Raw genomic sequence first — 72,089 nt, forward strand, 5'->3', positions numbered from 1 at the left:
GAAGATTATTAAAGTGTCTCAGTAATTTTACAATGTCGGAATTGCTAGTTTCTGACGCTTTTTTGACGCAATGTGACGTTAAAAACCTATCAGTTTTCTAGTAGGTTTAGACAAAGTTGTAATTGTGTCGGATTTCAAAGATGCATAATATTAATATGCATAGTTTTTAAGCACTCGTCGAGAGCGGAAGCGTCTTTAAGAGAACATGATATATTACTTATAGAACACATTGTCTAAAGAAACTTATTAACTTTCTCAAATCAAAAGATCCGACCGTTTATACAATTACAAGGAAATAAGTTAAAACTAGGGTAAAACTGTGGAGTTCAAAGTCGGAGCCCCAGATTATCGACTTTGGGCCCGACAGTGCTCAATTAGAAGTTTATATTCATCATTTATAAGTCTCGTAGCTCCATACACCCTTTTTTAGTCCACCCATCTCGGTCTAATTTAAATGAGTCCGCTGATAGTTGGATTAACTCTTTAAAAATAAACATCTTATAATATATCTATCTACCTATACTATTAAAGCAAAACAATTGTCCACATGTCATATTCCTAGGCCATTCACCTATGCTTCTACCTCATACACTTTCCATTTATATAATGCCACATAATTTGTTACTAATTAATCATTAATCTTATGATACCTACATGACAACATATATATGACGCTTGAAATATTTTCACCCGTGTGTAATGGACCACTCTCCTAGTACCAAATAAACAAAAAACAAAAAAACGTTATCAGTAAGGTAAAACACAATGAATAAAAAATGTAATTCAGAAAATAAAATTTGTATTTAAGAAAAAGGTAGGTTGAAAACCGATTAGCCAACCCGAGAAAATCCGACTTTAAAAAAAACGTGAAAATTTTGGGTTGGGTTAGGTTTCGGGAATAAAATTAAAACGAAGATTTCGACATGAAAAACAAACCCGAATAACACCCAAGGGCCACTAACCCAAAGGCCAAAAGTATGTTTGAGCATTTAGCTTTTTAAAAAGTGTCACCATGGTTCACTGGTTCATTCTCTTTTTAGCTTTTGTACATTCAATATAAGTGATGTCGATTGCACAACAATAATTTGAATGATTACATTTACATAAAACATTAATATAATTTGAATGATATTAATTTTACTTAAGCATTACATTTTAACTTTAGTTTAAGCGAGCTAGCTGAAATATTTTACAAGCCGATAGCTCTAGCTCAAATTTCAGCTCACTAAGAGCAAGTGATTCAAGCTGACTCGGTTAATTTCAAACCCAACCCCAAACTAAAGATGGCTCGGTTCAGCTTGACTCACTCCTAAAACAACCATCTAGTTTTGTTAAGTCATATTCCTAATTTTAATTTTTGTATCAGTTACATCTTTTTTTTTTTGAACAACAAACGAGTCCTCTAAATGGGCTACTGGCTAAACTCACCACATCAGAATACACTAGCCCGAATGCACGACAATACGGTGAGATAAAACTCGTTCAGTTCAAATATCCGACTAGGGAATGTCACTTAATCGCCCAGTCTCTCATCATCACATGGGCAAAAAAAAAACACTAAATGATGGAGGCATGAATCGAGAAAACTGGGTCACATCACACATAAAACACTAAATCTCTTACTAACCTCTCTATAATCAGCTCATTAAAAAATTAAAATCATTTACATCTTAAGTTATTAAGTTTTTAACAACTCATGCAAACAAGAAAATTTTGTATACAATCAAGTACCAATTTTTTTTTATTTTTTTTTAAAGAATTAAATTAAAAGGTCCAACTTGTTGATTTTAGTAAGTCAAGATCTAAGCTAATTTAAAAAGAATTAAGATTTAATCATGATCCAAAATTCGATTTCTATTCCTCTTATGTAAATTAAATAGTTGGTCTTTTTTATACCAATAGCCAATTATTTAGTCTACGGATTAAAGATTTAGTCAAATCTAAAAATAAGTATTATACCATTCGTAGTCGGCCAAGTTGTGGCGTTTTGGGGTGAAAACGCCGGGGAACCATAGGCGTTTTGGGGTTGACGTTTTAGGGAGGCGTCTCCTACAAAACGCTAGAAGGCGCAAATTTTGAGGATTTTGTGAGAGAGAGGTAGAGAAAGGGGGAGAGAGAGGCGTTTTGGAGTCTTTTCCCCACTACACTCATATTATGCAAAATGCCTAAAAATTAACTAGACGTCACATGACATAAAATACTCGAGTGTGTCTAGTTTTGACTACGTATGCTCTTAGCGATAAATAACCACATGGCATGTACTGAATGGTGTACTGTTACCATGTGGAGGTACTGATGTAATTAAATGCAATTTATTATATAATAAGTTGAATTTAAAAATGAATTAATAACACATGATATCATACTTTATCCCACAATTTTCAATTTATTTAAGATTATGTAAAAATTTTACTTGATTATATATTTGAAAGGTTTCAAACCAAGATAATAACTCGAGGAACTACTATTATTTATTTGTAATGACTGATCACAAGTTTAAACCTGGTACTAACACCTGCTCGTTGCGGTGACAACGTTAGTCTTTAAGTCATAAAAAGGAGTCAAAATGTTTATATGCACACGTACGTTCCATAATTTGTAGAGACAAAGATAAATAAAGAAATGTGAATGCTCTTAGATTCTTATTTAACGATAAAACAACCGGAATCAAAATATAAGATTTTCTATAACTCAAAGAAGACAAACCAAAAAGAAAAGAAAGAACATGTACTATATATGCACTAATATTTTTACCTAATGGGCTGTTTGGTTCATTCAGATCTGAATGAGCATCTGTCCCATTCAGCAACAACATTAAGTCTGAATAATTCAGACCTAATTTTAACCATTCAGATGTTTTTCGTTTAGAACCAAACAGTCTGAAGTCTGAATGAATCAGATGTAAGCATCTGAATGGTTCCATTGATATGTAAACAAACAGCCCCTGAAAGAAAAAGAAACAAAGTTTCTCTAGAGATTAAACATTGTGATTCAAGAAGAAGATTGTGAATGAAGAAACACTAAACCAACCCTGAAGTGGTTAGTTCATATCTCAACCGAGTGATAGTAATGATCTCGGGGTAGTATGATCTCGGCTAAACCTGCAAAACAGAACGCTTTGAGCTCATTACGAGAAGGGGAATTTGGGGGTCTTCTCGTAACCATCATCCGGCGTGAGAATTAGTATTAAGATACGAAGTAATCGTTTAAGAGAGTAGGTACTAGATCCTTTTACCGTTAGCATTGCTTTGGTATTTATAGTCGAAAGGGTCGAGAATGATTGGTCCAACTATTCTTCTTAATAGAACCTTCTATTTACATGGTTGAGTACGTTAGAGGTTTTTGATTGGCCATGACAGCTTGCCTACAAAGGTACATGTCATTGCTGGTACAACGCTGGCCTCTTTCGATTGGCCTAACGTGCAATCGTGAGCATTATAGGGATCCTGGGCCGTGCTTGGTTTCTACATCACTTGCTACGTGTTGTCGTGCTTTTTATGTACAATGTGTCCTCCGCTTAACTCTTTGGGTTGTTATGTGTTAGGTATTCCTTCCACGAGTGAAGTTATCTCTCACCTTGCGGATGCTCTTCCGCGTTTCACGATTAATCGTCTGTGCCTTTCCTTTTGGACTCGTGATGTTTTTCGGACGGTTTATGACCCTACCCCCACAAGGAAGGAATGTTGTAACGTTACGATCAGTGTTGCAAAAATCTCGAATAGTCATCGATTAATCCTCGATTAATCGCTAGTCCCCACTTTATTGATTAAATTTGGGCTAGTCGACCAATTAATCGGCCAATGGTCAAATTCGGTCAAAATGGGCGGTTTCCGGTCAAATCTGACCAAAATCGGTGGTTTTCGGCAATATTCCGACCAAAATCAGCCGTTTCGGGCGAGATTCCGACCAAAATTGGTGGTTTCGCACGAGATTTCGGCTAAAACCAACGGTTTCAAGTGAGATTCCAGCCAAAATATGTTTGTGTATGTATAAAACTGAAAATTACATATAAAATTGTGTGTTTGTGTGTATATAAAACTGAAAATTATACATTAAAGTTCGATCCGATTAATCATTAGTCCCCACCCCACCACCTGACTAGCAACTAACGATTTTTATAACACAGATTACGATAAAAGAGTATTAATACTATTACTAAACAATTCGGTCAAACTCGTGTATTAATACACGTTATAAACATAAGATCCATGAATTTTTATCTAACACATTTAATGTTAAAAACTTACAATCAATACAATACAATACAATACAATACAATACAACAACATTCACTTGTTTTACAAAGACCAAAAACTAGGGTGACTTCATAACCTTGACCAGATCTATCATATTGAATTGACAACATTTCTTCATTCAAAAAATCTAAAGGATCTTTTTATAAAAATAAAATAAATACCAAAATCAATAATTATATGGTTCCAAAAGCCGGTACTTTTGACATGTGCTTGTACCAAAAATGGTCAAAGGAAGTAACAAGTTGGTATAGAAAATTTAAGTTGATATTGAAATCAAACCAGGTGATAACATAAAATGATAAAATAATAATAACACCACCTAATACAAACAAATATAGGCTTCGTAGTTCGTATCATCATCACACCGTGCGTTTAAGTCTTCCAGAACAACGTTACCCATTTCATGTTCATACTTGTTGTATTTAAAAAATATCTACAAATCAATAACTTTATTGTTTAAAAAACACTACTTGCATCATCTTATGTTATGTTTTCGGAGGTCTAGTCAAATAACATGTTGATGGTCAACATTTGGAGTTATAGTTTTAATGCATTCTCCTAGGCTTTGATTTACTTTGAATCTTCTTAAGGTGGCAAATGAGTTGAGTTGGGTCGAACATGTCATGGATTGAAATAAGTTATGGGTCAAAACGAGTTTAGGTTAGAATGAGTCAGTTAAAAAAAATGGTTGTTTTGGTTTGGGTCGAGATAGGTTATGGTCAGCACGGGTTTCGTTTTTTTTTTTTTGTGAACGAGAATAATGACGGAAACATTTTAGTTTTTTTTTTATTTATGTTTTAAGTTATGAATTTTTTATTATTTTTTTTGAATTTGATAATATGAGATTATATTAAAAGAAATATATGTGTTGCATGTTGTTTGCCATGCGATCATGCCATCTAAAAACACATTGAATAATATGCTTCCTAACATGTAGATCAAAATGTCACTTGCCAACACCATTATCTCGTAATCAGTCAGACATCTTTTTTATTCAACAAAAGATTTCCAAACAACCTCTAAGTGTGTATGGTTCATAAAAAAACACCTCTAAACCTGTATGGCACTCTTTTTATTTAGAAAACAATATGTAGCCATGTAGGTAATTTTTTTTTGCCTTTACAAATATTGAAAATATCATACATACCCATGCAAAACTAAAAATATCATATATATATATATATATATACCCCTTACAAAGTTGTTATATCTTATATAACTCAATAAAAGCAATTTAATAAATGACCACATTACCCCGGTTCAATAAGATGTGATAAATTGTTTACATAGTAAACCGTTTGATGCAATAAACCTTTTAGAGTATGCATTTTTTAAGAAAGGACGAGAGAGACAATTTGGTTGTCGTAAAAAATGAGACGTCGAACAAAATTAAAATGATAATATATGTATAAACACAGTATGTAATGGAAACATGTAGAATGGTCTACGCATAAAAAATTATAGGCACGTACAAAAATTAAATTTTAGAAAAATAAAGGCTAAACGATCAGTTATTAAATTGTTATTAATGAATACGACATACATGATATTTTTAACTATTTTGAAATTACATATGATATTTTGTTTTACTTGGATATATGTAATATTTATAATTTTCTTAAGGGTATACATTTATGAAACTGATCTTTAAAAATATTATAACCCAACTATGAAAAATAATTCTTGAAAAGCAAATGCACATGCTAATTAATCAAGTAATACCATGACAGAAATACATAAATTCAATACAGTTAACATAATAATACAACCATAGCCAGAAATTGACCCTATAAGAAACTTAACTTACTTCATGTATTTTTGAAGAAACTTGCGATGGAAGTCGCTGCGGATGGTGTCATTAATGAAACGCTTTGGAGCCTTGGTTTCCCCACGAGCCTGGTTCTTGAATACCACATCATCATCCCACCTAAAATATTACACATCAGTGACAAAGTTAGCAAGTCAAAACACTAATTTATAGGGGTGCGCAGAAAACCGAATTAACCAAATCGAATAACCGGAAAAAACCGAACCGAAGCTCTAACCGACGATTAATTTTTTAGTTTTTCGGAAAACCGATTTTTGGGTTTAGGTTTGGTTATACATTTTAAAAAAAACAAAAAAAACCCGAACCGAACCGATTAATCGAACCTATGTTTTCTACGTGCTTTTTTAAGATGTTATGACCGGAAACAAAACACCAAAAGAATCTACCATTGACGGTGACGAAGATTATGAAGATTGAGTCTAAACTTTTAGTGTTTTTTTTTATTAAGAACTTTGTTGAATTTTTTACTCTACTACTCAAACAACTTTGTATTTGTTTGATTTCACGTAACACATGCCTATTTTTGTATTTTGAATTCTACTTTTTTTAAAATTCTTTTTTTTTTTGTAATGTCTACTCTCAATAAGAAAATTGAGAATAACCGAAACCTAAATCGAAAATAACCGAAAACTGAATAAACGAATAACTGATCGGTTGGTATTCTAAAATAACCGATAGCTTAGGTTTCGGTTTCGGTTTAGGTTTCACCCAACAACCGAACCGAACCATGCTCACCCCAGAATTTACCCACTCCATAGTAAATAAAATAACATCAGTTACTTGTAATTTATAATAGTTTGTTTCGTTAAAACATATGGAAAAGTTTATTACCATTAATCATTTCAAAGGACAACGTAATGTAGAATGGGTAGGTGTGATATCTTTTGCGTTTTATTTCTTAAAAGTTAAATATAATATTAAGAAGTTCGTAATATATATACGAAAATTTTAAGGTTTTAAACCGTATATTAGAAATTAGTGTCAAATATGAAAAGTATATTACACCGAGAACAGTCTAATGTTTTAAACATAGTTATTTAGATGCTTTTACGCATTATAATCCAGATCTAGGCGGCTTTCAACTCGTTTTCTTTTAGACCAATTTTTTTTACTTTACTTGTTTGACCCCATAAGGGTTATAACATATAACCTGAATCAACCCATGCATAAGTATATGGGTTGACAATACCACCTGTGCATACGGATATAAATGAGTATCGGTGTATTGAAACTAACCTTCGTTTTACATTGAAGGATGTTGGATTATTAAGCAATGGGTTTCCTCGTATTGTTTCTGCTTCTTTAAGTTGAAGTTCCTGTTCTCGCTCTTCACGCTCCTGTAAAATAAAGATTTTGTTAATTTTGTCATTTTAAGTTCATTTTCTTGTTTACTTTGATGGGGTCCTCAACCACATAACATCAAATGTTAGAAAAGGCCCAAAAGGTGACATTATAGATGACAAGATGGGTAGGGTCAAACAGGTTGTGTAGAAACGACAAAACAAGTTGGGTCAATGGAGATTTTAGTACATGCCAAAACAGCGGGTCAGTTGACCCAGAAAACACTATTTGACGTATTGTCCGGTTTTCATAATTAAAGCTGGTTAACAGCTAAATTTTTATAAACAATTTTGTGTGGTCAATTGCTGATGTTTAAAGTTTAAACAACTGAGAAATAACCACATTTTAGATTTTAGTGAAGGTTTTTTTTTTACCAAAAACATCTATTTTTTACTAACATTTTATAAATCAATTGTTAATCACAACCCTAAATGCTATATCTATCAAAACCAAATAATTAAAGGCGTTGATTATTATTACAAAAACAATAGCATTATAATAAAAATTAAACTCTTATGACCAAAAAATTTATGACCAAAAAATTTAGATTGTTGTCAGCGTTGAGAATGAACTTTGAAATTCGAACGACTTTCAAGTTTTAACCAGTTTTGACCTGTTCAACCGAGTACCGACTTGACATGCTTGGATGTTACCTTTTTAGCTGGCTCTTTTTAAATAACAATACAAGAAAAGGCAACCCATATCGGCCCATCCAATCAATAATGGCACCTCTTCTTGGACTCTCAAAAGTAAAAAATACTACAAAGGGAAAAAAACTCACTTGGCGACGTTTCTCCTCGGCTCTTTCCTTCCTTATTAATTCAAGCTCTGCCATAAGTGCTTCTTCATCATCCTCGTCGTCGTCATCTTCATCACTAACCACAAAAAAGAATCATCTCAGAAATACTAAACACGTTAAGACCATTAAAAAACTCCAGTGGTTCAGTCAAGCTTTCTAAAATATGTAAAAGAAAATGCCTTTAGAGCATTATCCCTCGGCCACATTGTCAGCCAATACAAATATTAATCCACTAGTAAACAAGTAAGGATCACGCCTTTTAATAACTAAAATAGCCAAGATGGTATAGAAAAGCAGATACCTGTCATCATCGCTTTTGTCATCCTCGTCAGGATCATCAGCGTCTGCACTGCGTGGAAAAATTCGATCCTCAACTTCTCTCTTTGACCCTAAATCATTAACAACATACTCTTTAGACTTAAAATACTCACATACAACTATATATATCAAGTTACTATGTATAATATCAACCTTCTAGTAGATGATAACCGCCCTTCCTATGATCCCTGTCATCTGCAAACACACCATATAAATCAGTTGAAAAGGTCAGTTGCTAGCGTACCCACAACAAAATTACAAATAGAAATATATTACAAGTGACATTACCATTATAACCCTTGCCTTTGGATGAGAAATGCCTTCGCTCACGCTCCTCTAACTCCTCTTTAAGGTCTCTCTTTTCTAGTTCTTCCTGTGTGTCTTGACCATCCCTTCTGTAATAACAAGCACCAAAAAAACATGTTAAACAGCATTTAATTAAATAAAGATCGCACCGTAACAGTGTGCATGAAATGCTTAATAACTGTAAAAAAAATAATGAGTAGGTGTCACTTAGATCAACAGCCTGAATAGATTTTAATACTAAGATGGAGAAGAAATTTTGGAAAAATTATTTCATTCTTGTTAATTATTACAGTGTGGATGAGTTACTTAATAACTGTTTAAAAAAAGATGAAGAGAGTAGGTGTCACTTAGATCAACAGCCTGAATAAATTACTAAGAATGGAGAAGAAAACTTGAAAAACTTATTTTGTTCTTGTTAAGAATAATAAGTAGCTTATAATAGTGAGTAGTTGTTTTAGTAGTTATTTCTAAGTAGTGAGTAGTTTCTGGTAGCGCTATGTTAGTTTATCTATAATGTTATATACAAACTAATGTAACCAGATTCCAAGCTTTGAGAATGAAATCACAATTCACAAATATTATCTTCTCCCTCTGGATTCTATTTAGTCTACAGGTTTAATAACTTCTATAACACTTTACTATTCTCTCTCTAGGATTTGCTTATCTTGACTTGATGTTCATCAGTTCTAACTTTATTATAAAGTTTTCCAAAAGAACCCTTTTTCCAAATCTTTGTTTTGGGCACAACTCAGAAAGAAAAAATTGCGATAAACTACTACTTGACAGCCAAAAACTAGTATCTGATTGAATATGTGTGTTGGTACCAAAACGGCAAAACCTATAATGTATAATCCTATCATCAATCTCCATTCAGTAACTTCAACTGTTAGTGTCAATACATGCAAACATACAACCCTCTAGTTTTACTTTATTCCAATTGAAGGAGCCAACAAGCCAAGCCACTTGCGAGCTACTCAAGATTGGATTGATATAAAGCTCAAAAAGAGCCGAGCCTGAGCCTGAGCCTCAAACAAAGCTATTCTAGTTATCAAGCCTCCGCTTGAGCCTTTTATGGGAATATCGTTTAAGCACGTCAAGCCTTAACAAGGCTAGTGTATTTTTTAGTTTTTAACTCATTTGCGCTTCTATGTATTAATTTCACACTACGCAGCTGAGCTTGAGCCAAGATCTGGCTCGTTAAAGTACTGCACTCGAGCTTAGGCTCGTTTAAGTGTGTCTCGAGATACATAAAAAAATTAATTAAATATGTTAATAAATTAGTTAATAAATACCACACGAGCCAGGCTCAGGCTCAATCAGCTTCTAAAATAGAATCAGAAGCCAAAATCGAGTCTCGTCCAGTCGTCCAGCTCGGGCTCGGCTCGTTTGCACCTCTAGATAAAACAGGCCAGAATGTTGGTACCAGACCTAGGTTGTTATTTCTTGGGCTTGTAAAAAGAACTCAAAAGCTGAGCTCGAGTCTTGCTAGTTTGCATCTCAAGCTAAAACAGGACGAAATGTTGGTACCAGGCCTAGGTTATCTAATGTACGATCCTAATTCCTACCATTGATCTCAATTCTGTAATATAATATCAACAGTTAGTGTTAACACTTGCAAACAAAAGAACTAACCGAGGCTTGAGAGTTGTGTGAGAAGCAATATCCCTGGACGAATACTTCTGCGACGGCCCAAAGATACGTGTCCCTCCCTGTTCATTACCACCCTTGGCCGGTGCCCATGTAGGTCTAGCAGCCGTCGTCATATTCCTTCCGTCACACTTCTTTCTCAACTAACCTGCATATCCATATCGTAACACAATCAATCACCTGAAAAATCAATTTCAAACAAAACCCTAACTAGGGGTGTTCTTCGGGTTTGTTTTTCAGGTTATTCAGGTTTCAAAGTTTTAAATCTTGACCCGAAACCCGACCCAAATCTCTCACGGGTTTTTCGGGTTCGGCTTTTTTCGGGTTGGGTTAATCGGGATTCGTGTATCCTAGAAAAAAACACAAAACCAAAAAAATTTTAAAACTATAATGCTAAAATTAAAACAAAATATTCTTCTTTGCTTATAACACATAATCAAATAACAAATTAATCTAACTTGATAAACCAATTCAAGAGAAGAGTAAAACTAACTCGAACCATAATCGTATTCAATCGGGCGTAATTTGGTTGTTCGATTATGGTTGCTATTAGTAATAAACGGAATTCATAAATTATTATATTAATAAGCAATCGATCCATAATAGTTGGAATGACAACAGTCGATTAGAGGCAGATTCTGGTAACTTTATTGACTAAGGCTTAGCCTATTATACATATAAAATATATTTAATTTCAAAACTAAAAGTTTATTCGGGTTTTTCGGGTTGACCCAAATCTTCTAAATCAAACCCGAGAACCAACCCGAATTACTTCGGTTCGGGTTCGGGTTCTTTGAGTCGGGTTAGTTCGGGTGCGGGTTTTTTCGGGTTAAGTTTCGGGTAACAGTGACAGCCCTAACCCTAACACAGGTGATCTAACAAAATACCTATTCGTAACAAGAATCAACCGGCAGATGACAATAACTGAATCTAATAGTAATTAAACACAATCATAACACCTAAACAATTCAATTTCAAAAAAAATAACGATACTATCAAAAAATCATAACCCTAGCACAGCTAATCTAACAGAATACATAATAATCGTAACGTGAAATTAACCAGCGAATACACGATAATGAATCTAATTACGAATTAAAACTAGTTTAATTGGATAATTAATCCAGTCGATAAGAGAATTGAAAGCTAGGGTTTTACCTTGATACGAAAGCGAAGGAAAAAGGGGATCTCTGGTCTTGAATAATAATAATAACAATAATAATAATAATAATAATAATAATAATAAAAGTACAACCCAAAACTCGATCTATACGCGAAAAAGACCCGAAAAAGGCCGAAGATACTGATTTTAGAATACTCGATTCTACACCCGAACCTAACCCGGTGTATATATATGATTTTTAGCGACAATGATAATATAAAGTTTCAAAAATACACCTCGTTCTTTATATAATGTCCATATATTACTAGTTTACTACTATAAAGTTTGGGTTTCTCCAATTGGGTTAATAACTTAAATTGGGCCAAAATAAGTCTGCGGCCCATAAGATAATAAGTTGTCGTGTGTAATGTGACGGGAATTTAGTTTCGGTCATTATCAGTTTACTTTATTAAACTAGTTATGTATAGACGGAATAGTGATATATAACTGATAACTAGTTGCGTGCTCGCGCGATGCGGCGAGGTATGCACGCAAACATGACATCGGATGCGTAACCGGTGTTATTGTCTCTGTATGTGTGTGACTTCATAATAATGCGTGCGTAACCCGATGATATTATACTCGTATTGCGGCATTGGAATCTTAACGCTACATTGAACTCGTCTTGACCCGCAACCCGTTTCGCTTGATAATTTTCTTACGAAATTCGTTATGACTCGACTCCTTTCAAACCAAACCCGTCCTGACCCAAACCGAATTAACCTTTTTGTATCGACCAACCTTAACCTTTTAGCCCCATGACCCGAACGGCCGAAACCGCCCGATTCGTTTGCCGATCTTTAATAGTAATCACGTAACACGTTAAGTTTTTGAATGAAAAAAGTATAGCAATACCATACTCAAATTAAAGAGAATAAAATACTCGTTTTAATGGTATAATGTTTTAAAAAAATATTAACGTGTGAAAAAGTTATAAACGTTTAAACGTCGTCGAGGTAGTTGGTTTAAAATAAGGGGTATATATGTAACTATTATATAAATTAACAAAATGTGATTATAGTTAAAGGACCAAACTTGTATTTATTTTTGAATAAATTAAAAATAAACCGTAAGATTTTGCTTTTGCTAAAAGACAAAATTGTCAAAATACAAAATTGCCTCTAAAATGTCTTAATTTTATGCATTATACTTTATACTAAAAGCAACAAGTTTGGTACCTTTTAAAATTTAAAAGATCACTCACTCATATTTTATATATAGTATAGATAATATAAAGTTATAAAAATACACCTTGTTTTTTATATAATGTTCATGTATTACTAGAAAGTTTGGGTTTTTGCAAATGGACGGTAATAACTTTCCATGGCCCGGCTCGTAATATAATAAGTTGTTGTGCGTGAGGTGACGGGAATTTGGTTTAGGTCGGTAACGGTAGAGGTGTACAAAAAATACGAGCCCAGAATTGGATCCGAAGAAAAAAAATCAGAACTGGTTTTTTTATACCCGGGTTTTTACTACACGTACCCGGAACCGGACCCAATTTTTACCTGGTAATACCCGAAAACCGAAACCGGGTTTTTCAAATACATGATCCATACCCGAAATTACTTGAAAAATACCCCAAAAAATTGCAACCCCTTATAAAAACCCAATCTTTACGCGAAAAAGACCCGGAAAAGACCGAAAAAACCCGAAGATAGGGTATTCGAATATCTGATTTTAGAATATTCGGTTCTATACCCGACTCGAACCCGATGTATAGGATATGGTTTTTAGCGACAATTATAATATAAAGTTTCAAAAATACACCTCGTACTTTATATAATGTCCATATATTACTAATTTACTACTATAAAGTTTGGGTTTCTCCAATTGGATGATAATAACTTTCAATGGGCCAAAATAAGTTTTCGGCCCGGCCCGGCCCGGCCCGGACCGTAATATAATAAGTTGCCGTGCGTATGTGACGGGAATTTAGTTTCGAACACAGAACCGAACGTTTACGAACACACCTGAACGAATGAGACTCTGTTTATGTTCGTTTGTTTACCTATTTGAACGAAATTTCTAGTTCATGTTCGTTCACTTATTAAACGAACGAACATAAACGAACTTCCCGTCAAACGGTTAATAATAATAAGGTACATTGGTTTTTATTAGTCCCAACTATCTCCTTTTGGTCGTTGTCGGTCCCAACTTTTAACGTATTTGTTCCCAAGGGTCCGCGATCAACGAAATTCTAACACCATTAGTTGAAGGTCGTCGGAAAACATTTTTGCTCAGAAAAGTCTAGGGGTGTCAACTCCTGACACGACCCGAAACCCAACACGAACCCGACACGAAAAAATATAGGTTTTGGGTCGGCTGACACGACCCGTTTTCTTAAACAGGTCAACCTGAACCCGACACGTTTAAAAAAAAAGGTCAACCCGAACCCGACACGTTAAAAAGTGGGTTATCCTGTTAACCTGTTTAACAACTTTAGAGAAGTTAATATTTTGATTTTAGAGATAAGAAGTTCTAAATTTAAAAGTTAAATACTTATATTTTTAATTTTTCATATATCAATTAACTTTTAAAAGTTCTAAATTTTGATTTTAGAGTTTTTTTTTGAACGAGAATAACGGGGGAAACATTTTAGTTTTTTTAAATTTTTTGTTTTAATTATTTTTTTAAGTTTTGATTTTTTTATTATTTTTTTGAATTCTTTTGAGAGGTTTTCTATTAAAATCAAAAACCCTCAAAAAAAGTATTAAAAAATAATAATAGAAAAATTGTAACTCAAAATATAAATCACAAACAAAAAAAGTAAAAACACTAAAATGTTTCCCACCTTGTCCTCGTTCCAACCAAAAGAAACCCACTTAGAATCTAATCGAAACCGAAAGAATCGACGAAAATGAAACAAAAGGCCAAAACCCAACCCTAGTTATCAGTTTCGTTGAGTTAGGGTTAGATTATTGAAATTGTTGAGGAAATTGAGATCTGAGAGCAAGTTTAAAGTTTAGGATTTGTTATTTGATGATGATGATGATGATGATGATGATTTGCATGCTAGGTTAGTAATTAGTTATGTTTTTTATTTTGAGTTGCTTTAACTTTTGGTACACTTTCGGTATACTTTTGGTACTGACTTGTGTTGTGTGGAGAGAAATCGTTCAGTTTTTATCAGCATCTGGAGTAAGATTGATGTTTTAGCCGAAAATATACCTAGGTCTACAAGTGTTTATAATTAACAGTTATCAGTTTCGTTGAGTTAGGGTTTGATTATTGAAATTGAGATCTGAGAGCGACTTTTAAGTGTAGGATTTGTTATTTCATGATTTGCATGTTAAGCTGGTTCGATTGTTGAGTTGCTTAAACATTTGGTGCACTTGCGTTGTGCGGAGAGAAATCGTTCAGTTTATTTCAGCATTTGGATGCTAATTGATGTTTTAGGCGAAAACATATCTAGGTGGTAAAAATGTTATTTACTCTTAATTATGTATATAACTTATGTGTATTGGAAGAATTTGTTGCCGATGATGTCAATATTTGCACCTAAGTTCATGTTTCAGCCTAAAACAAATTGACGTAGCTACTGACTTGACATGTAAATGAGTTAAAAGTTTATGAATTATTTACATGTCAATTCAGTAGCAACATAAGTCATTTTAGACCGAAACATGAGTTCATGTGCAAACACTGATGCTAGTGGTAACATGTTTTCTCATACAAAACAACTATATTCCTTAATTAGAGTTGATAATATTTTTTTACCAAGTGTTTTGGATAAAAATCAGCTAAGGATAATGTATCCAAATCCGTAAAAGTGAGGAATAGTGTTATGCTAATAACAACGATTATATGAATGAAATGGAGTGAACACCAAGATTTATTGCGAGAAAAAACCCTTTGATCTTGTTCAGATCAAAAGAAAAAAACCCCGGGTGATGACAACTCGTCGATCACCAATTTATTAATATCAAAAAAGGGTTACAATGGTTGTGGAGATTAGATCGATGTTACAGTACTAGCTAACGTGTATAGAGAGAATAGTGAATTCTGCTCCAAGAGTGTGTGAGTACAAGTGATATATCTAATCGATCATATCTCGATGTTTATAAAGAAATAAATACAACAATAAGTCTCATCTATCCGCCACTATTCCACTAGTCTTCCAACGTTCATTGACCATGTGTTGGCAGCTTCCAGTAGCGAAATTTAAGGTGGACCAAGTCACATAGCCGTTACTTCTGTTGAACAATAACCTACACACATGAAACAATTGTTAATTATATTAACCTCTGAGAATCCTTTATCTTCGACATGGTTCTGGAGCTCTTCGGGAGGATTACTGATCCAGACATATCTTCAAAGATAATATATCCTCAGCAGAGAAAATATAAGTCCTAACACTAAGCATGCATTTATTTAAAGAATGAAAGCTGTACTTTGTAGAATCTTAATGCCTACTTACAACAAAAAAACTCTAAATATGGCAACCTTGATTGATGAACCACTTACACACCAATTTCAGTTAAAACTCATCTATGTTTTTCACAGAAACATGAATTATGGTCTAAATGTTGAGAAAGCTGAACGATTTTTCTCTACACAAAGCAGGCTCTACCCTGGACATCGCTTGGGGCTAGGGTTGTTCACGAGTCGAGCCTGAGCCGAGCTAGGATGGTTTCTAGCTTGGGCTCGAAATTAAACGAGGCAACTCAGCTGGGCTCTAGCTCCATTTTGAATTTAAACGAGCTTAAGATCGAGCCAACGAGCCGAGCCTTGGTCGATTTTGGCTCGTTTAAAAAAATCAGTCAACTCAGCTCAGGATGTTTCAAATCAAGCTTTTTTAGCTAGTTTTATTCGAACTTTTATCGAGCAGCCATGAGCCCAAGTTGGGGCATTGCCAGAAACCTCAACCAAGGGTTTACTGTTGTCCCTTTGAACCCTTGGGTTCATGAAATCGTTTTATTACTGGTTAAATGTCAGGTGTTTGACCTATTTGACACAAAACATAATGGGATCTTGGGCTTTGAGGAGTTTGCTCGCGCGCTCTCAGTATTTCATCCTAACGCCTCGATTGACGATAAGATTGAATGTAAGTTAACTTTTTAGAATTAGTTTCATGTTTGTTAGTAATAAGGCGCTTCCCTTTCATGAGAACAACAGTTTTCAGTTTAGGATTTTGGGCCTTTGGCATTGCAGGAGTCATTATGTTAGTGATTTCTATCTACAGGATTTATTTAATCTGAATTAAAAACATTAGTTTTTTTTACTGTTTCTCTTTTTTATCTTCATTGTGGAAGGTATTTTTGACATTTGGCTAAAACACATGCATTAATATAGATGTAAAGCGACTGTTGCAAATTTTGTGAGACTGATATTGTATGTTCACATACACACACACATGAGGGTTATTCAATAACTTATTTAAGTTGAGAATTGCGAGAACCATATAAACACACACACACACACATATATAGGATGAGTATTATTACAGAACTCATAAATTATTTAAAAACTTGAAGGAACCCTTGAAAACAAACGTTTTTTATAAATTTTTTTGTATGTTAGTGTTATTTGAGTGTAGTTTTATAATTTATATATATATATATATATATATATACGATTACAATTTTGAAAATTAGTTTTTCTACATATCTATGTTTTTTTTACACATGTAAATTTGTTAGTACATAAATTTTACACATATGTAAATTTGTGATTAATATATATAATAAATTTTTTTTATATAAAATATGATAAATCGACTCTTAAATAATGTTAATATATAAAAAATATGATAAATCAATAAATTAGTTTTTTCATTACATATATTAATCATAAGTTTACATATATGTAAAATTTATGTACTAACAAATTTACATATGTGTCAAACAAAACATAGATATGTATAAAAACTAATTTTCAAAATTGTAGATATAGATATAAAAAATGATAAAACAAATCTCAAAGAACATTAATATACAAAAATTTTTATAAAAAAACTTTAGTTTTCAAGGGTTCCTTCAAGTTCTTAAATAATTTATGAATTATGAGTTATGAGTTATGTAATGATATTCATCATATATATATATATATATATATATATATATATATATATATCTTTAAAACTGTGATACGTATGGCGGTTGCGTACACGTGATTATGCACGGTTTTGTACTTAAAATCTTGGTTTTGTATCAAAAGCGCCCCTATACCGTATGATGGAGAATCTCTTATTCTATTTTTCTTTGTTGTTTATATATGCAGTTTCTTTTCAGCTTTATGATCTTAAGCAGCAAGGTTTCATAGAGAGGCAAGAGGTAATTTATTTTCTTAGATTAAAAAGCTCTCCTATTTAGTCATTTTCATTACTAGAATCTGGAATTAGTTTTGTGCTTATGGGCTCTTATTATTGCTCTCCGGTTTCCTTATAACCCCCCCCCCCCCAGGTCATCGTGTAGGTCAAACAAATGGTGGTAGCTACCCTTGCCGAGTCAGGCATGAATCTTTCAGATGATGTCATTGAGAGCATCATTGACAAGGTACTTTATCTGATCCTTTTTCTTGGTTCAAAATCCAAACTGATGCAGCGGTAATACGATAATGAAGATCGAATCACGTTGATTCAAAGAATACAACTTCCAAAAACCCCCCAAATCCCACCCAAAAGGTCAGGAAAAGTGAAGAGAAAGATGATTATTATTAAAATTAAAGTTTGTCCCTCTAAATTACATAACCAGCATATAAATAAAGGTTCTAATACGAAATGGGCCTAAAAAGGGCCATGGGCCAAACACAAACCCAAAAACAAAAACATAAAAAGTGCTGAAAAAACATAAAAAGGCCCATAACTTTATTTAGAAGGTGTTTTTGGGCTTCGGACAGGGGCCAAACCACCGAAGGCCGTTTGCCCTAACGTGCTCCTCGTCTCAAGCTTCGATTTGACTGGTAATGGGTCTGAAACGGAGCTTCGTGGGCCAAGTTATGTCCGTTTTCGTGGACCACATATTGTAGCGCGATCTTGGGCCTCCATAAACATAATAGCCCGGTCTTCAACACTTGGGCCCACATTACAGACACTTGTTTGTTTTAAACTTCTTATACTATGGTTTTGTTTTTAAAGTATACATGGAGTTAGAGCCACTTTCATTTTACCTATTTGGCCAGTGTGCGATAAAATATAGGGTTAATACAATAAAAAAAGCACTATATTTTCTTATTTTTCATGAACTTGATAACGCAAATTCAACATGTTTGCAAAAGTAAAATAACATTATATCATCTTATTTTCACCAATTTAAGAGTTAGCGAGTTGTTCAAATTTCAAAACACAGTACTAAAAGCCCTCGCTTCTTGCGTCTAAGCCCATTTTATTTTCTAGGCGAGGCCCAATTGTTGGTGCATAGATGTCAGTAGTTCATATGCCAGTACTCTAGAACTGCTTCACATGGATCTCTTCGGTCCCGTGAATGTAAAAAGTCTAGGAGGTACTTCTTACTGCTTGGTGATCACTGATGATTACTCGCGATATTCGTGGGTATATTTTCTGAAATCGAAAAATGAGACGGCTCAAATGGTGAAGAATTTGATTACCAAAGTTGAGAACGTCATGAGTAAAACAGTTAAGTTCATCAGAAGTGACAATGGAACGGAGTTCAAAAATTTTGAAATGGAGATCTTCTGTCTTCAGAAAGGAATTGAACACCAATACAGCGCTCCGTATACTCCGCAACAGAATGGAGTGGCTGAAAGGAAGAACCGAACTTTAATTGAAGGAGCCAGAACTATGCTGGCAGATTCGAAGCTTCCTGTGATGTTCTGGGCTGAAGCAGTTGCTACAGCCTGCTATGTTCTGAATAGAGTGTTAACCGTTAAGAGACTTGGTAAAACGTGTTACGAGCTTATGCATGGAAGAAAGCCCAACTTGAGTGGTCTTGAACCATTCGGGTCCCCTTGTTCGATCTTGAAGACAAATTCTAAATTTGGGGAAGTAGCCGATGAAGGAATCTTAGTCGGTTATGTTGTTGGTACTCCCAACAGACGTGTCTTCAATACTTCGACCTGCAAGGTGGAGGTGGTGTGTAACACCGACATCACAAGTTACCAACCGCCAAAACCTAGCAATGGACCTGCTGAGCTTTTCGACTATGTTAAGCTTTTTAAGTCGTTTAACATACCGGATTTGGAAATTTCTGAAGAAGAAGAAAGAGCTGCGACGAAGATGATACTTGATGAGGAAGAAAATCTATTGCAAAGACAGCTGATTGATAAATGTCAACCTTCCTCATCAAACACTATCGGTACCCCTGCTGCCTCTGCTGAAGAAGAATTTATCAATCCTTTTCACTCTCAGCATGAAACAACCATTGATGAGATCTCTTCTAATTTGGAAGATAATTTGCATGTCGGTTCTGTTCCGACCACGAGAATTCATAAAGATCACCCTTTGGATAATGTGATTAGTGATGTGTCCTCAGGTGTACAAACGAGAAGTAGCTTGAATGAACACACCTGTGTTTATACAAGCATTAAGGAGACATGAATAATCAATGAATGTCTGTATACCTGCTTTATAAGCCAGATTGAACCGAAGAATTATCAAATGGCTTTAAAGGACAGCTCGTGGGTCGAAGCCATGCAAGAAGAGTTGGCTCAATTCGAGAAGATGGAAGTTTGGACTTTGGTTGAAAAACCAAAGAATGTGCATGCGATAGGCACAAAATGGGTGTTCAAGTGCAAGAGAGATGATAAGGGGATTATTATCATAAACAAGGCGAGGCTAGTCGTTAAAGGTTTTAATCAACAAGAGGGGATTGATTATAACGAAGTGTTCGCTCCTGTCGCCAGGTTGGAAGCCATAAGATTGTTTTTAGGGTTTGCTGCTTATGAAAAGATGAAGGTGTTTCAGCTAGATGTGAAGAGTGCGTTTTTGAATGGGAAAGTTGATGAGGTTGTGTATGTTGAGCAACCTCCGGGTTTTCCTGACCCAGACTTTCCAGATCACGTGTACAGGTTGAGCAAGGCGTTGTATGGATTACATCAGGCACCTCGTGCCTGGTACTCAACTTTATCGGATTACTTGCTCGAGAATGGTTTTGAAAGAGGGAAAATTGATAGCACGTTGTTCTTCAAAAGAGATGGAAGCGACTTCCTGCTGGTACAAGTCTACGTGGATGACATTATATTTGCTGCATCAAAAGTCTCCATGTGTCAGGAGTTTGAAGCCGTCATGAAGAAAAGGTTTGAAATGAGTGCTATGGGTGAACTAACTTTCTTTCTAGGATTGCAGGTTGATCAGAAGAAGGACGGGATGTTCATTCATCAGACGAAGTATGTTCATGATGTGCTCAAGCGCTTCAAGATGGAGGACAGTTCTCCATATGATACTCCAATCTGCGTCAATCACAAATTGGGTGCTGAAGTAGACGGTGATGCAGATGTGGACCCAACTCAATATCGGGCAATAATAGGTTCTTTAATGTACTTAACTGCATCTAGGCCTGATATAATGTTTGCTGTTTGTCTTTGTGCACGTTTTCAGGCAAATCCAAAAGAATCTCATTTGAAAGGTGCAAAGAGTATACTGCGGTATCTCAAGGGCAAGCCGAAGCTGTGGTTGTGTTACCCGAGAGGAGGAGACTTGGAGCTGGTCGCTTACACAGATTCTGATTATGGAGGGTGCAATCAGAGTCGGAAGTCAACAACTGGAGGATGTCAGTTTCTTGGTGGCAGATTGGTGTCGTGGCAATGCAAGAAGCAGACTTCAGTCGCAATTTCAACCTGTGAGGCAGAATACATGGCAGCATCCAACTGCTGCTCTCAGGTTCTTTGGATACAACAACAGTTGCGCGACTATGGTCTGAATTTCTTACTTACTCCTATTTGCATTGATAACACAGCTGCTATCTCAGTAACTAACAATCCCGTGAAACATAGTAAAACTAAACACATTGACATACGTCATCATTTCAAACGGGATTGTGCTGAGAAGAAACTGATAATTCTTGAAAAGGTGGATACGCTTGACAATTTCGCTGATTTATACATTAAAGCGTTTGACAAATCCAGATTTCAAAACCTTATTGAACTGAATGGGATGATCAATCCCGAGTAACCATGCTTTTCTTGTGATATCCAAAAAAAAAAAAAAAAAAAAAAAAAAAAAAACGTCACTAATCGCTTAAAAATATGTCGGTTACATCAGTTTGAAGGACTTGTCTTCGGATATGTTTTGGTCCTCATTTTCTACTTGTAGATTTTGAGGATAGCCATTAACCAGATTACTGATAGTGACCGGGGCGGTTTATGATGAGTTTTTCTTTCTTTCGCTTAAAATTAGTCGATCATACTTAGTTAGAAGGACACATACTAGTATGTGGTCGGTCCAGGTGATCCATTGGATCTTCGGGATAGCCGTTTACATGAAGATTTTGTTTTGGTCGGGGCGATAAATGTTAAAATTTTGAAAGAAAGGGAAATGAAATTATTTTTCAAGTCTGTTACTTCGTAAGAAGTTCGTTAGCTATGTTTAACAGAAAATTGATCCAACCTTGGAAAATGATAGATATACTAATTCTGTGTGCTTAACTAGTGAAGTTATTAGGCTTAAAAGGCTTTAGGACAGTCATTGTATGTCATGGTAACCTTTTATGGTGCGTAAAAGTAGACGTGATACAAACTAAATCTACTTGATTTTATGTGGAAACTCCTTAAGAGTTTTGCATGTCTTCATATATATCTTTCCGAATGATAGGCAGAAAAGCGATTACCCGGTCATACACGAGCCCATGTGTGTTCTGATTCCCGTGAGGATAGCGTCTCAAGATACTGCAGTGATCCAGATTCGGGACTTGCAGTTAATTACTACTTTGAAGTCAATGTTTATTTAAAAAAATATATATATTTGGAGTTATTGAAACATATTAGTGATGATAAAATCAAGACTTCTCAATCTTAGAGTAAGAAGAAGAACGGGAAACAGATGAAGAGTACTTACAACTTAATCAGACACTATGGGTCGAAGTCAATTCGGGGTGACTTGGGGAAAGTCAAATACGCTTTGAGGATAGATAGGAGGCATCAATATTTCTGAGTTGTTGCCCACTTAAATTTTGAGGCTTAATTGAATATAACTCGTATCACAGAAACGATGAAAACCATCTTAAGTTATTTACCTGCTTACAACCTGTCTCTTTATGTCATAATACAGCTAAACACGGATCTATGTGACAGTCACATACTTAGTATGATTCCTGTTCGGATCTTTTCTAAAACGTAGCAGTCCCTATCGAGACTGAAATTTGATCCCTTATACTTTAAATTTTTTAAGTTTTTGTACTTAGATAGTTTTATGATTTTTTAACTGGTTACTTAGAATTGATCATGTCATTTATTTCTTAATGGGAAGTTTTAAAGAGTTAATTGAAAAATGTTCAAATTATAAGGTTTGATTTTGTAAATATAGGCGATGTTGTTAAACAGGCGAAGTTGTGAATAACTTCGCCTAGGCGAAGTTATCCGTAACTTCGCCTGTATAACCCAGACCCTATATAAGGATGTTCAACAGGTAAACTGTTCATCTCTTTTCAAATATCCAGCGAACTTATCCGGCGAACTTACCTATTCTCCGGCGAACTTGTTATTTAAACCGATTACGTGTTATTTTTTCCCAGATTTCATTAAGTTCAAGGTTCGAGATGTCGAATTATCATATATTTCATGTTCGTTCATGTTTTCCGGATTCCTTAATCACGAAAACATTGACTGCACGTTGTTCCATAATCCTCACTGTCGCCGATTCAGATTCAGGCGAAGTTAGGGTTTAGGCGAAGTTATCAGCAACTTCGCCTGAAGCTTAAGTTCGCCTGAGGCGAAGTTATCCGTAACTTCGCCTGAAGCTTAAGTTCGCCTGAGGCGAAGTTATCCGTAACTTCGCCTGAAACTTAAATTCGCCTGAGGCGATGTTGTGATGAGGCGAAGTTAACATTAACTTCGCCTAAGATCATTTTTACTTAATATTAATTAGACGAACTTAAAGCTGAAGCGAAGTTGTTCCCAACTTCGCCTCAACTTTAACTTCGCCTATACAGAGTTTATCACAACTACGCTCATGGTAATCAGCGAACTTGTGCTATGTCTTTATGTTGTTCTAACTTGGTTCGTTTGTTGCAGATATGGCTGCAGTAGCCGGTGCTGGAGGTGCAGGAGGAGATGATGGTGACAATCAGAGACAATTTTTCCCGGGTCACAATATGTACATCACTTTAGACCCGAAGGCGAGCGGTGTGGACGATTACCGCGAGATCATAACTTTCCTCCTACGCTCGAGGATTTTTCATGCCATCACAAACACTCTGCCGATATCCTTACCGAATATCGAAGACTTTTGGCAGACGGTAGAATATGATTGTCGTGTTGAGCCCCCGGTCATGCGAGCGACTGTGAACAATCAACAAGTTCAGTTCAATTCTGAACAGATCCGGGTGGCATTAAGGTTTGGAGAAGAGACGAGGGACGACCCAACTGAGTTCGTAGCTCCGTTCCGTGATGGAGCGTTTCTCCGAATGGGCTACTCTGGTCCATTAGGTGATACCCAGAGGAGGAAGGGTTTCCTTCTAGATCAGTGGCGCTTCCTCATGCACGTTATGATAGTTTGCATGTCTGGGAGGAAGGCGGGCACTGACGGTATGGGTGCGACCATGCAGTCTGCAATGACTGCACTGACTTACAATAAACGCTTCAGTTTCAGTCAGATGGTCTTTTACGAGATTGACAGGCAAAGAAGGGCGATGTCTCGGGAGCGGTTCATTATGTACCCACGTTTTATCCAGATGATATTGAACCATGTGGCTCCGAATCTACCTCAGAGACGCCCGATCAGATACGTAGAATCTGTGAGCAAACGTATCTTTGCTCAATGCCGCACTTCAAGTGCGAGGAGCAACCCTGAACGTCGTCCCAGGCATACTCCACTGTTTGGGTTTTTAATCAACCCAGAGTATGTTCCTGCTGGTGGGGACGAGTTCAGAGATCCTCAACCGCGACAGGCAAGAGCAACTCAAGCTGTTCCTGCTCCTGCTGTGCCTGTTGTGTCGGCTGCAGAGGATATAGATCTTGACGTTGTTTTTGGAGGTCAAGGTTATTTTGATATGGATCACGTTGAAGAGGTGCAGGTCTCGGCTGCACAGGGTTCGGGTGTAAGTGTTACTAGAGCAGCAACTTCGATAGCTGACTCAGATTTGGATGAGATCATGGATGAGGGGAGACGGTTGATGGTGTCTCGAGAGAGAACGTTTGGGAAAAGAAAGAGAACGGAGGATGATGAAGAGTCAGAAGAGGAAAAAGATATACATAAGCTGATAAGAAGATTAAGACGGGAAATGACAGGTGCTGGCATGGGAGCTGGAGAGACTTCAAGGATAGTACGTTTTGCTCCGGCCGCACTGTCTGGTATGTCTATTGTTCCTTCTTCTGTACAGGTTACAAGTACAAGCGCTGCGGATGTTCCCGTGGTGGCTACATCAGCTGCTGGCATTCCATCCATCACTGCTATCCAGACGTCGACTCCGGAGATCGTGTCTCTACCACCTCCAACGCTTACTCAGTCGGTGGTAGCTGCACGATTTGTAGAGTCAACGGTCATCACTACTGCAGGGTTATCAGGTATGGTACCACCTGCGGTTACGCCTGCTTCTGGTGTCTCGCCTACGCCTACTTCAGACTCAGAGAGAATAGCTTCACTAGAGCGGATCGTGGCAGAGCAATCTAAGACTATTCAAAGCCTAGTGGAAGCAAATCAACTACAGGCGTCCCTCCTGGTTGAGCATGGGAAAGTTATAGATGCCTTGAAGGAGTTCTTGGCATCTCAGGGGGAGATGAGCTGTAAGGGCGACGAGCTCAGGACAAAAAGAAGAAATGACCGAGACGATGATCCCAATGCATCGAAAGATGCAGGTGGTGAGCTGCCAAGAACTTTTCAAGCTCTTGGTACTTCCACAGCTGAGGGGGAGTCTACCGACGCGGCTGGTGGTGATGATGTGGTGTTGGTGGAGGATGACGTGATTGATGCGTTGAAGGAGCTTGACGATGATATGTTCAGCGATGATGTGTTATTTGATGAAGATGTGCTGCCGAGTGATGTGATTGAGAAGATCGGTGAGCAGATTGTGATTGAAGATGGGATAGAAGAGGGGGAGATAGTAGAAGAAGGCGTTGAACACGAGATCCCTGATGTTGAGAAAGCCGACATGGGTACTGAGATGGATGAGACTGAGTGGGAGGAGCAGCCTAGGTGGAAGGAAGGCTGTGCTCATTGGTTTATTAAGACCAAGAAGCCTGCTGTTCCAGCCATGTTCAAGAAGAGTTATAACATCAAAGGCTACGCTGAGTCGAAGAAGGGAATTATCTGTTGGATATATGATGAACAGATGAAGTTGTTTGTGGTGAAGCGTTATGATGGTATTCAATACTTCAAAAGAATGTTGAGATCTCTCAATACGTTGCCAGAATGTGAGGTGAAAGATTTGGCCAGGTTGGGCCTGATAAATAGAAGTGACAACAACATGGCAAAAGTGATTGAGAAGATCGTGTGGAAAGAAAGCATAAAAGAAAAGAAGTTTGAATTATTAAAGCCACAGAAGGGAAAGCTCGTGGAGGATACAGAAAGGGGAATGAGAGCAGATGGCAAGCCATGGATGGTGATGAAGTACAAACCGATCCGATGCATCAAGGAGGTTCCAATGAAGACTATGCCTCAAGATGTGTTGAAGAATCTTAAATGGTGGTATGTTGATTGCCAGACTGCTGAAGCCGTGATGGAAGACGAAGACGAACAAGAAGTGCTGAGGGTGTATGATCCGATGCATCTTGTTAACTTATCGAAAGCTGATTTGCAAGTGTTGAATGAAAAGAAGATATTCTATATTCCTGCTTGGAAGGATGAAGCAAGGAAATATCAGCGAGTAGTCACGGTGTGTGTTAGAGAAGGAGTGCACGCGTGAAGATACAGGATTACGAGACAAGAGCTGAAAGATCAAGATATGAAGCTACTGCCAAGGGGGAGTCTGTTGGTGCATAGATGTCAGTAGTTCATATGTCTAATGTCTGTAATCGAGTCTGTAATATTGTTTGTATATTTGTTTGTTAAAGCGAAGTTGTTGACAAGTTCGCTTAGGCGAACTTGTTAACCAAGCGAAGTTGTTGACAAGTTCGCCTAGGCGAACTTGTTGAACGAGCGAAGTTATGGACAACTTCGCCTGAGGCGAAGTTGTCGTGTATTTATATAGGTTATGGGTTTCTGTTTAGATCGAGTTAGTTGGTTAATTTACGTGTAATTCAGTGAGTCAAGTGACGTGAGGTCGGGAGTCTGTAAGTAACACGGTTCGAGTTATTAATATAACGTGAGTTTGTTCGTATCGTGTTCGTGTGTTCGTGTGATTGTATTCTACGTCCGTAACGATCTACACAGGGATTCCGCACCTGTGTATATCGGGATATCTCGTGTGATCCGTCCAGGGAACCTACACCAATATATGCGCTTTTAGTTCCTAGGCCCTTGCTTTTTGAAGTTGACGACACCTTTGTTGGTATTGATGACCAATCAAGAACAATGATCATTTGAACCTTTACAATTTAATTACGTTTTGAACACTTTGGTACTTTACTTCGAACATTTTGTTATTCAAGTTTTGGAAATTGGAATTACATTTGAATCTATATGAAGAATTTTAATGTTATGTAATAGCTTTTGTTTTTTTATAAATTTATATGAAGAATAGTATTATTTTTTTAACACATAATATATATTTTAATTTTATATTTAAGTGCCTTTTTTTTTTCTTAGGCCCTCACTTATTTTGTGCCTTGCGCCTAGGCCCTAGGCGAGGCCCATGCGCCCTGAGTGCGCCTAGTGCCTTAGATAAGTATGGTTAAAAAAATATAAAAAAATTCAAAAGTATGTGCATTTTAGACAAGGTTACGGACTTCCGTATACGAAAATTGGTTTTAGTGACTTTTTTGTGCATTTCACAAGTTGAGGGACTTCGATATAAGCCTGTATGTTGGTTTTTTTTATCGTATTAACGCTAATATATAACCCAAGTTGGCCCGTTTTTGCAAATAGGATGGAATGTAGGTATGAATACCATGTAGATGAGCTTTGTTGATGTAACTTAGTAATAAGTAAATAATAAAAATAATGACTTAAAAGAGTTACTTTGTTTAGACCTTTGAAGAAGCGGATACAAAACATGACAGGAATATAGACAAGGAAGAATGGAGGAGTCTTGTACTGCGACATCCGTCCCTCTTGAAAAATATGACGCTTCAGTACCTCAAGTACGTTTGTTATGTTTTTTTTTTATTTGTTTCCTAAAATTAAAAGATGTTACAGAGTACAGACGCAAGCTGCAACAATTTACTCTTGGTATAAACACGCGTACCTATTTTTTTAACTTTTGTAAATTTTTGAACAGGGATATCACGACAACGTTTCCGAACTTTGTTTTTCACTCGAGAGTAGAGGATACGTAATGGCGCAAAGGTGGAGGTTTGTGTGTTTTTGTTGCATTTAAATTATTTTATGGTTTTGTTTCCTATGTCTCAAAACAGAGGTGAGTTTGTGGATATACTTTGGTTTTGATTGATTCAATTTATTTATGATTCCAACTAAGCGTGACAAATTGGACGGGCTGGGCGGGTTAAGTTGACAAGTTAGAACGAGTTTGTGTCGATATGAGTATTGAGCAAAAATGGGATCGGATCAAAATGAGTTGTTTTTAAAAATATATCAATTTGGTTTGGATCAAAATGAGTTCAAGCCAAAATAGAGCCGGGTTGAAATGGGTCGTTTTAGAAGAAGAGTATTAAAATAGACTATTTTGGCTTGAACTCATTTTGATCTAAACCAAATTGATATATTTTTAAAAACAACTCGTTTTGACCCGATCTTATTTTTTCTCAGAACTCATATTGACACGAACTCATTTTTTCAAGGGTCGATATACTGTACAATAATGCCTTAACGTACGATAGGTACGCGAGACGCTCAAAGGCAAAAAACATGGCAAAAATACTAAAACGCTCAGCCGGAAACCTAAAACGCTCAAAAACGGGTTTCATGAAAAAAAGTAAAAAATTGATCGATTAACGATTCAAATCTGTTTTTTCAGTGAATCAATGATTATTTGGGTATGTATTGATGATTCCGAGATGTTGGGATTTGATTTTATGGATCGATTCGTGAAAAAAGGGATTTGCGTACCTATTGTACGTTAAGGTATTATTGTATTGGATCTTTTGCATATATATATATATATATTTCAAAAAATAAACCTTATATAATATAATTGGATTTTGAAAATTTTAAATTTATCGGGCCAATTTTCTTATTCATAATCCATTTGGTAAAGTTTAGGTTATTGGATCCAAATGGTAAAGAATGCTAGGAGAGTTTGACGAATCAACGGTTAACCGTTACCTATTAATATATTAATTTTATTACTATATTTTTATTATATTTATTGTTATAATGTTAATATAGTTTAAAAAATTAACCTATATATTTCGTTACTAGTTAAAATCCTATGAACCTTTTTATTATAAATACTCGGAGACGGCCTTGATGAATACAATACAACATTCACTTGTTGTAAAATACAAAGACCAAAAACTAGGCTTCGTATCATCATCATACCACCGTGCGTTTTAGTCTTCCAGAACAACATTGCGTACTCTTTTCATGTTCATACTGGTACAAATTGATAAAGTTATAGTTAAAGAATACTTCCAAGTTTAAGGTTGCATTATCTTATGTTGGAAAGACATTAGTATATAGCTTTGCTTAACTTGTTTATCTAAACGGGTCTTAGGTTCTTGGAATGAATTGTTGTGACAAGTGACAATACTGCTTAGCTCGAAGCGTAATTGTAGCTTTGGGTTTGCCTTAATATTTTTAAATGAGTTTAAATGGTAGGCGTGGTGGTGGTGGTGGCGACGGTGGCAAGAGAGTGGAATGTCAACCAAACAAGTCAGAATATGATTCATATTTTGATTCTGCCGAATTCCAACGTTCCTAATAGTGTATTTTTGGATGTTTAATTAAATCACATGTCTATTGACAACATTTGGAGTTCTAGTTTTGATGCATCCTCTTAGGCCTTGTGTAGTTGTGTTACTTGGAATATTCTAGTTGATCCAAATATAGGATTCTCGGTGACTTGATCCAAACTTGTGCTAAACCCAGCCACCGGTGAAAAAAAAAAACCCGAACCCGGAACCGGACCCGAAAAAAACCCGTACCTGGGTTTTTATTACCCGTACCCGACCCTACCCGTAGCCCGTAGGGTACGGATAGACTATGCATTTCAGTACTAAAAGCCGAACCCGAAACGGACCTGATTTGTACCCGGTAATACCAAAAAACCCGAACCGGTTCCATACCAGGAACCGGGTTTTTCCAATACCCGAAACCGGGTATTTCAAACACCCGATCTATACCGGTATTTCAAACACCCGATCTATACCTGAAAAATACAATAAAATACCCGAAAATTACCCCTAAAAAGTGCATCCTTATAAAATATTCAATCTATACCCGAAAAATGCCCGGAAGAAAGCCTGAAAATTCCAAAAATAGGGTTTTTCAATACCCAAAGTTAGGGTATTAAAATACCCGGTTTTAGAATACCCGAACCCGATACATAAGGTATGGTTTATAGAGACAATACACGGACCCGAGCCGACCCCGGTATTACCAATACCTGATTTTCCAGTACCTGGTCATACCTGACCCCGGTTCCATACCCGGAACCGATTTTTTTTATGACATTTATGCAATTAAACCAAAGTTCAATTTGCTTTTATATCTAGCAGTGAGCATAACAGCATAGCTTATTTTCTTCACAACCAACCAAATACAAAACATACGATATTAATAATGTTTCATAAACATATTGGTAATTGGTGCATATATGAAATATCTACAAATTAAATTGAAATAACATCAATATAAAATGCATCAATCACCAAGTTGTGAGGTGGTGATGGGACGAAGGTTATGGCGCGGGGCAGAGGTTGCGCCAACGATAATTTGAGAATGAATGTTCAATTGGTAACTTAAGGAAACTCGTTTCAATCATAAGGAATTGTACAGATAAAACACATTAGTAATAGAACTCGGATTTCAATTCCATCGAATTCCAGTTTCTGATTTATTCTCTAGCCTCGAGTCACTGAGAATTTTATAGTTGCTCCAAATACAAGACTCTTGATGAGTTGAGGCCCGGAGAGCTTAAATCATAACCAGCATACCGCTTTTTTGATCACCGCCTTATGCGAGTATGCGTTGCCAAGTCACCTTTCTGCAATCTGTATAAAAACGTTTGACACTTGCAACTGTCAAAACAGCCACAAAGGCCATTTGCGACTAAGTATGTCGGTCGCTTGTTTGCCCCCAAACCAAATATCTAAGTAACCAAACCTCAAGTCTAATTATTGGGCATGGCTAAACAGGGAGAGTGGGTCAACCGCGGTGAAATGTCAGAACAGTTTTGATTCATGACAGGCCGTTTTAAAAAACGTCATTTTAGTCCAGGTCATACCGGGCTTTGAGTAAATTAGTCGCTCAATCCTTGCAGTTCAAACCGGAAATATCAAATTAACAAGAAGCACTAAAATAAAACGAAATCGACTGAACTCTTAACAATCATATAATACATGAACGTAACAACCAAAACATTAACTCAATCAGAATTTAACCAAAACAAAGCAATAAAACTTTCCTTTCAATTATGATCCATACCCATACTATATCAAGCTAGCAGCATGTTAATAGCATAATTAAATCGGTACCGACTTCGCAACATTAAACAGCTCATACTCCATAAGTTCAACTACATGCATATTCTTTAAAACAATACCAGTTATCAATCTTCATCATCAGAAGTATCATCAGTGCCGTATCCAATACTACTATCATCATCAATATCCAACTGAACATGTCGAACCTGTATCGGTTGCGGGCCCTTAGCAAACGGAGGAACATGAACCGGTTGAAGAGGTTGTTGTTCCTCAATCCTAGGAGGAGCAGGATGAGACTCCAACGGAGGCAAAGAAATCGGGTCCCCGGGCTTCCATCCAGCCGGGGGCAAAATCGGTAAATCGCTCGGCAACTGCCCCGGCATCCCGGGCATCCATCCCGACGGAACCACAATATTCGGAGGAAGCATATCCTGAATCCCGGGCAGCGCGTTGTTATCGGTCTGGTTTTCAGCAAACGGCTCGATTGGAAACTTCTCTTTATTGTCGACAGATTTCGGTAACCCAACGTCTAAGTCGGCAAACGCGTACATCATAGACGCACGCATTTGCTCCTCCTGTGGAGCAGGCGGCAGCGCCCCACGAAGAGGCGCTGTCCCTGCTCCAAACTCCGGAGGCGCAAACGTTGTGTAGCTTATTCTATGCGCGTACGACAATATATCCGACAAATTCAACCGACTCGCAACCGTCGTGGTCGACGGGCTCTCGTCACTCGCGTCAACTTTCAACCGTTTCGTTTGGCGGAAATCCGAATAATCATCAACTAGAATATCAAGAACGCGTCCGGCTTCTTTCAGCTTATTAGCAAAAGTCAGAATCGCAGCATCTTTTGACCGAATTTCACGGGTGACTTTTTGTTTCGCGTCTTGAAGGTCGAGAATCTCTTGAAGCTCGCTAACGGCTTCAAAGAGTTGAGACTGGAGAGGCGAAACTAAAGCAATGACTTCCTTTGAAGTGGTGGGATTGGAGTCGGTTGCAGACGAGTTTTGGGTCGGGAGAAACGTGGGAAACGAGCCACGAAACGTGCTAAGCCATTGACTTTGGTTTGGTGATACTTCAAAGAGTCTTGTTGTGAGTGAAGCCATTCTTAGAAGGATAGACTGAGCCCTAGATAATGGTGGAAGAAGTGGTAATAAGGTTAACGAAGTCGGTGAGGTTAGCAGATTCGGGTGTAAATTGGGCGGTTGTGATTGTTGAATCTGTGACGGGAATTTCGGTGGGGTGGAGGTTTGTAAAGATGGTGAATTCGGGTTCGGAAGACCTAATCTGGCTGGTGACTGGATCATCTGGTGAGGTAAATTTTGCAGCATTTTGAACCGTCTTTATAAGCGCCTGTTTGGTGCATAAAAACATAAAAACTGTAAACAACAGATATCATTCTGTTAAACAATTTAAAGTATTCATTCAGTCAAATTGATAAGCAACTGTAAAAAAACAGATCCAAATAGATTTCACAGATTGAACTAAAGAAATACTAAATATCAGGTTATTTTTCAAAGGCGATAAGAAACAATATACGAAGTGGAAAGAGGAAAACTCGTTTACGTGAAATAATTCAAACGAAGACCGATACAAAGATATTAGTTTAAATAGATCCTTAACGCAGCAAGCAGTGTTGTAAAAATCACGATTAGGCACCGATTAATCTGAAATCGAAGGGCTAGCAATTTGATTTCACCTAATCGGCCCCTAAAATCAGTACCAGTCAAAGTCGGTGGATTTCGGTCAAAATTGGTCGCATTTCAGTCAAAATCTTCGAAGTATTTGAAAATTTATACTTATTTTGGAAAACTATTTAGCGGGAAGTTCGCTTATTTAATGAAAGAACGAACATGAACAAAACTTTGTGTTCAATTAAATAAACGAACGAACATGAACACATGCTTTGAACGTCCGTTTATTTATGTCTGTTCGTTTATGTTTGTTTTAATTTTAATAAATACATATGTAGTTATCATCATACGCAAACAAACATACAAGGGACTCGTTTAAACCAATAATAAAAAGTGTTCATGAATGAATTGTTATAGTGTTTGGCCTAGCTTTTTTAGCAAAGCTTATAGCTTTTTTTTTACAAAATAAGCTTAATTTAGTGTTAGGTTTATCTTTTTTAGCTTATACTTATAAGCTTATATAAGCTAATTTGAAGAAGCTTACTTGAAGATGGTTTATTAGCTTATTTGAAGAAGCTTGTTTGTTTAAGGGGGTAAGTTACTCATTTGCCCTCAAATGATGGTTGATTAATAATAATGAAGCAACTTATTACGGTAACAAATCAAAGAATGGTGGATTTAACAACTTATTAAGATGTATAATCAACTTGTAGAATATAAGCTAATCCAAACACTTAAAAAGAGCTTATCAAATAATAGAAAATAAGCTATAAGCTACTTTAAAATATAAGCATAAGCTATAAAATAAAAGCTAGGCCAAACACATGTTCGTTTATTTACGTTCATTTGTGTTTGTCACTTCATTTATGCTTGTTCAATTATGCCCGTTTAAGTTTATTTATCTATGCTCGTTTGTGTTCGTTTATGTTCGTGAACAGTTCTTTTAGATTTTAAACAAACGAACACGAACATGCCTCCGGTGGTAATATATGGTTAACTAGCCCTAGAAGTATGAATATCTTGTGCTAAAAAGTGTATAACCTAAAAACAGTGAGGAAACAAATTAAAATTGAGAAATTATTACGAGTGATGAAACAGATCTGTAATTAATAATAAGTGATATATCAAATTCTAATAACTAATCGAGCATCAGTAATATCAAAGTTAATCATCCTAAACAAACATAATGCTATAATAATAATAATAATAATAATAATAATAATAATAATAATAATAATAATAATAATAATAATAATAATAATAAAATTAAAATTAGGGTTTAGAAATTGGGGATTACTTGTAATTGACTTGAAGAAACGGTCAACGGAGACAATATATATATGTATATGAGTCGAATCAAAGATGAGTGAGTGGTGGTTAGTTCCGTCTGACGATGGGTTCGACCGCCAGTTAACTTTTGTTTTGTTTTGTGGGCATTTGATTGATGGGGGTGACTTTTTATTTATTAACAGCTGCTTTGTAATATTATACTAGTGCAAAATGGGTCGGGTCGGTTTGGGGCTAGGGTACCCGATGTAGGGTGGTCAAGGTCCGGTTTTTAGGCCAAGCCGTTATTAGGCCATGTGTAGTGGGGCTCGGGCTTGGGCGAATTGGGGCGAGATTGGGCGCGAACATCGTCCCCCCGGCGATAAGTGGGCGAATTGGGGCGGGGGCGGGGTGTTTTTATCGCTGTGGAAGAAGAAGAATATTATTATTATATTATATGTATGTGTGTGTATATATTAGTATATGTATATGTATATATGTTATGTGTGTATATATATTTACTAGTAGGTGTGCCCGCGCGTTGCGGCGGGGACTCAACGTGGATTAGCTAGGTATGAGTAAGGTTCGTGGCGCAGACGGCGGGGACTCAACGTGGATTAGCTAGGTATGAGTAAAGTTCGTGGCGTAGACGCAACGAAAATTCGATATCGGTAGGGTGAGGGAGGGGGTCGCAACAAGTTGCCACACAATACTCGTTTATGTTATTAATTAATCATCTCATGATATATTATATACAACTTTTCTATTAGTTTCCTTATTAATATAATATTTTACAAATTACATAGTAGTAGCAAGTGTAGTATATATATCCTTACACATGTGAAAGTGTAAAATAAGTGATACTTTAACATCAATATATATCAGATTATATAGTAGAAAAGCTCGCGCGTTGCAGCGGGGACATAAATGAAATCGCTCGCCGGTGGTTCGATTCGTTACGCTATCGCATTTGTTATAGCAAAATTTATAGTTGGTATAGTTTACGATATAAAAAGTAAGAAATTTATATACCAACGTATGTAGTATGACTCGTTTCTATTACTTTAGCAACTGATATTGTTCAAGTATAGAAACCCTAATTCATTTTTTTTATAAAATATATTAAAAGTTTAACGAAAACAAAAGCATACCACACTGTACAAGGTATTTTTATAGTAAACTCGTCCTCTGATCTCATCTTGTCAAATTCATGTATACAGATAAGACCATGCCCTATTACTGTCACGAATGACATATTTTGTAAGCACATCAGATGAACCTTTTTTAAAAGTGTACATAGTATACAGCTATGAGTTGTATTGTCATCAAATTTAATAAACTCACTTAAGTTTCACATCTTTTTTTTTAGTTTCATTTTAGGAAAAAAAAACTGAGTATATATATAGTGACCTATAATCATAAGTGAGCCACCAAATAATCAATTGTAGACAACATTTAAGAATAAAGTTAACAATACTTTCCTTGAACCTCCAAAACAAAAATATTCAACAAAACTAACAAAACTCAAACAACATATCCATTAAAAATAAAATGTTTAGCTTACATAAATAAATATAAAAGGTGTTCATTCATCGTTTAGATATTAATCAGGAACCGTCGGGTAATCAACATGAGAATTTAAAGAATCCGTCTTATCTGAATTTTCTAAAAGAAAAAGTGTTGTACTCTACTCCATCTTACCGAAAAAGTAGTAATTGCCATTTACCAGTGATGCAAAATGTATGAGTTGTAAATGAAGCCAAAAATCAAAATTGCCAAAACAGTTCATATTGCTTTAAATTTGCACGACCATCAAAGTACAAAGTATGGATTTCTGCACATGTAGTATTATATATGTAGCAAAATTTTAATCATATGATACTAAAAAGTATATTTCTTTTTCAGTGAGTGTATATTAAAGTTTTGGGCATAAAACTTTTTAAAAATCAACGAGAACAAAGTACGCTGCCAAAAACGGATTTTTATAAGCAAGTTTTGGGCTTAATACTACTACTTTTCTAATTTGACCCATTAGAGATAAACATAACTCGAATCATCCCGTTTATAAGAAAAAGTGTCAAAGGTACCTTGAAATCATAAATATTTGCAGAAATGCGATTAATGGCTTGCTCATGCTGCTCAAGAAGTTGAGTTTACCCGTCATTGCATACTCAGGAGCACGTTACCCGTAAGTCCCCATAACTCGAGTCGAAACGTGAGTTTTGCCTCCAAGCGGGCCCACCCTTGCCAACCCGAAATCTGATAACTTTGCATGATAATCCTCACCTAACAAAATATTTGAAGCTTTCAAATCTCGATATATAACCGCTGGCTTCATTTTGTCGTGTAAATACTCCAACCCTCTTGCTGCACCAACTGCAATATTAATCCTAGTGCTCCAATCAAACCCTTTTGTGATGGCCCGATAACCTAGCAAAAGAGTAAAATCGTCGTTTAAAAACTAAACCAAACTTTTAACAAGCACCCGTTTAGAGACCACAAGCGTTATCATGTTTCAAAATTAGTAAATATTTTTAAATTTGGATCCTAGAATAAACCATTTGTGTGTTTTACTCTATAAGAACTAATATTAAAGAAGTATATATATTTTATTACTGTTCCAATCGAGCCGTTTTCTGTGAGCCCAATGAGTAGTCAAAAGGGTAAAACGGTCATTTTAAATAAATTAACAAAACTGCTAACAGACATTCATTAGTGTTCCAATCGAGCCGTTTTTTTGGGCCCGATGACCTAAGAAAAGGGTAAAGTTGTCATTTTAAATAAATTAACAAAATTGTTAACAGGCATTCATTTTATGTGACCTTGGTTAGCTGGCAAAAGGGTAAAGTTCTCAATTTAAAAATTTTGTGACAACATTCAACAATCGAGCCGCTTTCTGTGGGCCGATGACCCAGTAAAAAGGTAAAATTGTCATTTTAAAAAACTCAACAAAACTTATATCAGGGCATCCATTAGTGTTCCATTCGAGCCGTTTGCTGTGGGCCTGATGAGCTGGCAAAAGGGTAAAATTGGCATTTCAAAATATGTAACAAAACTTTTAAGAGACAACCTTAAGTGTTCCAACTGAGCCGTTTGCAGTGGACCCGATGACCTAGAAAAAGGGTAAAATCGTCCTAAAAAAATAACAAAACTTTTAACAAACTCACATTTAGAGACCATGATCCTTTACATGTTTAAAAATTATTGACAAACATTTCTAATTATGGGTGCTAAAATAAACCATTTGTGTCTTTACTCGATAAGAATTAATATTAAGCAAATAAATATATTTTAGAGGGTGAATAAATACCGTGTTGATGATCCTCTACCGAGCCTAGAGCCATATACTCATACACCAGCAATCTATGTTCTTTCTCAGCACAATAACCGATTAGTTTCACGAGATTTGGGTGATCCACCATGTTTAACGTCATAACCTCCACGACGAATTCCCTAACCCCTTGTTCTCCGTTTGGATCTAACTTCTTAATAGCCACAATCTGTATCTAATAAAAATATAACGCGGTAACATATAGTGACAAAAATAAATCAAAACTGTAAGAAATATTGTTTTCACAAACCTGACCAGAATCTTCAAATCTTCCTCTTAAACTTTGCCGAATCCGCCATGACCCAAAAGTTATCTAGATCTGAAATTTTCAGTTGCGTTCACTAATTGTTCATATGTGAATGTTCGTGCTTGGTTCACACGCCTTTGTTCTTCATGAAGTATATTCTTGTCATCAGACTCGTTTGAAGCCGATGCTTTATCGACAATTTGTTCTTCATAAAGTTTATTCTTCTCATCAGGCCACTTTGAAACTCATGCTTGCTCAACAATTGGTGCTTTTCCTTTCTTCACTTCATTATCTTGTTCAACTTTTGTTGAATCTAAATCTTTAAAAAACAACAATAAATTTGTATCTATCAAAATTACTTAAAAAGACACTTAAAACTACTTAAGGTTAAAACTTTAATGAACATGCCAATTATTAAACTTTGTTTAAATAAATAAATAATCACTCAATTTAGTGAACTAACACATCAAAACATCCCTAGCTATCCAATGATCCTATTCTAACCCAAAAAAAAATCAAGAACTTTATATTTTTAATATAATAAGTAATTTTCAAGTGGAAATTGATCCTACTATAATATAAGAAAGCCAAGATATTTATACTTATAATATTATAAGTAATTTCAAGAGCAAACTGATTATAAATTTCTAAATTTTTTGAAGCATGAGTTCTTGATTCAGTTAGATTAATAACTGTTTTAAAGTTGTGATTGATGACAAAAGAATATTCATTAATTGAATTAGGATCAAAAGTTACCAAACCTATAATCATTTGATGAGGTCACTGGTGATGACAAATAATCAAATATATGAACTACAAACCGATTCAAAACCAGAAAAACCAAAAGAAACCAAAACCTATAGTTTGATTTTATGTTTATGTAAAATTGAACTTACGGTTCGGTTTTAGTTTTACATGTGATAAAAACCGAACCGAATTTTTTGAACTTTCACTTTGTTTTTATTTTAATTTATTTATAACTAAACATTAAAATATGTAACTCAAATATTTCAACCCAAATGTAGAATAATCATTTTATTTACATTTTGGGCAAAAAAAATTTCGGGCCAAAATTTTCATACTCAAATGACAAAACCAAAAAAATACCGAATTTTCAGTTTTGATTCGGTTTGAGCCCAAATCCGACCCAAAACCCGTAATCATCTAATGACATAACTGATCACAACGTATACAAACTACAAATTCAACAAGAATCAATGCAAATTAACAAGAACACAATTAAAGAATCAAACAGCATGCATGTTTCACATCATCAAGAAACTAACAATCATGCTAATAGTATTATAACATATATAGAGTACAAAAAATGAAGAAATGAAAGCCATTACACATACCAATTACAGTTTCAGTATCTGACTCGTCAATTTGCTTGTTCTTGGATGATTTTGAACCTCCACCAATGCAATTGAAACAGCCCACCATGTTTATGAATAGACGTCGGTGTATTTTGAAAACTTTTCATGTCTTTTCATCTTCCTTCTGAGATTTCCCCCCAATTTTCTTCGCCATCGTTGAGTTATTATCAGCATCAAGTGGCGTTGGTGTATTTTTAAAATTTCTCACATCATCATTTTGATAATTTTCCCCACTTTTGTTCACCTTCTTAGGGTTGCCATCAACATCCAGTGACATCAGTGTATCTCTAAAACTGAAAATTTGACCCTAATTACCAAAAACAAAAACAAAATTGGACCTAATTTGGCATGTATTCAAAAACCGAAAATATGGCTCTCCGTTACATCAAACTTCCAACGAATTGATACCTCAGTTTCAAGATCTGACATATAACAGACAAAAACATGATTAATGGATGTAAAACCAAAATAGTTAGCCCTAAAAATAATGCAATTAACCAATGGAATTAACAAAATTGAAATTGACGGATTTACCTGCCAGAGAGAGTTTTTGAATGCAATTAGGAACCAAATTTATAATACATAAGTGCAAATCAAATGTCGCCAATTTCTGTCCTTAGGTATTGAAGGGAGTTGTCGGTTTCATTTGTGTTAATGGACGAATTAATGGTGTAATAAGACGTAATTGAACAGTGATACTGGAACGAATACAAGAATTAATGAAGCAACGACGTTCATATAGCAATTGAAGGAGTAATCTGTAACGTTCGCCGGAGAGAAGGATTTAAGGTATAAGGCACACCGGAGGTGGAGGTGTTATTTAATTCTACGGCGTCTTAAGAGATAAATTATATGTATATATAGATATATATATATATATGTATATGTATATATGTATATGTATATATGTTGTGTGTGATATATATATATATATATCACGGGAATTTTGGGCCAAAAATGATAAGTTTCCAAAGTATAGGATCAATTCTGCCAACTTTCAAACTCCAAGGGCTAAAATAAGAAATCTGTTTTCTTGTCTGATCGCGATACGCGACCGGTCAGTGAATGAGCCCATCGCGTACCGCGATGGGGCTTGGTCAAACTTTCCTGACACGCCTGACACCTTTTCACCACGTGTCCACACGTGGCCCACCGGTCGCCACGTGCCCCGACACGTGGCCACACGTGGCATGTCGTCCGCCACGTGTTCACGCGTGGCACACCGTCTGCCACGTGGTGACACGTGGCAGACCTACGTTGCGACTCATCATGGCTACGTCGCGGTACGCAGCGGGTGCCAAGGGGTCGGGCGCGTACCGCGATGGGACCCAGAATTTGCTTATAAATAACAAGGTCCGGGTTTAATAATTTCACACCTCACAACCTGCTCTCATACCTCTCTCTAACATCTCTCTAAACCTCGAAATTCGTGCCATCGATACACCTCGAAAACCGTGCCCCGATTCCTCGATAAACGTGCCTTACCTCGATATTCGTACCACTCCCCAACGACGTTCCGAGCAAGAAGGTGGTGCCGTTTTACAACCCGACGATCACCTCGAAGTGCGTGCTGAAAAGATTGGGTGTCTCGATTTGCGTGCCGAAGTGAAGTGGCGATCAAGGCGAGTGTTGAAAAGGCTAAGCGGCGTAGAAGTGCTGCTCGAGTATCTAGGGAATTATAAGCCGAGGAAAGGTAAGGCTTACTACCCGACTAAAATAATAATAAAATATTATAAAGGCTTAATGCCCTAAGTCGGAATTATACTCGATGTTTATGGAAAGAAATTATATAATAAAGAAAAGAAAATAAAGAAATATAGAAGTGTATATATATATATGTGTGTGTGTGTGTGTGTGTGAATTATATAATTCTTTTTTATGAATATTATATAAGTAATAATGATATTCTTATATGATAAAAGAAAAAGAATACGTTTCTTAGAAAAGAAGAAACATCGGGTTTTTATAATAAGCTAAAGGTTTATAAATATTGCTTTTAAAACTAAAGGTTTTAAAGTAAAAGAAATGAACTAAAGGTTCATCGAGGTAATAAGGCTAAAGGTCTTAAGCCGGATTGTATATCCGACTAATAAAAGTTATACCCGTACTATAGGTGCGAGATAGCAAGAAATAATACGCAAGAACGGTGTTGGAAACCGATCCCAATCAAAGGTGAATACGCCCCACTTTTACAAACTTGTTTTCAAATAAATAAACGTGTTATGTGTAAAACTGTACATGAGACTAAGTGTCTCTAAAAACATTATGAATAAGAGTAAAACCTAACCCTCAGGCTGTAGTATACGTTTGTCTGGATCCTTACATATGTGGTAAAATGCGGTGGGCACATCGCACCACGCCTGGTCACGACCTCCAGCCACGATGGGCCGAACCAAAGTATGTTCGAGTGAGAATGACCTTGTGTATATTTATGGTACCTAAGTACGTCGGGACGCTGCAGTGTCTTGCTGGGTGACCTAGGTAGAGACTCGAGTTTATAATGATGTTGTTTTAACTTTGTTATTCCTAAGCCAAGATGGGCCGAGGCACGCGTAACCCTCGAGGGGTAACAAAGTAAAGGAAAATGTTTTCGCGTCAGCATATTCAACAGCATTCGTTGCTGACGTATTTTTATAACATTTTGCAGATGACCAATATTAGAGCTAAAGGACGAAGGCTCAAGAATCCGATGTCTCGGATAATTTTTGTTAAACTTAATTATGAATTAAAAGGTGGTTTTGTAGATATAAAACAAGTAAACGTAAATGGAACTTTCGTTCCATCTTTTGTATTGTAAATGTTTTAAAACTTTAATCCTTATATTTTATAAAGTCTTCCGCTAACAATCGTAACTCTGATTTATATACAAAAGTGGTACCAACTATCGAGTCACACACCTAGGCCCAAGATGGGGGTGTGACAAGGTTGGTATCAGAGCCATCGATCCTAGGGAATTGGGTATCATAAAACAATACCCAAACTTCGATCCAAGCATAGGAAAATATTTTACTTGTTTATTTGAATAGGGATAAGATGTAACAACTCGGTTTTCCAAATTAATATTTATTATCATTACCCGACCTGTTTCCAACACTTTTATCGAGATATTTAATTATTATAATTGTTTATTTAATATATATTTATAACTTTGAATATATTACAATTTTAGTTCAAACTTAAACTTTTATCTCTTTACACTCCCATCCTTAAACCTTAAGGACTAAGTTGCAAATATTACCATTTTTATCATTCTAACCCGTTAACCCATGCCCAACACCCAAACCCGAACACGTTGACCCGTTGAACAAACCCAGGTAACCAGATTATATCTTGCACCATAATCCTCGCCACTTTTATAGAAATTAAATCAATGACATTGTTATTCTTTCCATTTACGGCCTCACCGACTAAATTATTTAGGAAACAAGATCATATACGACGTGTATTGATACATTCTAAGAACCGTCTCAACTCGTTTTTATAATACCTGTAATCAAGTAATAACAATTCAATTAAATATGCAGATAGCGTCCTCTGGCCGTCGCCAAACTAAGCCCCATAATCAATTTCGTTGCAGCAGCCTGTTGATAGCCATTCATAATCGCAATATAGCCGACCCTGTTTCGATCTGATTAACTTTCAATTCAGCCCCATTCAAGGTAATTGAATACATGTTTCAAATCGCGTTTTGATGTTGATCAATAATTCTAGGGTTTATATCAATCTTGGGGTCCGGTTGTTTCTGTATATGTTAAGTCGTTTTCATCTGTTACACAATTCTTAAGCTGGAGCGTTTGGTTGGGCAGTGTTGAGTTGTGGGTGGTCATAGGTTCGAACATGGCCACCCGAATTTTTAGATCTTTTTTTTAGTTTTGGTTATTTATTAAAAATTAATTTTACTAAATGATCATTACATTTTAGCTATTAAATAAATACTATCTTATTAAACCGACATAATAAAGTTTACGTTTTTGTCAGTAAATCTCGCTAAGTTTTTGTGTATGTATATATATATATATATATATATATATATATATATATATATATATGTATGTATGTGAAATAGTTTATTAAAGGTTTTCATACTTAAAAAGAATTTTAATGTATATTTAAAATTCATCTCGTTTATTCGTGTATTAAAACGATAGTTTGCGTACTTATTTAAAGATAATATTTTGTATAAATATTATTATTTACAACATTTACTTAAAAGAAGTCTTTATTAATAATATAAATATTTTTAGTTAAAATAATCATTTAGAACAGATCTCTTTATATAAATTATAACGTTTTATAAATATTCATTTAAATATTTTAAAGTATTTTATATAATTAAATCTTATTATTTATGATAAACTTTGATAATAAAATTTAGAATAAACCTATGAATATTTTACTTTCGCAAGAACACACTCGATCATCAAATCCTGAACCTTCATCTAGCTTTAGCTTTGTTATACAATCCATATTTATTTTCTAAACTATTACTACTTAGGATGTCTCGTCGATAACTTCCGAAGAGCATAACGCTTGTTTACTACCGTTCTTACCGCATTCGTTTATCTTTATCTTATTGCTAAGGTGAGTACCACATTCCCCTATTTTACTTGTTTTCCACGTTTTGGGGACATATGCGTAAATATATTTTTCATATATACTTAACACAAAACTGCAACTTTGTCTTATGTGTTAACAACTTATACCTTACTTGTTTATGTGCTTATTTGCTTTGTATGCTTCCGCATTCGGAGAGGTACAACATAATCTCAGTCTAGTATGATCATACGCCAGTCGTTATAGCCTTGTGCTTCTCGACATCTCAGTTATACTTGCTCATTTGGTTAATTTCTTATTCTCATATGACTTGTTGCAACTACATATTTTTGTTATATACTATATGTACATTTAAACTGGTGTGTTGCTCACTCAACCTTCTGTTGACAAACTATATTATTTTCAACGCATATGCAGGTTATCGTGTGACGTGATTATCAAGATTGTTTGAAGCAACTTAGGATGCATGTTAGAGAAAAGATACAAGAACTTAATTTTGGATGTTTAATGTAATTGTTTATTTATAAATTTGATGTACATGAATATTTTTTTTACTTGAAATTATTAATTAGATATTGAAACTTATATTGTGCATGATAGTAACCTTTGAAAAACTGTGAGCAATCAGTCTGCCCCGGCATTTCCGCCGTAGTTTGGGGTGTGACAGATTGGTATCAGAGCCGAATGTTAAGATAGGTCGTTAGATATTGCCTTAGACACATGTTTAGGAACCCTATACGTGCCTATCTGTTTACCCTTATGTGTTCAAATTAAATTGTTTACAGCTTTCTTAGATAATTGTTTACTTATTATCTATTATATTGTTATGCACACACACACAAACTCCGAGGCTATGCCTCAACATTCAAAGAAAACTTTTCGAAATTAGATTGCTTTTATTTACGGGAAATTCCTTAAGAATTCCCATTTGTTGTTTTCGCCCGTACACCTTAAGGATAGGTTATGTGGCAAGTCCCTACGATAAATGAAAGGGGAAGATAAACTGTGAGTTGGGCACTGGCAAAACGGTTCCAAGAAGCAAAGTTAAGACGCTATTCCTTACCTGGGTGATAACCTGACCACAGTACTCAACCCTATGGACCCGAGCGAGACCCATAAATGCCATATGACCGACACCTTAGGTTAATTTTAACTGAATTCACGGTGATACGTGGCTAAACTCGGTTTTCCCGATTATTGTGCTCCGTTATTTAAATGGTTAGTTGGGTGAAAAATCCATGGAACCATGGGCACTCCTACTATCCATTTCTTAACTTGATTTCGTATTTTTGTTGGAGTAATCAACGTGGTGATTTCACAAGATTCTCCGACTACCCATATTTATTTCGATAGTTCGTTATTTAGTTTGGTCGGTTAAAACGCCGTGTAACGCTCATTGGGCCGACAAACTTCATTGCATTGTTAATTCGTTAATTAGTTGGGACAATCGAATTGCCATGTAACGCTCATGGGCTGTCCAACTCAGTTGTTTTTCGTTAGTTCGTTAGGCCATTCAAATTGCCATGGAAAGCTCATGGGAGGCCAACATCCACAATTTATATTTCGTTAGTTTATTGTAAACTTAATAATCAAAATTTTAAACTGACTTAACTCCTCATGTAGTCATCACACATTAAACTTATTGACTACATCATTTAACAACTATTTACGCAATGTACCCCCCTCATCTTATAAACTCTTACTTTTAATTCTCATGACTCAATTCCTCTTACTTCTTAAGGCAACTTTATTATAAGTTATCTTCATAGTTAAACATTTTACTATTCTTATGATTTCCTCAATTTATCCTTCATCTTATAAATCCTCATTTTTGGCCCCTATAAAATGTCTTATTCAAGAAACCAACGTTATCCTTGACATCGATCGTTTGATTCTCACGACCCCCGTATGGCTGTCTTTATCACCAAAGAGATAGTTGCAGCAATTACTAGGATAGTGACACAAATTTCAAAACATCAATGCAACTGATTCAACTTTTTCCACTAATTCCTCTGCTAGTGACTACAAACCATCTACCTCCACTCATCCTCACGACAAGAAACGTAAGAATTTTACTGCAACAAATCCTACCCACCCGCAAGTCTCCTCAAACAAGAAACCCTACCTCGGTCCTTTTTCTTCATGCTCCATTTGTAACTGTCATCACTCGGTTAAATCCCTATGCCGTCGATGCACCCAATGTAACCGTTATGGCCATCTTGCTAACACCTGTCGTATCCTGCCTACTGCACAAGCTGTTCCGCAACAACCTACCCCTCATGCTCAACCCGGGGTTCTTAATACCCGTGCTTGCTACCATTGTGGAAACTTAAATCATCTCCGTAATGCATGCCCTCAACTTACCCAAGTTCATCAAGCCCAATCTACGACCACACCCTACTACTTGACACATGCTCAAACCCATCAACCTCATGTCCTTCAAGCCCCTCCCATCAATCAAGGTCAACCTTACTTAAACCAACACTACCAAACCTCGAAACCACAAGCTCAAGTTTATCAGACAAATTTCCACCAAACAACTCTCTTGCAAACCGTTCAAGCTCTAGTTTTCTAGGCAATGCCGAATCAATCTAACTCAACTGCTCCTACTCCTGAAACTCCTCGTGGTGCCTCAAGTCACAGCAATTAAGCTACTCAACGATATTGAAGACTTTTATCGTTTCCTTTATCTATCTTAATTTCTTTTGTCTTTTCTTAATTACATATTGTAACGCCTCTTTATGGCTTTGAATTATTTCCGTATTTGGATTATTTATCTTCTATCTAATAAATAAAGTTTCTTTTCATTAAATAGATTGTTTATTAAAGCATACCGCTGTTTTATTTCCTTACCCTCATTCATCACAACTCATTTTATTAACCTCAACTATTAATAAGTTATCTATTTTTCCAAATACTTATACTTTTGTGTTAAAAGATGTTGTAGAAACTCTTCTATATAAATCAACCACAACTTTCAGATGTTTTATACATTGGTTTAATAATTAAAACATCTTGAAAATTTTTGTTTCCTCAAAATCAAGTTTTACTCAAATGTTTTGTAAAACCACACGATGAGACGAATCACGTGGACCATCCGACGATAACAATAATTATGGTCCGGAACATAATTATCGAAGTCCTCGCATGGAAATCATGAAGCATAAAGTTGTGTATCATAATATAGAATTGAGAGTAGTTTGATAATGGTACACACGTAGAAATGATAAGGATATGGTGGATACGCCGATGGTAAATCCTATATATAAGTGCCCTTATCGGATTTGCATTTGGAGCGTTATTTTAACTATTCAAAATTCTATGCTATGATAATTTTTTTTAAATTTTATTAAAATTTTTCTTTTCCTCAAACTTTATTGGTTTTGTTAAAATCTCCTTTAATTTTGGGACGAAATTCTCTAAGTAGGGGAGACTGTAACAACTCGGTTTTCCAAATTAATATTTATTATCATTACCCGACCTGTTTCCATCACTTTTATCGAGATATTTAATTATTATAATTGTTTATTTAATACATATTTATAACTTTGAATATATTACAATTTTAGTTCAAACTTAGACTTTTATCTATTTACACTCCCATCCTTAAACCTTAAGGACTAAGTTGCAAATATTACCATTTTTATCATTCTAACCCGTTAACCCATGCCCAAGACCCAAACCCGAACCCGTTGAACGAACCCAGGTAACCAGATTATATCTTGCACCGTAATCCTCGCCACTTTTATAGAAATTAAATCAATGACATTGTTATTCTTTCCATTTACGGCCTCACCGACTAAATTATTTAGGAAACAGGATCATATACGACGTGTATTGATACATTCTAAGAACTGTCTCAACTCGTTTTTATAATACCTGTAATCAAGTAATAACAATTCAATTAAATATGCAGATAGCATCCTCTGGCCGTCGCCAAACTAAGCCCCGTAATCAATTTCGTTGCAGCAGCCTGTTGATAGCCATTCATAATCGCAATATAGCCGACCCTGTTTCGATCTGATTAACTTTCAATTCAGCCCCATTCAAGGTAATTGAATACATGTTTCAAATCGTGTTTTGATGTTGATCAATAACCCTAAGATTAATTGCACTAAAAGTTAACAGATTGATCAATCTATAATTCTAAGGTTTATATCAATCTTGGGGTCCGGCTGTTTCTGCATATGTTAAGTCGTTTTCATCTGTTACACAATTCTTAAGCTGGAGCGTTTGGCTGGGTAGTGTTGAGTTGCGGATGGTCGCAGGTTCGAACCTGGCCACCCGAATTTTTAGATCTTTTTTTTAGTTTTGGTTATTTATTAAAAATTAATTTTACTAAATGATCATTACATTTTAGCTATTAAATAAATACTATCTTATTAAACCGACATACTAAAGTTTACGTTTTTGTCAGTAAATCTCGCTAAGTTTTTGTGTATGTACATATATATATATATATGTATGTGAAATAGTTTATTAAAGGTTTTCATACTTAAAAAGAATTTTAATGTATATTTAAAATTCATCTCATTTATTCGTGTATTAAAACGATAGTTTGCGTACTTGTTTAAAGATAATATTTTGTATAAATATTATTATTTAAAACATTTACTTAAAAGAAGTCTTTATTAATAATATAAATATAAATACAATTAAAACGTATTTTTAGTTAAAATAATCATTTAGAATAGATCTCTTTATATAAATTATAACGTTTTATAAATATTCATTTAAATATTTTAAAGTATTTTATATAATTAAATCTTATTATTTATGATAAACTTTGATAATATAATTTAGAATAAACCTATTAATATTTTACTTTCGCAAGAACACACTCGATCATCAAATCCCGAACCTTCATCTAGCTTTAGCTTTGTTATACAATCCATATTTATTTTCTAAACTATTGCTACTTAGGATGTCTCGTCGATAACTTCCGAAGAGCGTAACGCTTGTTTACTACCGTTCTTACCGCATTCGTTTATCTTTTGCTTATTGCTAAGGTGAGTACCACATTCCCCTATTTTACTTGTTTTCCACGTTTTGGGGACATATGCGTAAATATATTTTTCATATATACTTATACACAAAACTGCAACTTTGTCTTATGTGTTAACAACTTATACCTTACTTGTTTATGTGCTTATTTGCTTTGTATGCTTCCGCATTCGGAGAGGTACAACATAATCTCAGTCTAGTATGATCATACGCCAGTCGTTATAGCCTTGTGCTTCTCGACATCTCAGTTATACTTGCTCATTTGGTTAATTTCTTATTCTCATATGACTTGTTGCAACTACATATTTTTGTTATATACTATATGTACATTTAAACTGGTGTGTTGCTCACTCAACCTTCTGTTGACAAACTATATTATTTTCAACGCATATGCAGGTTATCGTGTGACGTGATTATCAAGATTGTTTGAAGCAACTTAGGATGCATGTTAGAGAAAAGATACAAGAACTTAATTTTGGATGTTTAATGTAATTGTTTATTTATAAATTTGATGTACATGAATATTTTTTTACTTGAAATTATTAATTAGATATTGAAACTTATATTGTGCATGATAGTAACCTTTGAAAAGTTGTGAGCAATCAGTCCGCCCCGGCATTTCCGCCGTAGTTTGGGGTGTGACATAAGATTTGCTGGTAACCCTTTCTTTCCTCTCTACATTCTAAACCACCCACCAAAGATGTCTTATGAGAAATTAATAGAGTATTATGATAATGAAGCAAGAAGAGCAAGGAAATACTACAAGTTCCCTAAAGACATCATGGATGAAGATTACTTTGAGGCCTTCTTTAGCCACGACCAATATTGAACGAACCAAACCGATATACTTCCCTGGGACTGAGCAATGCCCAATTAAACTACCCGATAGTCCACCACCACAAAGAATCGAACCCTCAAGACACTTGAGCTATCATCCACCGACAATTCCTATGTATCAACCCACGAAAATACCAGCATACCATCCCTCAGAAATTCCCACCTACCAACCACCACATGTACCACAATACTACCCAACCGGATATTTTCCAAATGCACACCCATCCTATACCTTCCTTTCAAACCGACCCATAAAGGAAGAACCAAAATCCCCATCCTCCGATTGGATGCAGTGCCACTCCGACCAACGAAGGTGGCATACTGGAAGCTCTACTGCTCATGAAGTCAACTCACAACCCAACAATGGCGAAGGATCATCCCGCAAACCAAGAATGAGGGTGACGATGCCTTACAAGAGTTTCAAGATGCCCGCGATAATCAACGAAGCTACTCAGTATATGAAAAAGGAGGAAGAGCCTATGGAGGAAGAAGAGGAGGATCCCGAAGAGGAGGATCCTATGGAAGAAACCGAACCGGAAGAAGTGTACACCGATAACCCTAATGAGATATCAACATCCATTGATGAATCACTCACTTCCAACAACCCAAGCTACGGTTCTGTCGATCCGTATGTTCAGTATCTTGAGCAGCTAAGGAACCAAGCTTCATCAAGTTTCCTGCCATTTCAAGGAAAGATTCCTTCAATTCAAGAACAAGCTGATGAGATTCGCGAGCAAAATCAAGCCGCCAAGACATACCTCTACCTTGCATCTGATCAGACCTACGTCCCGTACCATGAACCGAGAAACCATTTCGAGTTGGTGACGCTGGGTTACCGTGACCCACCGCCACAATATGGATACCCCGACGTTATTCCGCAGTCATACGAAGAACACCTGGATCGCGCGTTACACGAGACGGATGACTGGAGGAAGAAGGTGGCTGAAGAAGGGAAAAAAAAGAAGAAGATAGGAGAGAAACTTTTTCACAAATGCAACAAACTGACAAGGGTTGTTAAGAAGTTTCTAAAGGACTGAGATGATGGTAATGGTGTGTTTCAAGAGAAGAAGCGTATGTGTGCTCAAACATATGTGTGTAATGTAGTTTGTTTGTAATGTGTTGTATGGATAAGAAAATATATATACATCGGATATGAATGTATATATATATATAAGTGTGTGTTGTAATAATCCTTGTATATACCGTGTATGGTATATACAAATGTTGAAATAAATGTGTGTTTAATAAAGAAATTCGATAAATTTCAGATATAAAAGAATAGAAAGAAAAAGATAAATGTCTCAACAAAGTAATAACGTTGAGGTTTCCCGAAAGGAATCCGAAAAAACAAAAAGAAAAAGGAGAAGGACCTGAAAAAGAACAAGAAGATCCAATTCCCGAAAAATTTATGGATCGAATCCAAAAGATGATTAAAGATGCTGTTAGGGAAGGATCCTTGGCTAGGTCCCAATCTCGTCAAACGAAACATTCTCACTCGGTTAATCCGTCCCGAAAATCTGTTTCCAAGCCCCGCTCTAGACCTTCTCGTATGGATGAGAGTGTACATGAGTCAAACGTTGATGGAGGCCTTCGTCAAGAATTTAAAAGGCTTAAGATTGGGGGGTGTACGTTCAAAGACTTCAAGTACTATGGGCCGAAGGAATTCCACGGCGATAAGGGAGCCATTGCGACTGTAAGGTGGCTTGAAGAGATGGAGACGATTGTAATTACGAGCAAGTGTTCGGAAGATGAGAAGATTCAATACTCCGCCCTGATGTTCATAGGCGAAGTGCTAGAGTGGTGAAACACACTAATCATGAGTAGAGGAAGGGAGGTAATGTATGGGTTGTCATGGAGCGAGTTTAAGGAATTGATAATGTCGAAGTTCTGTCCGATGCATGAGACGGACCAAATCCAAACCAAGTTTCTATCTCACAAAGTTGTCGGAACAAACCTTCGTGAGTATAATACCAAATTCCACAAGTACTGCCGCTTGGTGCCCCAGCTGGTTACCCCGGAATCCAGCAAAGTTACACGCTATATATGGGGACTACCGTGGGAAATTCGTGACATGGTGAGGTCGCACTTGCCTCAAACCGCCGACTCCGCGATGGAGTTGGCCGGATACTTAATGGGCGGAATAATCCGCAACAAAGAAGAAGATAAGAGGGTCGTGTCGACGCAAGATACGAAGAAGGAAGGAAATGTCCATTTCAACGAAGGTCTGGCTTCAGCTCCGGCATCCCACAATGCAAAACTTGCAAGAAATACCATAGGGGTCGATGCCATCTAACTCCCCGTCCATGTGAGTCATGTCACAAAATGGGTCACGCCACGGCCGATTGCTGGAAGAAGAAGATGACTTGCTACAATTGCAAGGAGATGGGACATCTTAGCTTTGAATGCCCCAAGAATAAACCCGCGGCTGGTGGTGCAGGTGGTAGCGGTCAGAAGAGTGAGCCCAAGAAGGGCAATGCAAGAGAGTTCGTCCTTGATACGAAGAAAGTGGCCGACACACCGGAAACCATCACCGGTACGTTCCTTGTTAACAATGCCTATGCTAGAGTCTTGTTTGATTCAGGAGCCAATTTAAGTTTTATAGATTATAAGTTTTGTAGTCTATTAAACGAACCCTTAATCAAACTTAATAAAACTCTAAGCGTCGAGACCGCTAGTGGTGAAATTGTTAAAATCTCCGAAGCATTAGAAAACGGAAAAATCCTATTTGCCGGTTACGTTTTTACCTATTCAATTGTTGCCCATGACCCTTGCTGGTTTTGATGTTGTGTTGGGTATGGATTGGTTATCCGACAACCATGCCCGTATCCTTTGCAATAGCACGACCATTGAACTCCAATCCCCGGACAAACGTACCATACGAATCGAAGGGGATAAAGACGCTGGCCAAGTTAGCCTAATATCGATGATAAAGGCTAACAAATGTTTAAATCAAGGATGCTTAGCATTCATGGCCTACGTCACCGAAGAATCTAAACCCACAGAAATTAATGACGTTCCTGTAGTTTCCAATTTTGCCGATGTCTTTCCCGACGAACTCCCCGGCATTCCTCCCGACCGCGAGGTGGAATTTAGAATCGATCTCATTCCCGGCACTGCTCCGATCGCCAAATCTCCATATCGCCTTGCACCAACCAAAATGAAAGAACTGAAGAAACAACTTGACGAGCTTCTCGAGAAAGGATTTATTCAACCAAGTTCATCGCCATGGGGAGCGCCGATACTTTTTGTCAAGAAGAAGGATGGATCTATGCGAATGTGCATCGACTACCGAGCCCTCAGCAAAGTTACCATCAAGAACCAATATCCACTTCCTCGAATCGACGATCTCTTTGACCAACTTCAAGGTGCTAGCTTCTTTTCCAAGATCGATCTCCGCTCCGGCTATCACCAACTTAAGGTTCAATCCGAAGACATTCCAAAGACTGCGTTTCGAACAAGGTACGACCATTATGAGTTCACCGTTATGCCATTTGGACTTACTAATGCGCTGGCTGCGTTCATGGATATGATGAATCGTATCTGTAAGCCTTACTTAGATAAGTTTGTGATCGTATTCATCGAGGACATACTAATTTATTCTAAGTCTAAGGCCGATCATGAGAATCACCTTTGAACGTTACTTGAAACTCTTAGGATCGAGAAATTGTACGCCAAGTTCTCGAAATGCGAGTTCTAGTTACACGAGGTGCAATTTCTTGGTCATATTATCAACGTTAATGGTATTCAAGTAGACCCCGCTAAGATTGAAGCTATCTCCAAATGGGAGATCCCAAATTCGCCAACCGTGATTCGAAGCTTCTGGGGATTGGCCAGCTATTATCAAAGGTTCATCGAGAACTTTTCTCGAATCGCTGTTCCTTTAACCTCCTTGACTCGAAAGAACATCAAATACGAATGGGGAACAAAGCAACAAGAGGCGTTCGATATACTTAAACAAAAGCTTACCCAAGCTCCTATACTGGCCTTGCCAGAAGGTATTGAGGACTTCGTTGTCTTTTGCGATGCACCTCATTCCGGCTTGGGATGTGTATTAATGCAACGAAAGAAGGTAATCTCTTGCGCCTCTCGTCAATTGAAAGTATTCGAGAAGAACTATACGACTCACGATCTAGAATTAGGCGCCATAATCTTCGTACTTAAGATATGGAGGCACTATCTCTATGGAGTAAGATTTACCGTGTACACCGATCATAAGAGCTTAAAGCATATCTTTGATCAAAAGGAGCTCAACATGCGCCAACGACGCTGGATGGAGACTCTCAACGACTATGACTGCGAAATAGTTTATCATGAAGGCAAAGCCAACGTTGTGGCTGATGCCTTAAGTCGAAAAGAGCACGAAAAGCCAAAAAGAGTCCGAGCATTAAGGCTAGAACTTCAAATCGATCTTATTGACCAAATCAAATCCGCTCAAACTCAAGCAATCAACAAGAACCAAATCTCTGATGAAAAACGTAATGGCACCATTGACTTGTTAGTCAAGGGTGATGATGGTATTCTTAGAATGGGAAACCGAATTTGGGTACCAATTGTTGGAGGATTGTGTGAGAAGATATTAAACGAAGCCCATAAGTCTAAGTACATGATGCATCCTGGGAGTGACAAAATGTACCATAACCTCAAGGAGAACTATTGGTGGAATGGAATGAAGAAAGATGTCGCTTCGCATGTGGCGAAATGTTTGACGTGTTTTAAAGTCAAGGCTGAACATCAAAAGCCTTCGGGATTGCTTCAGCAACCCGAACTTCCCGTATGGAAGTGGGAGTTAATTACCATGGATTTCATTACCAAAATCCTTAAAACGACTCGACAACATAATGCAATCTGGGTAATTGTGGACCGATTAACAAAGTCCGCACACTTTATACCCATCAATGAGTCTTACTCAATGGACAAATTAGCTCGTATCTATGTTAACAATATTGAGGCCCTACATGGGGTACCACTGTCCATTATTTCTGATCGAGACAACCGTTTCACGTCTCACTTCTGGAAAAGCTTCCAACAAGCGCTAGGCACGAAGTTGAACCTTAGCACCGCCTATCATCCACAAACTGATGGGCAAAGCGAAAGGACAATTCAAACGTTGGAAGATATGCTCCGAGTTTGCGTGATAGACTTAGGTGGAAGTTGGGATGACCACTTACCCCTAATGGAATTTTCGTATAACAATAGTTATCATGCAAGTATTCAAGCCGCACGTTTGAGGCGTTGTATGGTCGAAAATGTAGAACGCCCGTGTGTTGGTATGAAACTGGAGATAATCAATTGTCTGGACCCGAGATAGTCCAAGAAACCACCGACAAAGTTATCCAAATCCGCAAAAGACTTAAGACGGCACGTGATCGCCAAAAGAGTTACGCCGATATCTGTCGTAAGCCGTCAGAATTCAATGTCGGTGATAAAGTTCTTTTGAAAGTCTCGCCATGGAAAGGCGTAGTCCGCTTCGGCAAGAAAGGAAAGTTAAGTCCTCGATTCGTTGGACCCTTCGAGGTACTTGAACGAATTGGTACTGTCGCATATTGATTGCGACTACCCGAGGAAATGCAAGGGATACACGACGTATTCCATATCTCGAATCTGCGTAAATGTTTAGCCGATGAATCTCTTGCAATGCCGCTAAAAGATGTTGAGATTAATGAAAACTTAGAATTTGTTGAGCGCCCGATGCAAATCGAAGATTCAAAATTAAAGAAACTCAAAAGACGAACCTTGAAAATTGTGAAAGTGAAATGGGATTCCCGACGAGAACCCGAGTATACTTGGGAACTCGAGTCTGAAATGAGAAAGAAATACCCCCACTTATTCTCGTGAAGCAATCTCGAGGACGAGATTTATTTCAAGGTGGGGAGGATGTAACATCACGGGAATTTTGGGCCAAAAATGACAAGTTTCCAAAGTATAGGGATCAATTCTGCCAACTTCCAAACTCCAAGGGCTAAAATAAGAAATCTGTTTTCTTGTCTGATCGCGATACGCGACCGGTCAGTGAGTGAGCCAATCGCGTACCGCGATAGGACTTGGTCAAACTTTCTAGAAGATGTCAACGGCGATACGCGATCGCCGTTGAGCCTACTATCGCGTACCGCGATGACGTGGCCTGACACGCCTGACACCTTTTCACCACGTGTCCACACGTGGCACACCGGTCGCCACGTGTCCCGACACGTGGCCACACGTGGCATGTCGTCCGCCACGTGTTAACACGTGGCACACCGTCTGCCACGTGGTGACACGTGGCAGACCTACGTTGCGACTCATCATGGCTACGTCGCGGTACGTGACGGGTGCCAAGGAGTCGGGCGCGTACCGCGATGGGACCCAGAATTTGCCTATAAATAGCAAGGTCCGGGTTTGATAATTTCACACCTCACAACCTGTTCTCATACCTCTCTCTAACATCTCTCTAAACCTCGAAATTCGTGCCATCGATACACCTCGAAAACCGTGCCCCGATTCCTGACGACGTTCCGAGCAAGAAGGTGGTGCCGTTTTACAACCCGACGATCACCTCGAAGTGTGTGCCGAAAAGATTGGGTGTCTCGATTTGCGTGCCGAAGTGAAGTGGCAATCAAGGCGAGTGTTGAAAAGGCTAAGCGGCGTAGAAGTGTTGCTCGAGTATCTAGGGAATTATAAGCCGAGGAAAGGTAAGGCTTACTACCCGACTAAAATAATAATAAAATATTATAAAGGCTTAATGCCCTAAGTCGGAATTATACTCGATGTTTATGGAAAGAAATTATGTAACAAAGAAAATAAAATAAAGAAATATGGAAGTGAATATATATATGTGTGTGAATTATATAATTCTTTGTTATTAATATTATATAAGTAATAATGATATTTTTATATGATAAAAGAAAAATAATACGTTTCTTAGAAAAGAAGAAACGTCGGGTTTTTTAAATAAGCTAAAGGTTTATAAATATTGCTTTTAAAAATAAAGGATTTAAAGTAAAAGAAATGAACTAAAGGTTCATCGAGGTAATAAGACTAAAGGTCTTAAGCCGGATTGTATATCCGACTAATAAAAGTTATACTCGTACTATAGGTGCGAGATATCAAGAAAGAATACGCAAGGACGGTGTTGAAAATCGATCCCGATCAAAGGTGAATACGCCCCACTTTTACAAACTTGTTTTCAAATAAATAAACGTGTTATGTGTAAAACTTTACATGAGACTAAGTGTCTCTAAAAACATTATGAATAAGAGTAAAAGCCTAGCCCTCAGGCTGTAGTATACGTTTGTCTGGATCCTTACATATGTGGTAAAATGCGGTGGGCACATCGCACCACGCCTGGTCACGACCTCCAGCCACGATGGGCCGAACCAAAGTATGTTCGAGTGAGAATGACCTTGTGTATATTTATGGTACCTAAGTACGTCGAGACGCTGCGGTGTTTTGCTAGGGTGACCTAGGTAGAGACTCGAGTTTATAATGATGTTGTTTTAACTTTGTTATTCCTAAGCCAAGATGGGCCGAGGCACGCGAAACCCTCGAGGGGTAACAAAGTAAAGGAAAAAGTTTTCGCGTCAGCATATTCACCAGCATTCGTTGCTGACGTATTTTTATAACATTTTGCAGGTGACCAAGATTAGAGCTAAAGGACAAAGGCTCAAGAATCCGATGGCTCGGACAATTTTTGTAAACTTAATTATGAATTAAAAGGTGGTTTTGTAGATATAAAACAAGTAAACGTAAATGGAACTTTCGTTCCATCTTTTGTATTGTAAATAATTTAAAACTTTAATCCTTATATTTTATAAAGTCTTCCGCTAACAATCGTAACTCTGATTTATATACAAAAGTGGTACCAACTATCGAGTCACATGCCTAGGCCCAAGATGGGGGTGTGACACCTCCACTACACATGGCCTTAACAATTTTTATCATTGGAAACTGAAACCAAACCAATGAAATTCAAAACCAAACCACTACTAACGGTTTGGTTTCACGATTCTGGCTCATTGCACTTTAGTTTAAAAAAAATAAAAACATATAAAGAAGCTTCTAAAACTAGCGTTTCACTCGGACATATCGGTAAAACCCGAGGGATAAAAAAAACCCAAGCGTTGTTGGTCCCGGGCGTTGATGCGGTAAAGTGATGCGAATTCGGTCAGTTTAATTTAAGTGTGTTTTGATACCGGAACTAAAAAAACACAAATGAAAGAAAAACATATAAAATTTGAGGTGGACCAGTTAAGTGGTGTCGGTCGGTAAAACTCGGGCGTTAGGAAGATCCAAGCGTTGTGGATCCGAAACTAAAACAAAATGCAGCGAGTCTGCATATATTCTGTCGATTTCCGTCATGTTCATTGAAATACCGAAAGTAAAACAAAAAAAGGCGTTCGGTTGATTTCGTTACGGTACAGAAAGTAAAAACCATGGCAAAATGTTGTGAAACCCCAGCGTTGAAACCCAGGTGTTCGAAAAACCAGAGCGTTAAGATGGTAAGTCGAAGCGAATTCAGGCATTATTTGTTGCGCTTCTTACAGTATAGAAACCTTTGGTAAAACCTTAACGTTAAAACCCCAAAAAATAAATTCGCCAAATTAACATATAGAAAGATTAAATTTTCAACATTTATTTGGTCGGCAAACCAGGGTTGTGGTAAAACCCAAGCGTTGTCAATCTCGGTTACTGAGGCGGTAACTCGACACAAGTTTGGTCGGTTTCGGTTACTTTCGTTATGGTAGCGGAGCTAAAAACGGGGAAAAATATAAAAAATAAGGTGGACCAATGGGCGACGTCGGTTATCGGACGTTGGTAAAACCCGAGCGTTTTTTGTCACTGACGTTGAGACTGTGAGTCTACACGAATTTGTACGTTTTCTGTTATTTCGTCCTGGTACCGAAACTAAAAAAAAATAAAATTCGATGACCACAATTGGTCCACTTGACGGGCTCTGATTAAGCCATATAACTTATATTGTTTATTTATTTTAGTTATTTATTTATTATTATTATTTTTGTATTAATATGATAATTATTAATTAAATGATTATTCGCATCGTCTCACCATTCAGGACCGATAATGTTCGGGTTTTACTGACTCATCATCGCAATACTCGGGACGAAAGAGCTCCGACTTTACCAACAACCTGGTTTTACCGGCATTTTTGTTTTAGTTCCAGTACCGAAATGAAAGTAACTAAAACCGACCGAATTCGCGTCGATTCACCGCCGCAACGGCCACGATCGACAACGCTCTGGTTTTACCAACGTATGGGTTTTACCGATTCACTGTCCCAACGTCTCGACACCGACAACGGTCGGGTTTTATCAACGTTCGGGTTTTACCGATCGAATAAACGTCGTTTTAAATATTTTATTTGTTTATAACTTAATTGAAGAACTTATTTCTTAATTTTTAACGTTTGGAATTTATCAACGTTGTTTATGCCGCTACAAATGTAATTTATATTGGCCGAATTCGCTTCGACTCACTACCGTAACAAACTGGTACATAAACAGGCCCGACATGGCCTGGCGAACGCGCCAGGTACAAAACTAGCTCTATACATTTAACAACTTTGGTGCCACAAGTACCCTATTGAGCCATTTGGCAGCACCTTAGTGGTCCATGATATTTTTTTAGTTCCACCACCGTAATGAACATCACAGAAACCATTCGAATGCCAAATTTTTTATTTTTGTTTCGACACTGTAACGAACGTGACGAAAACTGAACGAATTCGCGTAAACTCACCTATTTTTTTTCGTTTTGCTACAAAACACTAATTAGGCTATAAATGACGTTTGAAATATTTTTCACCCGTGTGTAACACATGCCAATATTTTAGTATGGTATTATTAGTTTTAACATATTCTTTTACTTTAACGTCTGTCTTTGTAATATCAAATTAATGTTTTTCTAAAAATATCTCTTTTGTTTTATCACGGAAGAGAAACGTTCCTTTTATAAAAAGGAAAAGATTATATCTTTACTATATATTTAACTATAAATCGAATCAACTTTTAAATCATTCTATAAAAAGGTTATATTTTTATTAAATTTTAACAAAGGCATTCCTTTTATGAATATATAAGAAGAAGAAAAAAATAAGAAGACCACTAATATTAATAATAGCAAAAACGGCAAAAATGGTAATAATAACAATTAGACGAAATGTTTGTGTTTGTGTTTGTATTTTTAAGCAATTGATGTTTAATCAAGACTTACATAAAAAGTCATGTCCACTATTAAAGACACAAAATCAAATAGTGTGTTTTATAAAGTTAATAAACTCTAAATTAGGGTTGTCACTTTTACCCGAACCCAACTCGAAAAAACCTGTACCCGAACCCGAACTAAACTGACTCGAAGAACCCGAACCCAAGAAAATACTAACCCAAACCCGAACCCGAACCGAAGTAATTCGGGTTGGTTCTCGGGTTTGATTTAGAAGATTTGGGTCAACCCGAAAACCCGAATAAACTTTTAGTTTTGAAATTAAATATATTTTTATGTATAATAGGCTAAATCTTAGTCACTAAAGTTATCAGAATCTGCCTCTAATCGACTGTTGTCATTCTAACTATTATGGATCAATTGCTTATTAATAATTTATGAATTCCGTTTATTACTAATAGCAACCATAACCGAACAACCAAATCACGCCCGATTGAATACGACTATGGTTCGAGTTAGTTTTACTATTCTTTTGAATTGTTTTATCAAGTTAGGTTAATTTATTATTTGATTATATGTTTTATAAGCAAAGAAGAATATTGTGTTTTAATTTTAGCATTATAGTTTTGAAAAAAAATTTGGTTTTGTGTTTTTTTCTAGGATACACGAAACCCAATTAACCCAACCCGAAAAAACCCGAACCCGAAAAACCTGTGAGAGATTTGGGTCGGGTTTCAGGTCAAGATTTAAAACTTTGAAAACCGAATATCCCGACCAGAAAAACCCGAAAAAACAAACCCGAAGAACATCCCTACTCTAAATGCTTTGCTTTAATATAATAAAGTTTCACATATCTTAGTATACTATGAAAGCAATACAAGGGTTTCCAAATGGCATTCAACTAACATATCCACATAGGCTTCCAACTCATCAATTTTCCATTTATACAATTTCCACATGTTAATTTGAACATTAATTTTTAAACATTAACTCATAAGTTGAAAAATGTTTCAAAATAAGTTGTTATAATCATCATTTAGTGAGTAATAAAGACAATTAAATGTTTTCATTATTACCTTTTTAAATTTTGAGACTCTGTTATTTTATTTTTTATTTTGAGAAATTATTTATAAACGTTTGGACTGAATGTATGGATGTTTGAATTGTAATGGTGGTTTAAGTCACGAGGTTTAGATTATATAGTTGTTTTATTAAAAACGGGGTTTAATAAGCTATATCTCATTGTTATATTCATATTTTTAGCATTCTTTATGTGTGTACTTCAATGTTTTATAATTTCAATAAAAATATTTTTTATAACACACAACTTATGTTACAACATCTACATGCTTACGCTTCATAGTTACAACACATGACTTAAGTAGAGGATGACATTTTATTTAAAATGTTTTTTTTGTTTCATGGTATAAGTTAGAAATATGTTTTATAACTTAGAATTATGTTTTTAAATTGCTACTTTTCTCTATTTGTCTTTGTATGTTGGATTATTTTAATTAAAACAACAATGTGATATCTTATAATAATAATAATAATAATAACAACAATGCTAGATTGTTTGACGTTTACAATTCATTAAAATATATATAACACACATGCGCGCCCACACACACACACACACACACACATATATATATGAAGTTTTATATATCTTCCGCCCGTATGTAACACGGTATCTAACCTAATATATACCAAATCAGCTTTATTACATCTAATAATGTTTTGATCTAAAAAAACCAAACTTATATTTTGCGAACTAAAAGCTAAAACGAGATAAATAAATAAAAACATAAAAAAAATAAAACAATCAACTATCGATAATTTAGATACACCACTGGAATTAAGCCATACACACATCTATAGCTAGTTTTGAACTGGCGATTAACTAACTAAAACGCATCAATTTAATCATATGTTTATCATTTATCAACGGTTAATAGAACAGTTAAATTACTCAAATATCACATCATTACGACAAAATTAAAAATAATAGCATTCATATTTATGCATTACCAACATTAATAGCTAAACTTTGTCCAAACAGGCAATGCCCCTCTAGCGAACAAATGTAGTAATGGTCTTCGGCGACAGTCAAGCTGATGGTGACAGGGCCGGTTTTTATGGTGGACCCAGGGTTACTAACGTGACAATGATCGTAGTCATCTTTAGACACTTCAGTGACATCATGTGTTCCAGTGGGAAAGTCAAAGACCAAAGAGTCACCAACGGTAAAAGTATTCATGGATGCCCAGTCGGTGTAGAGACTACGGTTCATGGGAATAACCCAGCCATAGGCGTCGCCCACTGTATGTTGCACCGCCGTGGCCGAGTAACAGATTGCCATGAATGAAAGCAGGACCGTAAAACCAACCATGTTAAAGTTGAAAGCAACCATTTTTTCCAATTTCGTCTTTGCAACTTATTTGTGTATCTTCTTTGAGGTGTTTAGGTACATTAAATAGTTGTAGTTTCAAACACTATAATTTAATTTGTTCAAGCTTTTTTTTTAAATATTTTACCAAAAATGGAAGGGGTAAATAGTTTTTACTTTTTACCAAAATAGATGATTTAAAAAATATTACTAAATGTTTTTTTTAATACACTATCTTTTCTTACTCCTAATGTTATTCATCAATATAATTTCTATAAAAAGTTCCTATTTTAACAAAGAGAGAGAAAATAATGAACTAATATTAATAAAACCTTTTTTTCATCTGGTTTAAATCAGAATCATACAAATGGTATTTTAAAAATTGTTTTTATATGCATATTATTATTATTATTATTATTTTATCAAAACTACCGATTTAAAACAAAAAACTCTTTTTTGGTTTTTTATTGTCTTTGTTTTTTTAATAGCTTTATTATTGTTATTTTTATTGTTTTCTTACACGGGAGTGTTTTTAATATTGATATTGGTAACGATGTTGTTCAGTTGGAATTCGTTCGGTTTGCCATCAGTACTTACAGTCGCAAAGCTTATGATATCTAATACAATTTTGTTGAATAAAACTTTGCTTAAAAGCAGTTGTACCAAAATGTTAGAAAAAATTTAACACAACAACAAAAATCATAAAAACAAAAACCGACACCGTTTTGAATTAAAAACAAAAATCAGTAATGATCTTATTCAATCAAAATCAATTCGGTTTGTAATGTAAGTTATTTTTTCACATATATTATTTATAGCATAATGATAAAAATGAATTTTTAAATAAAACAATAATATCAAAATTTTATTTTAAAACATCCATTTTGATCATAAAAGTAGAAAACAACCCCCAAAAAAATTATCATAAGAAAGTAGCATTGTCGAAAAAAATAAAGTAAAAACAATAATAATTAAAGCAATGAAAAAAAATAATAAATATATATATACATATATATATATATAAAAGAAAATAATTTGGACACGTGTCACTGCGATAACTCAACCCAAGTTTGGTCGGATTCGGTTACTTTCGTTACGGTAACAGAGCTAAAATACGGAAAAAAAATATAAAAAATGAGGTGGACCAATGGGAGGCGTCGGTTATCGGACGTTGGTAAAACCAGAGCGTTTTCGGTCACGATCATTGAGGTCGTGAGTCTACACAAATTCATTCGTTTCTGTTATTCTGTCCCGGTACCGAAACTAAAATAACTAAAAAATAAAATTCAATGACTAATATGGTGGCGTTAAATGGCCCAATCGGTGTTTAGCGACACAAAGTTGGTAATTGTTATATATAATAATAATTTAATAATAGAAAGAAAGCACTAGAATTGGATCTTTTATTTAACTTTTAGAAAGGAAATATGCATGAAACTTGATATCTTCTGTTTAGTTTGAGATTATTGCAAAAGAAATGCATGTAAGTATAAAAAAAATGGATTATAAATGATTAATAAGCCTAATATACACATATTTATATATGTATAAGAAACATCGAAACAATTAAAATATAGTTTAAAATCTTACGGTCCGGTTTTATATGGCTGGTTTTCTGGCATAAACCGTAAACCAAACCATACATAACGATTTGAAATTATTAAAATCGGCTGACCGAAATTTAATAATAAAACCGACCACGAAACCGAACTGATGAACGGTTTGGACAATTTCATGGTTTCAAACTAAACCGTGAACACCCATATTACGATGTTCTAAAAATTAATCAAGGTTACATTCAAGTCTAATTAATGTTTAACAAAATAATTAAGGTTAGAGCATTTACATTAAAATCTCTTTCTCTGTTAATAAAGTGATGATTTAGAAGTTGTTTGATTGTGCTTCGTTTTAGTTGTAGTTGAAAAAAAACTTCGTGATGACCTCTCATTAAGAAGTTTTGGTTCCGTCACTGCATGCATGATTTATCTTTGATCAAAATTCATAATCAGAGGTATGAATTCATGTACTACACTAATGTAACACAAAATTCACATGTTTCGAATTAGTCTAAACAAGTTTGGAACAATTTCGCTTCAAAGTAACTAACATGTTTTTCTAAATGTGTTTTATGTGATAACTTTAACTTAGTTTGTACTTTATATAATCTTAAAAGCGAACCTTCTAACTTAAAACCAAACGTGATCAGATCAGCCCGTGAATACACATGTCGCATACTCTTCATGTGTCTTGACAAAATTTCCAGGTCGTGTCAAGTTCAACCCGTCAACAAGACTTGTTCAACCCTCAACCGAATATGCTATGGCGGTTTGATTTCGACTATCGATAGGGCTGTTCAAAAAGCCTGCGGCCCGCTTGAAGCTCGCTCAAAAATAGCTCGAAAAAGCTCGATTCTAAATGAGCTTGGCTCGACTCGTCTTGATTTCTAAATGAGCCGAGCTCGAGCCAGGGTCATCTCGGCTCGTGGCTCGGTCTTGGCTCGACCTGTTAGCTCGGCTCGTTGGCTCATTTAGATTAAACCCTAAATTTTAATATCTATATATAATAATAGCATACCCAGAAATAACTAATTAAAAATTATACATATAGTATGCCACTCGATACCTAAAACCTTATGAAAGAATAACTAAAATAAAACATATAAAGTTATAAATTCTCTAGTTTATAAATTTCATATAATATGTATGTTAAAATTATAATTTTTGTCTTTTATGTATCAAGATTTGTAAAATATTAAATAAATAAATAATTAATAAAAAATAAAAAAATGAAAAATTAAAGGAGCTTGGCTCGAGAAGCTCGAGCTTTAAATGAGCCGAGCTCAAGCTCGATAAAGAAAACGAGCCGAGCTCGAGCCAACTCGATTAAGTTCGAGCTCGAGCATACTCTGGCTCGACTCAGCTCGTTTACAGCCCTAACTTTCGACTATATTCAAAACCAAGAATCTAAAACCATGTTAAAAGATGGATTTCAAGACAAACATGAAATCAAGATTCAAGATCCATTCTTGACAAGTTTTCACAAATTTGATATAACATTGGATGGTGTATTTGCCACATGTTTTAGTACATTCTTGTACTTGGAGAATCTTAAAAAAAAACATCAAACCTAGTACACCTTTACAGAAACATAACCAGTTAGATCTGCATGTCACCAACTAAATTACAACTTTTCTTTTTTTTTTCATGCACCACCAAAAATGATTTTGCCACGAAAAAAACGCGGTTATCTCTGGGCTTGTTCAGCACCCGACCCCCCAACGGATGCAGCCGTTGCATTACTTGTTGAACCATTGTCAGCCGGTTGTGGAACCCCCCATTTGCCTTCGGATTCAAGTGGCTCGAAAACATGCACCATCCCGTCTGACAACCCCAATGCGAATTGATTTGGTTCTTGTGGATGTGCAGCAATTACCAACGGATGCACACTCGGGCTGCTAAAAAAACAATATTTAATGACTCGGTCGGAGAAAAACAATACTTTGTCTCATTTAGAAAAATTAAAAGTAAATGTTATTCAAATAAAAAAAACATTTTGACTAAAAGCTTGAAACTTGTACAAAAAGAAAGCCTTTTTTATCAAAAAGTTTGAAACTTGTGCAAAAAGAAAGCATTTTGATCAAAAAGTTTGAAACTCGTAAAAAATAAAGCATTTTTTACCAAAAAGTTTGAAACTTTGCCCGAAAAATAAGCATTTTGAGCAAAAAGTTTGAAGCTTGAATATAAAGAAACCATTTTGATGAATCTTGTTACCTTGGGACACTGGGAGAAAGATATGCAGAAGGGTTGATTCGACAGCGTAAACGAAGATTAGAAGCTGTAAACACGCAGACAGTTGAATCCAAGAAACTTGCATACACGAGCTGACTATCACATGAAAACACCGCGTGGGATATCGGGGCAGAAGATTCGCGTGCCAGCCACTGAAAAAACCAAAATTTATGAACGAGTCAGTTTTGAGTTTTTTTTTTCTCTACGGGTAAAAATGTCAAAAGTCAGTCAGATTGTATTTTTATGGACAATTTGCCAAAAAATAAAGTAACCAATTTTGGCTGGGATAATTCAAAAAGGTTGGATTTATTGTGACAATAAACGGTCAAACTGATGATGTGGCATATGATTTGTCGGTATCTTTTCCATTTAAATCAAATTTCATGAAATTTTGATGATTTTCATCATTTAAATTAAGTTGGTTATAAGAAAATAAGTCAAACCAAATTTGGTTGACCTTTTTATGCAGATGGCACTATGTTTGATGCATAAAACCTCATCGTTTATTCAAATTTCCGTTGAATAATAAAACGCGTGGCATCATATTTAACACACTAATCTTTTATAAAAAAAATACTCAGAAAATAGACCCGACCCGCTACTAAATCGACCTATTTTGCACCTCTAGAAAATATTAAAAGAAGAAGAGTTATTTACCTGCTTTACACATTCAAGCTTTGTTGTTTCATAAATAGCAAGCTGCGTATCATGCACAACAAGAAAATGGATTTGATCATGATGAAACTGCACACGGGTGTCCGACTGTGCAGTTGGTGATCTTCCCGGTGGAAGTTGCAAGTATCTTGCTTTTTGTTTCTCCCATCCGTCAGAACTCCATACACAAATCTACAAAATTAAGTAAAAAACACAAATAAAAAAACTATAACTAAGAATCTTGATAGCAAATTCTTGAGGTTGTGTGGTGGTTAATGAACATACTAACCTGAGCATCGGCCCCTGACGAGACCAAAACGTTGAGCACGTGAGAAAATGCAAGACCCGTGATTCTTTTGGAGTGCCCTTTAAGTTTGCTTTTGACCTTAAACACAAAAAAAAGGTAGATAAGAAAGAAATATCAAAATCTAATAATTTTTTAAGGTCAAACATATATAAAACATATATAGCTCAATATTTTAGTGTTTATAAAAAGCTTAAAAAAAAGACTTCGAAAGTCTTTGACGCGCTAATTGTTTAATGAAAAGTTAAAGAAAAACTTAATAAAAAGTGACCAAAATAAGTGTTTCTTGAGCAACTAAACTCGGGCCGTTTTGAACCATACAGTTTGGCCTGTTTCCAACTGCCTCTATCCGCTTATACTGCCAACTCCAAATAATGTGGTAGTTTCTTTATCTTATTACATCAACACAAAGATTAGCTTAAAAAGAAAACGGGCCCGAAAGTCATCTAAAGTGAACTTTCAAAGCTTAAAAAACATAAATTTTTAACCAAAATAATATTTTATACTAATATTTGACACACACTTATTTGTTACAAAAAAGTAAACTTTTGGAGAAAATGTGGGCCGGTACAAAAGAATTAATCCTTTGGCCCGGTACCCAACTCCAAACAACGTGATAGTTGACTTTTTATGTCAAACATTGATTTACCTCGTCAACACGAACGTTATATATCTGGATGGTCGAATCATCCATACCAATAGCAATAATATTGTTGTCTTGTGGATGGAAAGCAAGAAAAGTAGCTGCCGGTGGTGGAGGCATAAACGTTGTCATTGTCTGCACGAAAGTTGACTTTTAGGTCATACATTGTTCTATATAAACATCAAGTCAAAGCACATTTTGTTTCAGATTCAACCGCCAACATCCTTGAAAGGCGGTTATTTGTTAAAAACTTTCATTTGGATAACTAAAATTTTCAAAATCTTTAACTAATTCCATTGATAGTTGATGCTAAAAAATTAGTCAACGTTACCTTAAAAGTCATCATGTTGAATAAAGAAATCTTTCCTCCTGATGCAGACATCACGTACGAATCATTTTTCGACAATGCAAAGCAGGAAACCGATTCTTCAGGGTTGGTTTCTGCCACATCGTTTGTCATCAAAATCCCGCTTGAAGGTTGCCATAGTTGAGGGGAAACACTGGCTGTTGCCTGCAAAAACAAGTTTGACCTAAAAAGTCAAACCTTGACCATGACTATCAAACTTTGACCAAAGTCAAACTTACCTTGCCACTTGAATTGCGCTCACTACGTTGCCATTTCCATAACAGATGTATAGCATTTGATGCTAATGCCAAAATAGCATTTCCTGAATTTGTATATATTAATCTTGATATCTGCATAATCAAATAATAATTTAAAAAAAAATTATTTAACAATATAACAATTTTAAAAAAAGACGACATACCTTTGTAACTCGCATGTTTTCCGGAAGTTTCTGTGACCGACACTGAGAAGCTTCACTTATTTCAGTGAGTTTCCAAATCTTTGATTTGTCATTCGTTTCTTCGGTGATTCTCGGTTTCACGTCCACCATAATTCTATTATCCCCATTCTACCATAACAATAATATTATATTTCATTATATTTTAGAACAATAAAAAAAAACATTTAATAAATCCAAAACCGATAACTTTTCTTCCAAACTCACCATTCCCGAGACAGAACCACCAGAGGCCACCCTCTCCGCCATTGCAGCCCCGCTAGCGGCAACCGCAGCCGTTATTGTGTTTAAGGCAGGCTGAGTATTATAAGTATTATAAATTATAATGCAATTATTATAAAATATTGTATCATGTAAAAAATAAGTGTGACTTGCAATTATTATAAAATATTGTATCATGTAAAAAATAAGTGTGACTGTATTTTCAGACTTTCGGTTACCTTTGGAGGTTCAGAAGCTCTTGATGCAGTGTCATAAGAAAGATTCTCAAAAGTTCTAAGTAACCGAAGACCATCCGTATTTGCTAATATTTTGATGCCATTTTCATTAGCAGAAACAGCCAATAAAGTACCATCTTTATTAAACCGGATACGTGGGCTCGCCTTCATTTTTTATTAAATGACAAATTAGATTCAAAAAAGATCAAAATTATTTTTTTTTAAATGAAATGAATATTATTTACCGGAAGACCTCCGTCAGCCTCGACACTTGTTAAAAGTTGAACATTATCCATATCCCAATATTTAATATTGAAATCATCACCGGCTGCCAAAAAGCGGTTTTTAGTTGTGTCGAATTGCACAACGCCTAAAGATCGTTTACGGAATCCAAGATATGTTCTTTTTACAGCTCCTTCACTTTCATTCCATTCTACAATGTGTGAATCGCCTTCTTTGCTGGTCCCACATGAAAATAGCCTGAAATAATCACCAAAGATCAAGAAAGTTACAAGCTTTGACCATTTTCATCCAATAACGAGTGGGTCAAACGGGTAAATAACATAATCACCAAAAGATCAAAAAAGTTACAAAATTTGAACATATTTTATATACATCAATTTGGGTTGTATTTCATCAGTACCGGGTCAAACGGGTAAATAATATAATTACCAAAGGATCAAGAAAGTTACAAACTTTGAACATATTAATCGACCCATTTACTTGTATGCATTAGATTTCATCCGTGGGTTAAACGAGTAAATAATATTATCACCAAAAGATCGACAAAATCACAAACTTTGAACGTTTTAATCCACCGAAATGATGTTTGGAATCACATTTGGCATTTAAATATTTGTAAAGAATTTAGAAATTTTGGACAAAAGGAGCGTTTCCAGTCAACCCGAACCCGACCCATACAAAAAGTTAACCGTTTTGACCCGTTACCCAACTTGCCCGGCCCGCTTGTTTTCCACCATTAATTAATAAGAGTCAATGCATCAATCTTGTTGCAACTAACCTTGTTCCATCAGCACTATATGCCATTGTCGTGCACCAACGACCCGGAGCCTCGTAATCCACCCGGGAACCCATGTTATCATATAACCATGCTTTTATTTTCCCGTCAAGAGCCGTTGAAAATATGAACTGAGACCAAAAAAATTACAAAAAGTTTTATACTTTCGTTTACGCTATAAAACATTAACAAATTGTCTTCTTTTTTCAAGATTTTTTATTCTTACCTGAATGTTTTCTTTGTAGTGAGGGCATACGGAATACACGGGAGCATCATGACCTTCAAAAGTGTATTGTTTTGCGCCCGTTGCTGCATCCCAAACCTATAATCACAAGACGGTAAAACATCAAAAATATATCTATTTTCAAATATTGTTGACCGACCAACAAATATATATTTAAAACAAACCTTGATGGTCTTATCATCTCCACAAGTTATCACACAAAGCCGCTTATTCGGACTAGAGAATGCAAGATCGTTAACTCCACCGACATGAGCATCAATCTATAAATCAAGTAACCCAATGTTACTTAATATTTATCATTTACGAGAGAAGTCAAGCTGTCAAAGTCAACAGAATGGAAGTACACGTACCTCTAGATGTTGTCTCACATCATCACTTCCATGATATGAATATATTTGAACAATGTGCCTTGAATAAGCAACTCCTGTGTGCATAAAATTATTCAATGTGTCATTTTCGATCCGTTTAGTTCTGAATTCGTTGACTTGCGTTGACTTTTTATCTCAAACGAGTCAAATAAAAAAACTAGCTAAAAAGGAGGTCAAAGAGGTTAAAAATCATCCAAAATCTGTCTTTTTTATTCAAGATTATTATTATTATTATTATTATTATTATTAGTATTATTATTATTATTATTATCTAAGTTGAGGTGACAATCGAGCTCACATATTATGCTACATTTATTTTCCAAGACTTACCAAACAACGAACCATCCGGGCTCCAAATTACACGATTTACAGACACCCCGGGATCTTTAACAAGAGCAGCCTAAAAATATGAAAACAATAAGGTTTACGATACTTCAAAAAAAAATTAATAAATGACTAATTAAGCCTAAACATACATACCTGCAAAGACATTGAGCATGCACTAAGATCCCAAACTTTGAAGTTTTTCAAAACCAATTTATCTCTTGAACCAACTTCCCACAATCCAATGTCACCCACATTCGTTCCAACTAACGTATCCAATTTGTTGAACCACAATTCAGTCTATATTTAAAATAAATAAATAAATAAAGTTGATCTAACTTACCTAAGAGTAATGTTTGTTGTATAGGATGAAAATCCATGCTCATAGGTGATGAACCCTGGTTCAAAGTACGTGCAACCGTTTTGGGCAAGTCATCAGACGCGTTAAAAGCTTGACTATGACCACTATGGCCCGGAAATGACACCGGCAAGACGTTGACCGGAAGGTTGACCTATGTAAGAAGTTGTTTAATAAGTGCATTCTAATAATAATAAGTTAAAACATTATTTGGAATATGAAAAACCAAATCACCTCATCGGTTAAGCCCATGGGCCTTGTTCTCTTGCTCACATGATCAGATTCCACAGACGGGAAATCCAAAGACGGGTTCGTTGGTGGGGTCCGTGGATGCTTTAACGCAGCAGGAATAGAGGGCCCACCAAGCCCAATGGCACTACCGGAAACCGCAGGGTGAGATACTGCGGGTGGATTAGACATCCAACCCGCAAGGGGGGTTGGAACTTGAGCTTGTGTCGGTTGAAATGGCTTTACAAAAAAAAATATATACCAATTAGTCAAAGAAAGTCAAGAAACCGAGTAACTACAATGAAAAAGTTGTATAAAACGAACCCCGTGTGCCCCTAAAGGAGGAAAGCCTCCGGCTTTTGGTAAAGATCCAAGAAGTGGATTATTTGCAGGCGATGGACCGCGTGCACCGTTTGGTTGTCCACATGAATGGTCTACAAACAAAGTTTTGATATCCGGATTTGGCCTAGGCGTTTTACAAAGTTGGTGTTGCCAATTTAAGCTACGTTACACAATAACATTATACAAAAAAGTCACCAATATTAGCCATAACAAACGAACAAACAAACGTACCCAGTATAACCTCACTCATAGTGTTCGGATATTCTTATGTTGATTAAAGTGTTTATTTGACCACTAAACAATCAAGCGATAATTTACTCAAAACACTAAAATCCGATCATCGAGATAATCATACTTGCACATCCAAACACTATGCAAA

The 72,089-nt window shown here is 36.0% G+C and overlaps 3 protein-coding genes, 1 long non-coding RNA gene and 2 pseudogenes across 6 annotated transcripts in view; 1 reads left to right on the top strand and 5 right to left on the bottom strand.

The window, feature by feature from the left end:
- Positions 1–6,041: 6,041 nt before the first annotated feature.
- LOC143597466 (uncharacterized) lies at positions 6,042–10,664 on the bottom strand. Its single transcript, XM_077075965.1, has 7 exons — positions 10,481–10,664; positions 8,831–8,937; positions 8,696–8,737; positions 8,526–8,613; positions 8,207–8,300; positions 7,321–7,421; positions 6,042–6,183 (listed from the first exon to the last, which is right to left on the bottom strand). The coding sequence occupies exons 1-7, from the start codon at positions 10,609–10,611 to the stop codon at positions 6,060–6,062; spliced, it is 687 nt and encodes a 228-aa protein (XP_076932080.1). The 5' UTR covers positions 10,612–10,664; the 3' UTR covers positions 6,042–6,059.
- A 5,826-nt stretch (positions 10,665–16,490) lies between these two features.
- LOC143597464 (calcineurin B-like protein 3) lies at positions 16,491–28,302 on the top strand. Its single transcript, XM_077075963.1, has 5 exons — positions 16,491–16,704; positions 17,880–17,932; positions 18,074–18,154; positions 27,835–27,947; positions 28,085–28,302. The coding sequence occupies exons 1-5, from the start codon at positions 16,491–16,493 to the stop codon at positions 28,140–28,142; spliced, it is 519 nt and encodes a 172-aa protein (XP_076932078.1). The 3' UTR covers positions 28,143–28,302.
- A 3,096-nt stretch (positions 28,303–31,398) lies between these two features.
- LOC143597468 (mediator of RNA polymerase II transcription subunit 4 pseudogene) lies at positions 31,399–34,388 on the bottom strand (annotated as a pseudogene). Its single transcript, XR_013146915.1, has 2 exons — positions 34,359–34,388; positions 31,399–32,785 (listed from the first exon to the last, which is right to left on the bottom strand). The product of XR_013146915.1 is annotated as a mediator of RNA polymerase II transcription subunit 4 pseudogene (transcript).
- A 3,578-nt stretch (positions 34,389–37,966) lies between these two features.
- On the bottom strand, positions 37,967–39,725 carry LOC143597467 (uncharacterized). Its single transcript, XR_013146914.1, has 3 exons — positions 39,576–39,725; positions 39,240–39,384; positions 37,967–38,203 (listed from the first exon to the last, which is right to left on the bottom strand). It is a non-coding gene; the product is annotated as an uncharacterized LOC143597467 (long non-coding RNA).
- A 22,105-nt stretch (positions 39,726–61,830) lies between these two features.
- Positions 61,831–62,223, bottom strand: LOC143597465 (umecyanin pseudogene; annotated as a pseudogene).
- A 3,025-nt stretch (positions 62,224–65,248) lies between these two features.
- The window catches only part of LOC143597469 (protein TOPLESS-like), an 8,714-nt gene continuing 1,873 nt past the window's right edge, over positions 65,249–72,089 (bottom strand). The window contains exons 6-25 of one of the 2 annotated variants that reach the window (XM_077075967.1): positions 71,693–71,870; positions 71,375–71,608; positions 71,126–71,294; positions 70,939–71,048; positions 70,789–70,858; positions 70,441–70,514; positions 70,255–70,350; positions 70,073–70,168; positions 69,850–69,977; positions 69,074–69,308; positions 68,832–68,993; positions 68,599–68,688; positions 68,356–68,502; positions 68,174–68,284; positions 67,920–68,099; positions 67,595–67,723; positions 66,931–67,026; positions 66,645–66,833; positions 65,970–66,139; positions 65,249–65,650 (exon numbers count right to left, since the gene is read on the bottom strand). In XM_077075967.1, coding sequence (XP_076932082.1) covers positions 65,443–65,650; positions 65,970–66,139; positions 66,645–66,833; positions 66,931–67,026; positions 67,595–67,723; positions 67,920–68,099; positions 68,174–68,284; positions 68,356–68,502; positions 68,599–68,688; positions 68,832–68,993; positions 69,074–69,308; positions 69,850–69,977; positions 70,073–70,168; positions 70,255–70,350; positions 70,441–70,514; positions 70,789–70,858; positions 70,939–71,048; positions 71,126–71,294; positions 71,375–71,608; positions 71,693–71,870 — 2,872 coding nt within the window. In that variant the 3' untranslated portion in view covers positions 65,249–65,442. Of the gene's footprint in view, positions 65,654–65,969; positions 66,140–66,644; positions 66,834–66,930; positions 67,027–67,594; positions 67,724–67,919; positions 68,100–68,173; positions 68,285–68,355; positions 68,503–68,598; positions 68,689–68,831; positions 68,994–69,073; positions 69,309–69,849; positions 69,978–70,072; positions 70,169–70,254; positions 70,351–70,440; positions 70,515–70,788; positions 70,859–70,938; positions 71,049–71,125; positions 71,295–71,374; positions 71,609–71,692; positions 71,871–72,089 lie in introns of both variants that reach the window. The other variant, XM_077075966.1, reaches the window with a different exon arrangement.

Source organism: Bidens hawaiensis, unplaced genomic scaffold, assembly GCF_021521415.1.
Source record: "Bidens hawaiensis isolate Kalapana, Puna unplaced genomic scaffold, B.hawaiensis_p1.1 tig00048333_1, whole genome shotgun sequence".
NCBI lineage: Eukaryota > Viridiplantae > Streptophyta > Magnoliopsida > Asterales > Asteraceae > Bidens > Bidens hawaiensis.

Bases quoted from the DNA above. Each gene is read 5' to 3' on its own strand.
- LOC143597466 (XM_077075965.1), bottom strand. From the start codon at position 10,611: ATGACGACGGCTGCTAGACCTACATGGGCACCGGCCAAGGGTGGTAAT. The intron at 8,938-10,480 runs GTTAGTTCTTTT...TTGTTATTACAG, and splicing joins CACACAACTCTCAAGCCTCG to AAGGGATGGTCAAGACACAC. The intron at 8,738-8,830 runs GTAATGTCACTT...GTGTGTTTGCAG, and splicing joins CAAAGGCAAGGGTTATAATG to ATGACAGGGATCATAGGAAG.
- LOC143597464 (XM_077075963.1), top strand. From the start codon at position 16,491: ATGAGCCCAAGTTGGGGCATTGCCAGAAACCTCAACCAAGGGTTTACT. The intron at 16,705-17,879 runs GTAAGTTAACTT...TTATATATGCAG, and splicing joins GATTGACGATAAGATTGAAT to TTTCTTTTCAGCTTTATGAT. The intron at 18,155-27,834 runs GTACTTTATCTG...TACTTTGTTTAG, and splicing joins TTGAGAGCATCATTGACAAG to ACCTTTGAAGAAGCGGATAC.